The following is a 72089-nucleotide window of genomic DNA, read 5'->3' as shown; positions in this document are numbered from 1 at the left end:
GGCTGTGAAAATACTTTTTTAAACTGGAAAGTGTCCTATACCTATTAGGTATTAATAATGTCATTATTGTAGGTACTTTATAATTATCCCACACTCTCTTCTCTCCATTCACACAGCTGCCACCATGGTGTAAGCTCTTGTCACTGGGCTATTGATCACCGCGGTCTTTTAATGGGGCTCTCCTTACCTTGATCTATTTTTTGCTCAGCTTCCAATTGATTTTCATAAAGAACAAGTCTATCCATGCCATTTTTCTGGTTCGATAAGCCCCAGTAACTTTCTGTCACCTTCAGGATCCAATATAAAATCCTGGGCTTGGCATCTAAAGCCTTTCACAGCCTGGCTTTTTCCTACCTCCCCAGACTTCTTCCTTTCTACTTCCCTCCCTGAACAATACCATCCAGTGACACTGGTCTACTTGCTGGTCATGAACAAAACACTCCATTTCCTTAACTAGGCATTTTCCTGTCCTCTTTTCCTGGAACTCTCTTAATCCTTGTCTCTGCCTTCTGACTTCCTTCAAGTCTTTTTTTTTTTAAACCCTTACCTTAGTATCTAACTTAGTATCAATTCTAAGACAGAAGAACAGCAAGGGCTAAGTAAATTGGGGTTAAGTGATTACATAGCTAGGAAGTATCTGAAGTCAGATTTGAACCCAGGTTTTCCTAACTCCAGGACTGGGATACCTAGCTGCCCCCGCTTCAAGTCTTAACTAAAGTCTTGCCTTCTATAAGAAGCCATTCCAAGTCCTCCTTCATCTTAGTGCCTTTCTGCTTAGATTATCTTCAAGTTACCCTTGTCTGTATCTTTCAGGTACAAAGTTGTTTGCTTGGTGTCTCCCCTGTTAGACTAGAACAGGGGGTAGTGTTTAGTATTTAATAAATGTTTGTTGATTTGATTTGATTTCACTGCCTTTCCCCCATGCTACCTTCTTGCTTCCTTCAAGACTCAGTTCGAATCCCACCTTCCAAAGGCAGCTTCTCCTAAGTCTCCCCACCTAGCCTTGGCAAATGCCTTCCCTCAGAGATTTCCTTCTGTTTGCTCTATGTGTGTGTATTTATACCCACACACACACACATATATATATATATATATATATATATACACACACATATCTATATCTTATATGTAGTTATTTGTTCTGTCACTCCCATTAGATTATGAGCTCCTTGAAGACTAGAGACATTCTGTTTGCCTTTTGTTGTGTGTCCAGCATTTAACTGAGTAGTTGGACCCTAGTAAGGGCTCAATAAATAAATGTTTGTTGATTTACTAATAATGGAAGCCAAAAATGAAATAGCCCTTGACCTCAAGAAGCTTACTTTCTGTCAGGGGAGGCAACACAGAAACAATGGACTAATGATGGAAGCTTTTTACAGTAATTATTGCATATAGCAAACAGCATAAAATAAATCCTCTGAAATGTGAAACTAAGGCAATCTGGTGGCTGGAGGTTATTTTGCCTGCTGAGTCTCAGCCAGTTACCACCCTCAAGACTGAAGGAAGCCCAGGACAATAGGTCTAGTATAGATGTCTACTTTGCTCTTTTTTGTTTTGTGACCTTTCTGCCTCCTTTCTCCCCATTCCCTCTCCAACCCCCTCCCTTTCTGTGAAAAGGAAGAGCTTTATGGCATCCTCATTCCAACAGCTGCACAGGGAAGATGTGAGAAGGGGGCAGTGAAGCTCAATGACCTTTCTAAGCTCTATTCCTTGCTCTGGATTCATCTTCTTTCACATGTGGTTTCCAGTATGTCCAGGATCAGGGGAGAAAAGGCAGTTATTTATTGAACAGGCTCCAGAGGTCATTGTCCAGGCTCAGGGAGGACACTACGGGAGATTTACAGCATCTGGAAATAAGCCTTCTCATCAGCCTTCGTTCCTCTGGATTGGAGAGGCTGTGAGGGAATGTTGGCACTCAAAGAAGGGGCTGAACTTGGCTTTCTGGGAGTTCTTAAGGATACTCATGACTCCTATAAGGATTTGAATTGGAGACTGTGAGAATCTTTATTAGTTTTTCTTTGTCAGTGACCTTTATAGTTATGCTTCCTGAGTGGCATGTTTTTCCTCCAGCAATATTTTATTGTGTTTTCCCCTAATTACATGTAGAAAAAATGTTTAACATTTATTTTCTGACATTTTATGATCCAAATTCTCTCTCCCTCTTTTCCTCCCTCCTTCCTTCTCTCTCTCTCTATCTCTCTCTCTCTCTGTCTCTGTCTCTGTCTCTGTCTCTCTTTCCCTTCCCCACTCCTCAAGATGGTAATCTTGATATAGGATATATATGTTCTATCATGCAATACACATTTCCTTATTTGTCATGTTGGGAAAGAAGACAATTATTGTACAAGAAAAAAACTCACGGAGGAAATAAAATACAATGAAATATGGGATGCTTTGACCTGTATTCAGACTCCATCAGTTCCTTCTATGGCAGTAAATAGCATTTTTTATCATGAATCCCTTGGACTTATCTTGGCTCCTTGCATTGCTGATAATAGTTAGAGTGCCATGGTTTTGTGCTTATATTTGCAGTCCCAGCAACAACAACCACCCAGCAACCACCTCTCAAAGCCAAGAGCTAATGATGCTCTGAAGATGAGGGCATCTGTCCGAATGACCCGTTACCTGGAGTCCTGGGGAGCAGCTCGGCCCTTTGCGTCTCTGAATCACAGGGAGAGTCTAAGCACTGAGATCCTCATCCCCAGAGTGAAACGAATAAAGGTAAGGGCTGTTTAAACATTTTTGTTCTCTGACATACCCTTTTCATCCAAAACCAGATCTTAGCATCTCTGCAGCTAGTGGTCTACTGTATAATTTTTGGGGAGATGTTGTGGTGTGGAAGGAAGAACCATGTAACAAGGAATCAGGAGCCCTGAGTTCTAATGTTAACTCACCCAGGTCATGTGAGCATGGTCAGTCCCATCAAACATTCATTAAGTGCCTACTGTGTGTGCCAGGCACTATGTTTAGTACTGGGATGCAAAGAAATACAACAAAGTCTCTACCCTCAAATTTCATACTTTCTAACTGGTGAGACAGCATAGAAATAGGTAGGTACATTTGAGATGTATACCGAATAGATGGATGGCAAGTTAAGAGGAGAAAGCACTAGTGGGGTTAGGAACAGCAGGGAACCCAGAAAAGCTTCCTGCAGACAGTGAGACTTGAGCTTTGGACTCCAGATTCCTCACGTTTTAGCATGAAAATAATAATTCCTGCCTTCATGGACCTGGTATGAAGGTCAAATGAAATAATTCAGTGCTAGCATTTTTAAACTCTTGTCATCAAGGCTCTACACTATATTCTAGGCAATGGGAATACAAAGACAAAAATGAAAAAGCAATCCCTACAGTCTTAGTTTACCTTCCAGTGGAGATCATGGGAGGATGTACAAAGCTGGCAGTATTGTTTTTGTTGTTTAGTTGTTTTTTTCAGTTGTGTCTGACTCTTCATGACCCCATTGGGGGGTTTTCTTGGCAAAGATATTAGAGTGGGTTGCCATTCTTTCTCCAGCTCATTTTTCAGATGAGGAAACTGAGGCCAGTGAGACTAAATGACTTGTCTAGGATCACCCAGAGAAGATGAGTTGTCCTGATTCTCAGCTCAGTGCTCTAGGCATCATGCCATCCAACTGCAGGATTATTAATAACTTGAAATGATTTGCTTTGAAATATTTACCTCAATATTTTATTTTATATTCTAGTATGATTGCTAGTAACAAAAATATAGAATATTATGGAATAATATGGAATAATCATAAATAGAATACTTGGGGAAGTTAGGTGGCTCAGTGGATAGAGAGCCAGACCTGAAGATGGGAAGTCTTGGGTTCAAATTTGGCCTTAGCCACTTCCTATCTGTGTGACCCTGGGCAAGTCACTTACCCCCAGTTGCCTAGACCTTACCCCATATTCTGCCTTGTAACAATTCCAAGACAGAAGGTGAAGGCTAAAAAGAAAAAGAAATTAAAAAAGAAAATCCTTTTTTTCTGGGCACAGAGGGCAATTCTGACCCAAAATGTGGAACATGGTGAGTTTTGGGTGCTGACACCTGGTCACCCTTACAGGAAGCTATTCCATTCCCTACTCATACTGTCACTTTCACATTTCTTTGGTGCTTTTCCAGGTACAGTGTTATTGCACCTGGAATCTCATTAGGTCCTCACAGTGGTCCTGGGATTGTGGGAGGGCAGATGCAGTTATCATCTCCTCTTAGAGATGAGCAAACCAAGGCTCAGAGGTTGCCCAAGTGAGTCGCAGAGCCCAAACTCAATGTCTCCTGTCATCACCATCTGGCACTGTTCCTGTTATTTGGGGGTAGGAGTGGGATGGCTTATCTGGGGAGGTTGGACTTAGCAGAGGCGGAGACCTCAGCACGTAGCGCCCGTCTCACCCTCTTGTGCCCCTGTGGTTTTTGGATGCTTCCCCCCACCCAAATACCATAGGAGATCCAGGGCATTTTTGAAGACTTTGTTTCTCCTGCCCCATGGTGGGCATTTTTTAGTTTACTGGGTTTGGGGGATGCTGTCTGCTTTTCACAGAACAGCCCAAATCAGCCCTGGCTCACTTACCTTCCAGGATGTGGCATATTGTCACCTTGCTATGAAATCATTTTTGGTTTCTATTGCTTGCTTCCTTTTTAGACAATCCCTATACGGCGTCACAGGGATGCGGACAGGTATGTTTAATCCTCCCTTTTCTCTGCCCCGTCCTCTCTTTTAAATACTAGCAGCTCATGTTTCTGTTAGCCCATGGACGTTTCCAAAGTGCTCTCCTCCCAAAGGTCTTGAGGAGGCAATGCTTTTTCTCAAGTTGACATCAGTGCCCCTTCAGGGCTCTGTGATTTTGTCAGTGTGATGATCCCTTCTTTCAGCATCGATCACACGGTATTCCTACCTTCATGCCTTAAATGGTCTTTGCAAACTTCATTGGATGACAAAATGTTACCGTTGCTTGCTGGCCAGCCTTCTGGTGATGAGCCTGCCTGCACTTGGCAAGGCTGGTCCTTGGGTGCCAGGCACCTAGGTTGGATCACTGGGCCTGTGCTAGAATGTTTTTCAGCCTAATAGGACCTGCCATCATTTATGACTTGCTGGTGGAGTTTTTGAGAACTTTCATGCCACAATGAGGCTCCCAAGGAGGAATTTGGTAGAGGATGCCCATCTTGCAGATTGGCAAATTGAGTCTCAGTGTTACTAGAGTGTTCCTTTAAGTAAGTAGATCACAGTATATAGAGCTGGAAGGGACTTTGGAGGCAATATAACCCAACACCCTCATTTGTACTCATATGAGAAAACTAAGGCTCAAAGAAGATTAAGGAGGCATGCCTGAGGTGACAGAGTAAGCATCAGGGGAAGGATTTAAACTCCTGCCACTTGGCTCTGGAGTCAGTGCATCTGGGTTCAAATCCAGCCACAACCCAGCTCTTTATATGGGAGCTAGGGCTTAGGGCTTTTGATTCTTGAGTCTAATATTCTTTCTTCCACTTGATGCTGCTTCTCAACTCACTCTCTCTTGAGTTTTTTTGCCTAATTCCCCAAGGCTCTGGTCATTCTAGAATACTCCCAGCACACACTGTCACTCAGTCTCTCTGTCTCTCTCTCTGTGTCTGTCTGTCTGTCTGTCTCATACAGATACACAGACAGACACACACGTGTGCCCACACACACACACACACACTCAATTCTGATTATTACTAACTCAGAGCCCTCATATAACCATCTCTTGGCAAATGCTGACTGAGTTTGTTGTTGAACATATGGCTCTAATTAACACCATACTTTTCTGCATGTGGGGATTTTTCCACTGTGTTTTCAGCCTTTCCCATTAGCTCTCTGAGGGCAGAAATTGTATTGCCCATTTCCTCTCTCTTGTTTCAGGTGTCCAGGACTGGGTCTGCGCTTTCCATGGTGTAACCCAGTGGCCATCTAGCATTTATTATTGGCCACCGGCCATGCATATCATTTAACTAAATAAGCATTTGTGTATTAAACACTTGCTATATGGCAGTCACTGTGCCGAGGGCCTGAGGTTACAAAGACAGAGAAATCATACATTTCATGCCTTCAGATCTATAAGAATTAATCAAAGACTTTCTGTGTACTGATTCCAGTACCCTGGGCACTTGTGGCACAAAGAAAAGGTAGAGTCGAGTCCAGTCCCTGCTGTCTAAGGGAGTCTTGGGCTGTTTCGTTCTCCATTCTCTTCTCCTTGCTCTCTGTCCAACCCAGGGAAGCCTTACTAACTTCAAAACAAACCCAAGCAACACGGACCATGAGATACAGATGTGCCAGGTCATCTCATCCATGTCCCTACGGCTGGGCATGGCTGTCTGACTTGGAGGGAGGTGTGGGAGGTCCTTCTAGCTGTGCCTTGAGAGGAGTGTCTCCAGCCAGGGGACGATCAGGAGCAGAATGGGTCTCCTTTCAGGAATGCACCTCCAAAGGGGAAGGCTGAGGAGGACACCTACGATGAAGAGCTGATGGTGACCATTGAAGGGCTCAGCTTGGCCAGGTGAGGCTCTTATGGATTTCTCCCTCCCCAACAAGGAACAAACCCAACAACTAGACCCCTGGAATCAAATATTTTAAAACTGAATCCCAACTTAAATGCTCAAATAGACTCTTAGATCAAGTACTAGAAGGGAACTCAGAAGCCATTCAGTCCAACTCCCTCATTTTGCAGGTGGGGAAACTGAGGCATAGTGTGACTTGCCCAATAAGAGTCTGAGGCAGGAATTGAACTCCAGTCTTCCATCAAATCCAGTATTGTTCACTCTACCAAGTTGTCTCAACAGGCAGGAGGCATTTTCTGCTCAGCAATTTTAGGACTGGAGCTAGTGCCCTAAGCTCTTGTGTCTAGGGAAGCTAGTTCTCACTTTTCAGTCTTTTTTTTTTTCATCTTTTCCTCTCTTCTGTGTCCCACCTTTGTGACATTTTCCCCCTCTTACCTTTTCCCCATTTCTATAGGGTCGGTCTGTTTTATCTCCATCTTTTGGATCTAAGCATGGATTCTGGCTCAACAGGTGCCTTGTGGTTCTGTCCTAGTTAGGAATGGATGCATGTATTAAGGGGAGGAAGATATGTCTATCCCAGTGAGGAGGTGGATTCAGTGGCTTTCTTAGAAATGAGGAACTTTGCTTTGCCTTCCACTTCTGCCATCTTCATTCACCCATTTGAATTCTAGGTCTTGTGTTCTTGAGTTCTAGGTCTTGTGGGACTAAGTATATTGAGAGCCCAAGCTTATGTCTCTGACACCGACTTTCTGTGATATTTGGGACTGATGGGACAGAGCAGGGAAGGGATGAATTTAACTTTCCGGAGAGTCCTGAGCCACGTGCTTGAATGCTGGACCTGGAGTCTGGAAGGCCTGAATTCAAATCCAGCCTTATACACTTAATTTACTAAGTGTGTGACCTAGGGTAAAGGACTTAATTTCTGTCTGTTTCAGTTTCCTCAGCTGTAAAAAGGAGACAATAATAGCATTGATCTCCCAGAGTTTGTTGTGAGGATCAAATGAGATAATATTTGTAAAGTGCTTAGCACAATGCCGGCACATAGTAGGTTCATTATAAATGTTATTTTTTATCATTGTCATCACTTATGGAAGCAGTATACTGGCTCTTCGGAAATAGGTCAGTGCCATTTAGGCCAGAAGAAGCTAAGCCCCACCACACTAGAAATTGTGAACTATGGATTCTCTAATTCCCTTTCCTTTGATTTTTATAATTTCTATTCTCTAGCCTCCACCCTGACCCACTCTGACACCTGATCCTTAGACCCATCATGGGTGTTGCCTTAATCTTTTAGATTTATTTCCACATAGAATATCAGACTTGCCAGAAACCACTAGAGGGCATCAAATCAAACCCCTTTATTTCCTGGGGGTAAGAAATTGAAGTAGAGAGGGGCGGTGAATTCATAACGTCATTGATCTCAAGCAGGAAGGAATCTTAGAGGCCTTACCATAGTCCAACCTTACTGTTTTATAGATGATGGAACTAAGGGAAGAGAAATGATTTGTCTGAGGTTATATGGGAAGTTAGTGGCAGAATCTAAGCTAAAATCCCCAGGTCTTTCTGACTCCCAGCCCAGTGGTCTTTGTGGCACCCTAAAAAGTATGATAGCTGCCTTCCCCAGAATCCAGCCTCTCACCAGGTGCCCACAGCCCTCACCCAACCTGGAGTGCCCCGGGTATGCCATCCCAAGTCTCTTGTGTCTACTTGTGTTCATGCCTGCACCTTGTGCTTCCACAGACCTTGCTGCTGTGGTAATTCCGATGATTTCTACACCATTGGGACATTCTTTGTAGAGAAGAACTTTGAGAAAGAGGTAAGTGGTGATTTTAGCCTAGAAGTTGTGACTTCACAGGACCTGTTCCTATCCCATTGTGTTGAGAGCCATCCTGAAAGTCTGTTTAAATTAACTAATGTAATCTAGTGTTTGGTAAACCCAAATATCCAAGCTTTGGGGATAAGAACTCAGTATTTGACAAATTTTGCTGGGAAAATTGGAAAAACAGAATGGCAGAAACTAGGTTTAGACCAATATCTCACACCCATACCAAGATAAGATCAAAATGGGTATATGATTTAGACCAGTGATTCCCAAAGTGGGTGCTACCGCCCCCTGGTGGGTCTGCAGCGATCCAGGAGAGTGGTAATGGCCACAGGTGCATTTATCTTTCCTATTAATTGCTATTAAAATTTAAAAAAAATTAATTTCCAGGGGGCTAAGTAATATTTTTTCTGGAAAGGGGGCAGTAGGCCAAAAAAAGTTTGGGAACCACTGATTTAGACAAAAGGTGATCCCATTAGTAAATTAGGGGAACACAATTTAGCTGTGAGATCTATGGAGAAGGGAAGAATTTATGCTCAACCAAGAGATAGAAAACATTACAAGATGTAAAATGAATCATTTTGATTATATTAAAAACTTTTTGTACAAACAAAATCAATGCAACCAAGATTAGAAGAGAAGCAACAAACTGGGAAAAAATTTTTCTAACAAATTTCTCTGATAAAGATCTCATTTCTAGTAACTAAATCAAATTTATAAGAATACAAGTCATTCACCAGTTGACAAATGGACAAAGGATATGAATAGACAGGTTTTACAAATAAAGAAACTAAGGCAAAGAAAAGCTAAGTGACTTGTATTATGTTATAAGCCTAGTAAGTGGCACAGTTTGGATTTGAACCTATGTCCCCAGCAAACTTTGTACACTTCTCCAATTCTATGCTTTCTCTAAGGAAGTCAAGTCTGCAGCCCACAAAGTTTGGTGACTTGTTCCAAAGTCCTGCAGTGGTGGTTTGTGGATTATATCTGTTATTGTTTCAATCATTTTAGTAGCTGCTGTCTTGGGTCTTGGCAAAGTTTTGAATCCTGTACTGTTTGGTGGCTTCTTTCCGTAGGGCTTGGTAGAGATGACCACATGGGTTGTTTCATACAAAGGGACCCCAGTGGGGACCCCTTTTTGCCTGCTAATAAATGTTTATTGACTGAATGACTGCTGTGCAGAATACCTAGCTATTCTCATGTCTCCCTATCCCACTGCCTTTTCTTTCAGTACCGAACCATGCCCGTCCCCAGGGTCCGTAATTACTTTGCCTGCGCTGGCTTTGTCTTCTTTTGCCTCTTGCTCATCCACACTTTAGTGATGCCCAAGTAAGTTCAGGTGATTTGAGGTTCATGGGACCAGAGAATGGGCAGAGTTGGAAGGGGTTTTAGAAGTTATCAAATTGGGGCAGCTAAGGTGCAGCAAGGTAGGTAGCGTGCCAGACCTGGAGAAGGGAGGTCCTGGGTTCAGATCTGGCCTCAGACACTTCCTAGCTGTGTGACCCTGGGAAAGTTGCTTAACCCCCATTGCCTAACTTTTACTGCTCTTCTGCCTTGGAGCCAATACATAGTATTGATTCTAAGATGGAAGGTAAGGGTTTAAAAAAAAATTGGGCCAGCTGGGTAGCCCAGGGGAAAGAGTGACCAAATAGAGAACAGATGGAAGTGGCTTTGCCTGTCTCTCAAAATCAGCCTCAGTATTCCAGCCATCAGTTTTCTTGGGTCACCAAGGGATAGTCTAGCCAGTTACTCAGTAACCCAGAGCATCTTTGCTTCCTTGGCTGTAGGACTGCAGAAATGGGGGTGTCCTTTGGGATTGTGGCCTGTGTGATGCTGCTGGTCTTGGTGGCGTGTTTTGCTGATGATTTCCTGGTGAGTGTCTGAACCCTTCCTGCCAGATTCTTCCAGTGGGGTTACTCTGGATGCTGGTGGTGACCCAGTTCAACACTGGTATCGTGGTTGGCCATATGTTGAAGGCTTGTGCTGACATGTCATGGGGCCCAAAGGACTGAATGGGATCCCATTCAGTGCCCCTTCTTGTAGACTGGTACCTGGGTGAGGATTGGACAATGCTTCTGTTCCTTCCACTGGCCTGGATTTAGTTCCTTCCTCCTAGTTCCTTCAGAGACATGCCTCACTCAGGAGGCACTCTTGTCCTGAGCATTCCCTGCCTCTGCTGGGTAGCTCTGACCTTCCTTCCTTCCCTCCTAGAAGCTTTACCTGATTAGTTCCACTCTTCTCAGACTGGATAGATGTGGAATCACAAAGATCCGAGTTTGAATCCTCATGCTGCACTTAATAGCTAAGTTAACCCTGGGCCAAGCCATTCAACTTCTATGTGCCTCAGTTTCCTCATCTGCAAAATGAGGGACCTCTAAGGTTATGATTCTTTATGTTGTCATCTCTTCCCTTTGCATGCATCTTTTCTCTTAGCTCAGTGCCTGGCACAGAGTCAGTGCCTGATACGTTACCCACTCTTCAAACCTCTAAAACCAGGGTGGGAAGCTACATCTTACCATAGCAAGGGGTCCCTGAGGGAGGGGTTATCTCACCATCTGCCTGGAGGCTACTCAAAGGCAGAAACTCTTTTCCTAACTCCTCTCTCTCTCTCAACTACCAAATCTCGGCTTTCTCCGCTAGCCACCTTCTACGTCCACCCCAGAGTGGGAATTCTCTGTTTTAGAGCTTTGCATTGACTCCAACTCTGCTTATGTTTCAGAGGTTCTGCCCAGAGCAGTCATGCCTGCATGCCCTCAGGACCATCTCTGAGAAGGTGGAGACAGAGCCACTGTTGAGGCTGTCCTTGGCCGTCCTGACCATTGGTAGCCTGCTGACTGTGGCCATTGTGAATCTGGTAGGTCGCCTTTGTTCTGTCCATCTGTGGAGGCCAGCTCCTCTCTCCCTTGGGCGATGTCCAGAGCTTCCCCTCCCAGTGACAGAGATGCCTCCATTTCCAGGAACGTAGCAGTCTACGATCCTGCTTGTGGCCAGATGACCCTCTGTCCGGCAGCCAGAGTCTACTGGCCTTGTATATGGCAGCTTCTCTAGAAGAACCTTGCCTGGGCCATGCGTGGAGGTTTCCAGAGGCTCAGGCTGTTTCCTTTCTCAGGAAAGGGCCAGCAAGGGCAAGAGCAGGTTCTCTGCCTTCTGGGTTGTCTTTGAACCCATACTCTTGGCAGAGATGTGCTGGAGTCAGCTGGACCTGGCTCCTGAGAGTCAATCGTTAAATTTTTAGCCTGAGCATTTACATTTATGCCTACCAATGAGGGCTTTATTTAACGTTTTGTTGATTTTCTAGAATTAAGAAAGTGATGGAGAAATACTAATAAATGCAGATCAAACTTAAAAGTGTATCCCAGGGTTCATCTAGATAGCTTAGCAGATTGAGAACCAGGCCTAGAGAAAAAAGGTCCTAGGTTCAAATATGGCCTCAGACACTTCCCAGCTGTGTGACCCTACCACTCTTCTGCCTTGGGACCAATACACAGTATTGACTCCAAGACAGAAGGAAGGGGTTAAAAAAAAAGTAGGCAGGACTATGCCAGAGTTTCAAAGGACTTCAGAAATCAGGATATTAGAGAGCATCTAGTCCAACCTCATTCTTTTTCATTAAAAAAAATTTTTTTTTTAAAAACCCCTCACCTTCCATCTTAGAATCACTACTGGGTATTGGTTCCAAGGCAGAAGAGTGGTAAGGATAGGCAATGGAGGGTTAAGTGACTTGCCCAGGGTCACACAGTTAGGAAGTATCTGAGGTCAGATTTGAACCCAAGACCTCCCATCTCTGGGCCTGACTCTTCAGTCCCTTGAGCCATGCAGCTGTCCCCCCAACCTCATTATTTTAAAGAGGAAACCGAGACCTAGAGAGAGAGAGAATGACTGTTTCTAGGGGAATATGGTGGAAAAATGGGAAAACCTGGGCTAGAATCTAGGTCTCTTGAGTCCATAGTCTAGGAAAGGATCTTTCCATAGACCCATCTGCTTTGAAGTTTACAATGAGAGTTGAAGAAGGGACAGTAGGGGAGGATCTTCAGAGTCCCAACCTTTGAGAGATGAGCATGAACCCAAAGCAGGTACTAGCCTGGGACCTTGCATGATTCCATCCTGATGCATGGGTCGCTGTCTTCCACAGTTATTTCTGCCACCATCTCCAAAGCATTCTGGGAACACCACTGAACTGAGTCATAGGAACAGCACCAACATCGAGTGTTTTGTCCTTCCGGTGAGTAAAGGTTGGGTCTTGGACCCTGGTGGGAATTCTAGATCCCTTGTCTTCTGACTGAACTGCCCACAGCTCAGGCTTCTGGCTTCTCCAGCTGGCTTTCCATGCTTTGGAAACTACAATTAACTTTCATTCCTCGGACAACAGCAGAACAGCACGGAAAATTAAAAACAGGATAAATAATACGAATATTGATAAACAGATCATAGGATATAAAATATAGGAGCCATAAAGGGGGAAACTGAGGTCTGGGGAGGGAAATTGTTTTGCCTGTGGTCACCCATCTACTTACTGATAGAAGTAGGGTTAGTCACATAGAAGCACTTACTTCTCTTTCACAGTTTGACTTCTAGAAAAAGCTAATTAAAGTCATTGCTTACATTTCTTCCCTGTTTACTTCTCCACCCCCTTGCAGTCTTGTCTGAAATTGCTCTCTCTGGGGTAACCAAAAGTCTCAGTTGCTAAGTCCAATAAGCAGCTAGGTGACACCTAGAATAAGGAAGACCTGAGTTCAGATTTGGCCTCAGACATTAGCAGTGGGCAAGGCATTTAATCACTGTTCGCCTCAGTTTTCTCAACTGTAAAATGGGGATGATAATAGCACCTACTTCACAAGGTTGTTCAAATGAGATATCTGTAAAGCAATTAGCTCAGTGTCTGGCACCTAGCAGGCACTTTACAAACTATGCAGTCCCTTTCCTCATCTTTATCTTGATCCTTCCCCTTCTTGACTCCCCTTTAACTTTTGACAATATTGACCATTACTCTCTCCCCTTCTGGAGACTCTCCATGCTGCTTTTTCCAGGATTTCACCTCCTACCTTTGGAACCATGCCTTCTCATTCTCCTTTGCTGATTACATCATTTCCCACCCTTAGCTGTGGTAGGTGTTCCCTGAGGTTTTGTCCTGGGTCCTCTTCTGATCGATCTCTCTCTCTCTCTGTCTCTCTCTCTGTCTCTCTCTGTCTCTCTCTCTGTCTCTCTCTCTGTCTGTCTCTCTCTCTCTCTGTCTGTCTCTCTGTCTCTCTCTTTGAACCCTTACTTTTCTCTCTTAGAATCAATACTGTAATGAAGTAATTTAGAGAATAGAATAGATATTTATCATGAGTAAGAAATACCTAGGGATAGGAGCTTGGCTGTCAGCTTTGAACACTAAAAGTGGCAAGGGCTAGGCAGTTGGGGGGTAAGTGACTTGCCCAGAGTCACACAGTTAGGAAGAGTCTGAGGTGACATTTGAACCCAAGACCTCCTGTCTCTCTATCCATGGAGGCACCTAGCTGATGCTGATGACTTTCTGTACATTTTCATTAGGTGATCTCATTGCATCTGTGGATATCATTTCTACTCTGGTTACTCCCAAACCCCTATCAGCAATCTTAATCAGACAATGCTAACTGCCTAAAGGAAATCTCCACTTCTTAAAAACATCTCAAACTTGGTGGGTTTCAGTTAGAACTTGTTATCTTTCCCCACTAAATGTACCCTCTCTCCAAACTTTCCTATTTCTTTTGAGGATTCCATCTTCTTCCTGGTTGTTTAGTTTTACAACTTTCGAGCAGAGCTTTACCTTTACCAGGTGACCTGGGCTGTGCCCCAGATGCAGTCAGCCTTAGCGTCACAAATCTTGCACCAGTGATAGGGAGGGACGCTTTCCATTCTGGGGTTCCTGACAGCATCTGCCTTCTGCCTCAGCCCTTCCGTCTCCTACCTCACTCTTATTCCCTGACTTCCCTCCCTCTGTCAATAATAGACTGCCAGGTCTGACCACTCCTATCACTCTGGGTGCTTGATTAGTGTAGGATCTGCAGTCAAGGATCTACTCCCACAGACCATCCCCAACCCCAGAGTAAGCTCAGCCCTGATCTTGTGGTCACTCTCCTCCTCTGCCCTGAATTTCCCCATGTCCCCTGAGAACCTCCCTCTGTGGGGCTGTGGAAAGAGCTCCAAATTTAGCCAGAAGACCTGAGTTTGAATTCCCTTGTCCTCTCTGCTATAAAATGAGTGGGCTGGACTAGATACCCTCCAGGGTCCTCTCTAGCTTATACTAGAATGTTCCTGTAAGGATTCTTCCATCTTTTGGTACGTCTTCAAGACACTCAAATCCTGCCAAAGGTCAGCGGCTTCTTCTCTCACACTTCCTGACACACAAGGCATGGAGGAGGGGTTGGCATACTCTGTGCTTCCCACTGCCACTTCCAGATCCTTCCTTGGCTCTGCTCACTCAGCAGCCTCCTTCCTTCCTTCACATTCTCAGATGTTCATTTCCTCCTAACCTCAGTCTAAGGATCTTGAGGGCAATTCTCCCTCCTCCCCATTAAGTTCAGGATCTGACCCATCGTCTTCTGGTCCAGTAACCCTGACCTGCCGATTCCTCATCATTCTCAACTCCCACCACCCCTGCCCCCTTAATGGGTCTCATCCAGCTCCTAGGAGCCCTTTCTGGGGCCAGATGCCAGCCTCATTAGAGCCTGAGGCTTCATCCTATTCCTTCCAGAGTCCTTGTCACCTGGGAGCCCGAGTAGCAGTGGGAATAAACCAGCATTCAGTCTGAGATCTCCATGCTTAGCATCCCTGTTGTACCACATTCTCTCCCTGTATCCCTGCCCACCCCAAACTCAGCTGATGCAGTCATGGCGATGGGATTTTAGCCTCCTGCCTCTGTCAGCCTGTCTCCTTCTCCTGTATCCATTCACTCGCTGTTGATTTGGCTTCCATGTCTCATATATCTCTCGGCTCTTCTCCACATACACTCCATCCTTCCTCAGGGGCTCAGGCCCTCCTTGGCTCTCACTTGGTGGGTTGCAGCAGCCTCCTAGATGAGTTTCTAATCGCTTGGACTCTCCTCTCTCCAGCCTAGCTGCCACAGGTTTGCTTCTCTCCAACTCAAGAGCCTTCAGTGGTTCTCTATGAACTCTAGGATAAGTTATCTCCTAACATGGCCCTGGTCTCCCAAAGATCATGCTGCCTCACTTTACACAGCCTGTTTTCTGGGTGGTCTGACCTATTTGCTCTTCCTTGTGCTTGACCTTCCATCATTTGCTTCCATGGTTTTTTTTTTAATGAACTCTTCCCTCATGCCTGGCATCATTCCTCTCTCCCTTCCACCTCTTAGGGTCCTTCTCCAAGGCTTAATTCAAGGCTCTTTCTCCAGGCAGCCTTTCTTGATTTCCTCCTCTTGTTCCTGTTCTGCCTATTTCTTTATACCCATTTACATTTGGCATCTCTCCCTCCTCTTTGTTTTTGTCTTTTCTTTCCCAGTTAACACGATTCCGTGCATGTAGTAGGTGTTTAAGGAATGCCTGCTGAATGGAAATAACAGGCCCTTTAGAAGAGACTATGTTGGATATCCAGACAATCAATGAGAGATTTGTTGTTGTTCAGTGGTTTTTTAGTCTAACTTTTCGTGACTCCATTTGGGGTTTGCTTGGCTAACATACTGGATTGGTTTGCCATTTCCTTCTCCGGCTCATTTGAGGATGAGGAAACTGAGGCAAATAAGGTTAAGTGACTTGCCCAGGACCACACCGCTAGTAAGTGTCTGAGGCTGGATTTGGACTCGGGTCTTCCTGACTTCAGGCTTGGTGCTCTATCCATTGTACCACCCTGACAAATATGAAAATCCACAGGTCTGGGTTTGGACTTAATAAGTATGTGGGCAGGGACTTGTCCTAAAGAGGTGGGGAACACTGAGTGTGCGAGATTCGAGGCACTTCCCCATGTTCTTGGCTGGCCTCTTGGCCCTGACGCTGATCCTGCCCTTTCCTCTCCTAGTATTATGTCTACAGCTGTATCCTGGCCTTCATTGCCTGCTCCATGTTCCTCCGGATGAGCCTGGAGCTGAAGGTGGTGATGCTGACAGCATCTGCCATCGCCTATCTCACAATCTTCAACACTCGCTCAATTCCGGATTGTAACTCCTGCCTAGATGGAGATGGAGACGATCTGAGCGATGAGTTGCCCCCCAGACCAAGCTTGCCAAGGTTTGAAAAAATGACGTTTTTTGGGCTTAAATTGGTCTATATATACAGCAGATGTGGTGTGTCTAAGGCTTGGGGGGTGGCCTTTATTTGGGGGGATTTTTTTTCAGTATGTACCTATATCTTTTTTATTTTTTCAAACCCTTACCTTCCATCTTAGAATCAATGCTATGTACTGGTTGCAAGGCAGAAGAGTAGTAAGGGCTGGGCAAAGGGGGTTAAGTGACTTGCCCAGGGTCACACAGCTAGGAAGTATCTGAGGCCAAATTTGAACCCAGGACCTCCTATCTTTATTTCTGGCTCTCAATCCTCTGAGCCACTTAGCTGCTCCCAGGAACTGAGGCAAATAGGGGTAAGTGACTTGCCCAGGGTCACACAGGTAGGCAGCATCTGAGGCCAGATTTGAAGGTTCGTCTTCCTGACTTCAGGCCCTGTACTCAATTCACTGCACCATTGTAGCTGCCCATCTACATCTTTATAAATCCTTTCTTCTCTTAAGGGAGCTTTCATTTTTTTTCAGCTTTTTTTTTTTTTAAAACCCTTGTACTTCGGTGTATTGTCTCATAGGTGAAAGAGTGGTAAGGGTGGGCAATGGAGGTCAAGTGACTTGCCCAGGGTCACACAGCTGGGAAGTGGCTGAGGCCAGGTTTGAACCTAGGACCTCCCGTCTCTAGGCCTGACTCTTACTCCACTGAGCTACCCAGCTGCCCCCAAGGGAGCTTTCATTTTGAAAGGTATAACTTCTGTTTGGGAACAGCCTATTTTTGGACCAAGATGGTGATTAATAACAAACATGGCTATTTTTACATTTGTATAACAGTTTCTGCTTTTAAAAACACAGTCTCATTTGGGTGTGAAATTCTGTGAGTTAATAGGTGGTATTTTTCCCCATTTTCTAGGTGAGGAAACTGAGGCACAAAGGCTTAAGGGATTTACCCAATGTCACCCAGTTATAAAATCTAGAACTTGTGGGGGCTTTCGGGGACACCCCATCCATCCCCTTATTGGGGGCCCAGAGAGGGAAGGTGACTTGTCGGTGATTCTAAAGCTACTTAGTGGCTGAGAAAGGATGGGTTTGTGGTCTCCCAGAGTAGCTCTTAGACCCGGTGGAGTGTCTGGAGTTTCTTAAGGGGTTCTGGTGGAGGCCTTTCCATCTGTCCTCCTGACCCCTGGTGGGTCTGGGGAGGTGGGGGCGCTCCCCTTGGCCCAAAGAGATTAGAGGAGGGGGTGAGGGAGTGGAAGTTCTGGTATTCCTACTCCCAGCCCGGGCCAGGGAAGGTACGGCTATGCCTTCGGGTCCCCAGAGCCTTCTGCTCTGGTGCTGGGTTCCTTCTTTCCAGGAAGCTGGTGAATGGTCGTAGTGGTGGTCTACACATTTGGTGTTTCCCAAGCCCTAATCCGTCCTCGGGAAACTACTCGTTGCCTGTCATGCTAGGCACGTGCAGGCTTGGGAAGGAGGCACCCAAGGGGTTTGCTGCCAGACGATTCCCCGAGACCAAGTCTTGGTGGCCTAGACCCACTGTAAGATTAAAGTGAATATCCAAGAACTCCAAGTATTACATTTTATAAAATTTATTAATAATCACTTGAAGTAGAAGAATTTGTAAAAGGAACAAAAGTAAAAGCCTGAGTAAAACCTGCTTTCCCAGCCGTGACCTGGGGTGGAGCTACACAAAACGTATATCTTCCCTACGTTAGCACGTAATGTGGGACACTGGGAGAGAGTCCCAGGGAGCAGATTCTAATCATACACCACCAAAGGCTAAATACACCTCGGTGGGTCAGGGCTTATTAAATTTGAAATCAGGAGTGTCTATATCTCAGCTCCTGGGTCTGAGTGGTAGAAAGAGAGTCGGAGGGGTGGGTCACGAAACTTGGGTTTGAATCCCAACTCTGACATTTCCAGGGTGATCTTGGCCCGGTAATGCTCTTGAGCCTCATTTTTCCCAACCTATAAAATGGGGAGAACAACATTTGTTCTACCTGCCTCGTGGGATTATTGTGAGGAAAGGGCTTTGTACTCTTTATCATTTTTTGTTTTTGTTTTTGTTTTTTTAATTTTAAACCCTTTACTTCTGTGTATTGACTTATAGGTGGAAGATTGGTAAGGGTAGGCAATGGGGGTCAAGTGACTTGCCCAGGGTCACACAGCTGGGAAGTGTCTGAGGCCGGATTTGAACCTAGGACCTCCCGTCTCTAGGCCTGGCTCTCAATCCACTGAGCCACCCAGCTGCCCCCTTTATCATTTTTTAACCATTCTTTATTGCATTTCCTCCAAGAATTTGTCTCCCGTGAAAGCAATATGACAAATATGGAAATATGTATTATAATTGTGTTTTTTAAAGCACTAGATAAACATGATAAATATGTAATTTGTCTCTTGGGCAATTTGCCTGGCTTTGTGTGTATCTATCAGTGCTGGTGGGGATCTCTGGGAATATCTGTGGAGTTACACACACCCCCCATCCCTAAACCAGCCCTGAGGAGGCAGCTTCTGGCACGATGGGCTTGGAGACAGAAAGACGTGAGTTTAAATCCAGACACAGACACTTACTAGCTGTATGATCTTGGGTAAATCGTTTAACTACGGCATGCCTCAGTTTCCTCAAGTATAAAAAAGTGTTTGTTGTAAGGATCCTACAAGGTAGTATTCATAAGATTCCTGGTGCAGTGCCTGCCACATAGTAGGAGTTTAATAAATGTTTCCTTCTTTCCTTCCTACGTCCAGCTGCCTAACTCCACTATTCATGAAAGATCTGAAAATAATGGTCAATTTTTACCTGATCCTGTTTTATGTCACCCTGATCCTGCTGTCGAAACAGGTACCCTGGATGCATCAGTGCCCCCTTATCCCCTCCTGCCACCCTCTCCCCTCCTCCCTGGCAGTGATGGGGAATAAAAAAGGGGAGACCCAGCATGGGGAGGAGCTCGTGGGACAACATCAGCCAATTGTTGGCAACAAAGATCGTGTTTTTGACATCTGGCTATGTGCGTGTGTGCTGTGGGGTAGCCGTGGTCTTCTAACCCTTTACAAAGGACATTCTGGCCTCAGTAGCTCCTGCTTGCCCTTCCTTTGCCAGCCCAACTTTTCATGTTGACATGACTGTGTATGGCTTGTGCCCCTCATCAGATGGGGGTGGGGGGACGTCTTGGTAGGGGTGGACATGTCTCCCTGAGGGAACACTGTGCCTTCTCAGCCTGGGCACTCTTTGTGGGCAGGGATGGTTGCTCCTCACCCTGAATTCAGAGGGGGGCTCCCTGGTTTCACAGACCATCCCCTCAGTCTGGGGGTTCCCTGAGGGAAGAGCTGTCTGCTCTCTCTGCCTCCCTGTGAGCCCTGGGGTGGGTATATTGAACCAAAAGGGGTCATATCCTGGGCTTTTCTACAGATTGACTATTACTACCGCCTGGACTACCTGTGGAAGAATAAGTTCAAGAAAGAACAGGAAGAATTTGAAACTATGAAGAACGTGAACCATCTGCTGCTGGAGAACGTCCTCCCTACCCACGTGGCTGAGCACTTCATTGGGGACAAGCTCACCGAGGTGCAGGGCCCAGGCCAGGGAGAGGCTGGCATCAGCCATCCTGGTGGCAGATTTCATTCATTGTGGGTGTTTTCTGAGGCTGGCTCTGACTCCGGTGGTCACCACGCTCGAGTCACTCGCTTTCCCGTGCCTGCCCACCCAAATGCCACCCTAGCCAGTCACAGGCACCTTTTGCCTGGTGTGAATAAGTCCTGAGCCCCCATGAGCCTTTAGGGGTTGAGAAGTGGAGAGAGGGAGGCAATAGCATCCGTTTCTCAAAGGGATGATCTTCCCAGGAAGCCTGGCTTGAAGGGCACTGCTTAAGATGCCCTGGATTATAGGCTCCAGGAAGGTTTTGCATGGGGGGGGGGGGGAAGGAGAGAGACAGACAGACAGACAGACAGACAGAGACAGACAGACAGACAGAGAGAGACAGAGACAGAGAGACAGAGAGAGAGACACACACAGGCACAGAGACAGAGACAGAGAAAGACAGACAGACAGAGACAGAGAGAGACATACACACACACACAGACAGTGAGAGAGAGAGAGAAAGAGAGAGAGAGAGAGAGAGAGAGAGAGAGAGAGAGAGAGAGGGAGAGGAAGAGGAAGAGGACCTGTGATCTCATGGTGTGGGGCACTGGTCACTGGGGAGAGAGGAGGTCCCCCTCTATCCCCCTCTAGCCACTTCATCTCCAGGGTGCCAGCATGTGTGTGCATTCATGTATGTTGGCAAGGACCCTAGGATGAGAAGCCATACCCCAGCCTCCCAAAGTCTGAACCACCGAGACTGGGGCAGCTGGGAGGCCAGGGAGAAGGGCTATTACTAAAACCCCAGACTGTCTCCCTCCCCTTCCTGTCCCCTCTCCCTCCTCTGAGGTGAGGTGAGGAAACTCCCTCTAGCAGTGCAAGAAGGTACTTTCTCTGAAACTTTTGGTCACAGCATTGGCTAGGGCCCAGAGAGGCCAAGTTGTTCATCCAAGATCACACAGCTGCTAAGTGTCAGAGGCAGAACTTGGACTCAAGTCTTCCTGCTCCCATTATAATATAAAGAGAAAAAACAACAACTTTTCTTTCAGAACAACAGCGGGACTTGTAGGGAAAAGAGCTGCCGTTGTCATTAATATCATCGTCATCGCTATTATTATTTCTGCTAAGAATACCTTCTGTTTCTGCAGAGCCTGAAGATTTACAAAGTACTTTCCTCATAAAAAAGAAATAAAAATGAAAAAAGGAAATCCCGGAATGTAGACAGAGCAGATATTACCATCTTACATATATCCGTGAGAATCCCAGGCTCATAAAGATAACATGATTTTCTCAAAATCTCCCAGCTTACAAATGGGTTTAAACGCCAGTCTTTGGGCTCCCAGACTGGTGCTCTTCTCCCTGTGCCCCAGGACCCCCACTCTCCCCAAGAGATCCCCCTCGAACGGCTGTCTCGCCTCCTGTCAGATTCTGATGTTCCCTTGGGGATTCCTCTAGTGCAGGACTTTTTCGCCCGATGCTTACTACTCGTGATACAAATGAGAACAAACATACCCAAGACCTTAGTCTAGAGTTGATATTCTTTGATCCTTGTGGTAACCCTGGGATGGAAGCAGGGCAAGCGTTCCCATTTCACAGACAGGGAAACAGAGACACAGGGAGCTTGATGCCTGCGACTTAAGACTAGGCAAGAATAGGGTCTTGGCTCTCAGGTCAGAGCTCCCAAAGAGCCTCATCTCCCAAAGAGGGCACCTGGTGGTCTGATGTGCCCAAGCCTGGGGTGCTCCTGGGGTGGGGTGGGGTGTCGGGCAGGAGTTGGAGGCTCTGTGGGTGGGGGTTTGGGGGCAGGAAGTAAAGTGCCTCTCTTGTCTCCCTGCTGACCTCAGGACTGGTACCATCAGTCTTATGACTGTGTTTGTGTCATGTTTGCCTCCGTGCCCGATTTCAAAGTGTTCTACACCGAGTGTGACGTCAACAAAGAGGGCCTGGAGTGTTTGAGGCTGCTCAACGAGATCATCGCCGACTTTGACGAGGTGAGGCTGGGGCCGAGAGCGGGAGGGGGAGAGGCGCCGCTCAGCCCCTGCTCGCTTTGGGATGCAGCGGATGGCATCTTCCTTTGTGTGCTCTAATAAGAAGTTTAGATTCCTTTCCTAATTCCATTTGGCTCGGGCTCCTTTAAAAAGGTGCCGTGCCAGGATACGCAGTGACGGCCGAGAGAGGGGGCCAAGACAAATGCCGGGGAGCTGAGGGGTGGGGGGCGGGAATCAGCCTGGGGTTCGGTGTTTGCCAGAGATAAGAGCAGGATGCATTTCTTTAGCGTTGTTGCTGTTGGGTCCCACCCTTTATGACTGCATTGGGGGTTTTCTTGGCAAAGATACTGGAGAGGTTCGCCTTTTTTCTTCTCCAGCTCATTTGACTGATGAGGAAACGGAGACCAACAGGGTCAAGTGACTTGTTCAGGGTCACATAGCTAGTTAAGTGTCTGGGGCTGGATCTGACCCTGGCGCTGTAGTTTACAAAATACTCTTCACCACAGGTATATGAGGTAGGAAGGTGGAGCAGATATGAGGAGGCTGAGGCTTAGACAAGTGATTGCTGTATTGGAGCATGGTCTGTGAATCAGATCTGGGTTAGAATCCCACTGTTGCCACTAATGCTCCGATTGGGACAAATTGCTTCCCTTTATTGGGTCTGAGTTTCCTTATCTCCAAAAAGAATGGAGTTGCCTAGATGCTATCTCTGAAATTATTTCCAGAGTGAATATGCTCTAATTCTGTAATAATATTATCAAGGGGGCAGCTGAGTGGCTCGGTGGATTGAGAGCCAGGCCCAGAGACGGGAGGTCTTTGGCATTTCGCTTTCCTTCTTTCCTACAGTTGCTGCTGAAGCCAAAATTCAGTGGTGTCGAGAAGATCAAGACAATTGGTAGCACCTACATGGCAGCCGCTGGACTCAGCCTCACCCCTGGGCAGGAGAATAACCAGGTAGAGTCCCAAACTCTCAAGTCTAATAACTTAAAATAGGTTATTTGAATTATATATATTTATATATTATTATATAATAAAAAATGAGATCAAGTATAGAATTGTAAATCCGAAACTATATTGTTTGTAAAACACACACACACACACACACACACACACACACACACACACAGAGGAATTTTAACAAAATTATAATAATAGCATCTAATTTACATCTCCTTCTCTTTCTGGCCTTTTCTTCCCATGTCTAACAGATTTTGCTCCTTTCTTTTTTTAAGTCTCACAACACCCATTTCTTTTTTTTTTTTTTTTTAACCTTTAACTTCTGTGTATTGGCTCCTAGGTGTAAGATTGGTAAGGGTGGGCAATGGGGGTCAAGTGACTTGCCCAGGGTCACACAGCTGGTAGTGTCTGAGGCGGGATTTGAACCTAGGACCTCTTGTCTCTAGGCCTGACTCTCAATCCAATGAGCTACCCTGCTACCCTACAACTCCCATTTCTTAAAGCTTACAAAGCCGTTTCCTTACAATAATATTGTAAAGTAATAAAGGCATAATTATTCCCATTTTACAGATGAGGAAAGGGGAGCTCAGAGAGATTATGATTTGCTCATGGTCATATAACTAGTTCGTAGGTATTGACATATATTCTATTGATGCTACTCAATAATTCTGTGACCTCAAGACAAGCCACTTGACTTTTCTGGGCCTCAGTTTCTTCATAGGTAGAGTGAAGAGGTTGGACTGGCTGATCTCTCTGGCCCCGTTCAACTCCGATATTTCATAACCATTTTATGGTTATCATTGCTAAAGCAAGGATTTAAATTTAACTTTCTTGACTCCAGCCTGGAGCTGTGCCACCTATCTGGATTGATGACCTCAAAGGGGAGCCTTTCCCCATCTCCATTGCTTTCATGGATAGCAGAGTCAGGGGCTCAAGCTCCCCTTCCTGCTTGGTGGCCAGGCATGGTACCCTAGTCTCTGCCTCCCATTCCTACCTGCTGCCTCCAGAAACCTCACCTGCCCTAGCCACGTACCATATCCTGGTTCTACTTGGTTAGCTAGAAAGGTTTCATTTAAGGCCTACGGTGGCTGTGCACGGGAGCAAATAGGGAAGTGCTGTGGGGTGTGAGCAAGAAAAAGCACTTTTCTGGGGACACAAAAGCTCTAGAAATGTCTGCCTTTGTCAGGATCAGGAGCGCCAGCACGCCCACATAGGCATCATGGTGGAGTACAGCATTGCTTTGATGAACAAGCTGGATGGCATCAACAGACACTCCTTCAACACCTTTCGCCTCCGGGTTGGTGAGTTCACCTAAGAAGTCGCAGGGGATCCTAATGGTGGACAGAGGCAGAGTGGATAACTTTGTTGAGTACATCATCAGCCTGCTTCCAGGAAGGCCCACTTTTTAGCCTTACTTGAGGTCGGAAAGCTGCCTCTAATTTTGTTCTCTAAAATTTCCATGGAATCTTCCTTGCTGACAACATTTCAAGGACTGGGAAATTTTTCCGAGTGCCTAAACTAAGCCATATTTTTATTTCATCTAGGATCTTAATTTTTAAAAATAAAATTTTTATAATTATAAAAATATTACAAAAAAGCTGATAAACAGCAGCTTTTCTTCCCTTACCTTGGATCAAACTGACTTTCAAACTACCATTGGTTATTTTTTTTTCAGTAAAAAACTAAACTCACCTCAAGTTCTCATTTTGGGGGTGTAGTCTATATTCAGACCAGTACTGCTCAGTTTGGGGAAACAGATCTCTGTGGTTTCCATCAAAGCTCTGCACTGAACTCACTACAAATACTTTCTTCAGGCATCAATCATGGGCCTGTCATAGCCGGGGTGATCGGCGCACGAAAACCTCAGTATGACATCTGGGGAAATACAGTCAATGTGGCCAGCCGAATGGAGAGCACTGGAGAACTTGGGAAAATCCAGGTAAAAAATGAGAGGGGGGGAGAGAGAGAGGAAGGAAGAGCAAGGAAGGGAGAGGGAGGGAGAGGGAGAGAGAGACAGAGAGAGAAAGAGGGAGAGACAGAGATACAGAGAGACAGATGAGAGAGAGTACACTTCTAATGAAATCAGAGGCAGTTGTGCTGGAAAGAATGCTGGAGTGGGGGCTTAGGAGTCCTGGCTTTATTACTGAATTGACTATGTGACTCCAATTGGGCAAGTTGCATCCTCATCATGGACATAAACTGGGAAGGTCCTTAGGGAGCATCTAATTGAATCCCCTCATTTTTATAGAGGAAACTAAGGTCTCTCCCTAGGATTTTCCTCTTTTGTCAATTTTGTGGGTTTCACTAGATGACCCCTAATTTAGGAGTCTATCCTCTGTCTCCTGATGTGCAGGACATCTCTTCTGCCCAATCAACAAGCATTTTATTGTGCCAGACACTGTACTAGACATTGGGGATACGGACAAAAATGAGGTGGTCCCTGCCCTCAAGGAATTTATATTCTGACAGGAGAGAAAACATTTATGAATATAAGTACATATAAATATAAGGTTATTTCAGAGATGAAAGGGAATTCCCCCTGCTGATGAAATTACAAGTGTTTTTTTTTTTGGGGGAAAAAAAAGTCAAAAAGGACACTAGGTGGCTCAGTGAACAGAGACAGGCTTGGAGATGGGAGGTCCTGGGTTCAAATCTGACCTCAGACACATCTTAGCTGTGCGACCCTGGGCAAGTCACTTAACCTCAGTAACCTAGCCCTTATCACTCTTCTGCCTTGGGACTGATACTTAGTTATTGATTCTGTGACAGAAGGTAAGGGTTGAAAAAAAATGCCAGGTGTACTCTCTTCTCCCACTCCCACCAAACAACGTCCTCAGGGACTGACACAGCACCTTGCATATAGCAGGTGTGCGATACATTCTTACTCAATGGATAAATGGACCTCCGACTCTGTAAGTCTCTGTGTATATTCGTTGAAGTCCAGCCCGAGTAGTGGAGCAGAGACCCTGGATTCTCCTAAGGGCAGGCTGGGTATGGATCCATGGCCATGTTGTTTGCTAACCAAGAAACGGTTGGCCCCTGGTGGGTGAATTTTCCTGTCCACAGCAGCTCATATATACTTCTGTTAAGTGTGAACTGCACAGATAGAAGGTAATTATTTCTAGAATTCCCACTCTTGAGATTTAGCTCCTCTTTCACAAAGGCAAAGATTTCGGTTTGTTTTCCTTCGCAGGTTACCGAGGAGACCTGTAACATCCTCCAGAAGCTGGGCTATTCTTGTGAATGCCGGGGATTGATTAATGTTAAAGGCAAAGGCGAGCTACGAACTTACTTTGTCTGTACTGATACCACTAAGTTTCAAGGGATGGGGCTAAACTGAGGAATTGCACTGGACCGTGAAGTTTAATTACTTCGCCCTTCTTTTGCAAGTCAAGGAGAGGATCGGATGACAGGCTCAGCACTTGAAACTTTCCTGACGGGTGGAAAAAGCTTATTATCTCCTTGCTTCGGAAATGCTTTAAAGAACTTTCCATCTCTTGGACTTGAGACTCTGCTTGGGGACTAAACCAACTACAGTATGGAGCCTTTTAGAAAGACCTCCTAAAAAGCTCGGCATCAAGGTACCAAGAGCATGGCAGATACCAAGCTTCCGGAGCCTTCTTGACCCAGATCTCAGAGAGCTGTTCCTGGGACAGAAGGCAGGAGTTTGGATTGTAACTGTGCCCTGGATGCTGTTACACCACAGGGTGCCATCTTGTGACTTCATAGCAACAAAGACACTCTTTTGATGGAAACTATTTGATATATAATCAGTTCCTATATCTAAGGTTGCTTTAAAATGAGTTTTCTGTCGGGCTTTGGATGGGCCCCTGACTCTGCTCTGATTACCTATAGGAGGGATCGCTTCTGCAAAAGGACTATGGGAATGAACATCAGTTGACTTTCTTAGTAAGTTAACAACAGGGCCGGATGGTGGTTTGAGATCCCTCTTAGTTCTGGGATTCTGTACATCTCAGATAATACTTGTGTTCAGTGGGGAGGTGAACAAAGGAAGAACAAAAAACCCCTAGTGGCATTTTTTCATTGCTAGGAGATTCCAAACAATGGGGTGTGTTTAAAAGGAAATATTACTGCAGATAATTACTAATTGTTCCTACTTGCCATTCTTCTGTTTCCCCTTGATCCCTTGGGTTTGTTCTAAATGGATACCTTTTTAATGAGACATTTTAGAATAGTCATTGTTGGAAAAATTAACCTTTAAGTTTGTCTGTCTTCTGAAACTGACTTTTAAAAGGCCAAGAAGTCAGCGCTATAATTCTGGGATTTTAGTTTTTTTATTAAATGGGGACACCTTAGCTTTAAAATCCTCCTTTCTCTGCAAGCATTTCTGATTTGATTCTCTCAAGAAGGTAGCGGGAGAGAAAAAGCCTTTATTAAGGAGCTAAGGTAGGCTCGGCTTCCCATCCCCACCCATCTATCGTCTGGGTATTAGACACATTGGTCCATATGTTATAAGGATGTGAGAAATCATCTGCTTTTTAGCTAGACCGTTTCTTTATAGACCAGAGAAAAACAGTGGGATGTACTGTTGAGAGAACAGCCTTGCCTGTGTGAACCTACCTGAAGAAGTATCTCCCTTTACTGTTTTGCCTTGCAACTGGAAACTAGTAAGACCTGAAGGAACCATTCTGCATATAGAAAGGAAGATCCTGAAAAATCCAGGAAGCCAGGCAGGGGATTCCCCTAAGAAGAAATCTTTTCTAGTGGTTGTGCAGGTGTGATGTCCCACCTAACATTCTACTTCTCAAAAAATGCAGACAGAGTGACTCTCTTTATTAACTCTGTTTGGAAGCAAACCAGGTTTAGGAAATATTCTTTGATTGTAAGAAAAGCAGTGTCTCTGCAAACAGTCTCACAGAGGTACGGTTTTGTGTCCAAGGTCCAACACATTGTAAGTATCAGAGCTAGGATTCAAATGCAGATCTCTCTCTCTCTCTCTCTCTCTCTCTCTCTCTCTCTCTCTCTCTCTCTCTCTCTCTCTCTCTCTCTCTCTCTCTCCTTCCTCCCTCTCCCTCTCTCTTCCTTCCTTCCCTTCCCTTTTGTCTTACTATCAACTCTAAGACAGAAGAGTGGCAAGGGCTAGGCAATTAGGGTTAAGTGATTTGCTCAGGGTCAGTTAGGAAGTGTCTTGAGGCCAAATTTGAACCCAGAACCTCCTGTATCCAGACTTTGAACTCTTATCTACTGTGCTACCTGGCTGCCTTTAAATTCTCTTTCAATCCTGTTTTTTCCCATTGCACCACCCTGTCCTTTGAGTGAGGGAATCAGTTTCATTTGTTTACAAGCAAAACTAAACATAATTTTAGGAAAAGCTTTCTAATCTAGGCCTAGAGCTTTTACAAATGCTGCTGAATTTCACTTTACATAATGTGGACATTTTTGAGGAAATTACCACTCAATTTGACTCATCCAAATTCAGTTTTCCAAGTAGGGGCTGAGGCCCACCAATACTCAAAACACTTTCAGACATACCTGACAACAGGGAACAGAAAAGTACTTTGGTGATCCAGCTGCCAGGTTCTCTCCTGGGATATAAAACCCTCAGGACCAATCTTGGAATATAGCTAATATGGATGATGATTGTCCAGAAGTGCTCCCGTTATCTGAATCTGCATTACATATTTTCATCATGTTAGAACCAGTCATTGTATTTTCTAGAATTATAGCTTCGAATAATGTGAATGTGAATCCTTATTATATATGGCCACGTCTCATTATTGGGGCTAATCAGAACTTAACTGAACTCGTAGTCAGTTCTGCATTCTGCATTTTAAGAAAAATGCTGATAAGCTGAAAGTGTTCAGAGGAAGGCAGTTGGGATGGCGAAGACTCTCAAGTACACAGTACATGAAGATCTATGGAAAGAACTGTAGCAATTTGACCTGGAAAAGGCTTGAGTTATTAGGGGAAGATAAGGTAACCATTTTTAAATAAGAAGAAAGAGGAATTAGATTTGTTTCTGTTTGGTCCCTAGCAAGGAACAACAGGTAGAAGTTGCAAAAAGGCCAATTTAGCCTTAATGTAAGGAAAACATTTCTATCAATTAGAAGTTTGCAAAAATGGTGACCCCAGGCAAGTCACTTGATCCCATTTACCTAGTTTGTGCCTTTCTGTCTTAGAGTTGTATCTAAGAAAGGGTTTAAAAAGAAATGTATTCTGTGTCTGTGCAGGGAGTTACCATACCAGTAAAAAAGTACAGTGCTATTTTATCTGCTGATGAGAAACAGTGCTGTATATTTCATGCAGATAAATCAAGTGCTTTGTAGGATTTCGAATACCAGCCCCTCATGGCAGAAAATGTTTTAGTATTACCTGTTGCAGAACTGGAAGGGACTTCCAAGGCCTGATTTATTCATCCAAATCATACCTAAATAAGAATGTCTAACCATATACTTCACAAGTTTTTACCCAGCCTTTGCATGAAGACCTTCAGTGCTGACTTAGTAGGTGGGACTAATGTGTTGCTGTGGCTCAAAAAATTCATGCCCTTGCGGCCCAGTCTTGTATTAGGCCTCTCCAGATTTGCTGGAGAGCATGTGTTGGGAGTATGCATACCTTGTTGGCACAGACCAGGATGAGTTTGTGTTTAAAAATGCCATGGCCTCAAATAACCTGGGATCTCTTCCAGAAGCACATGAATAGAGGTGCTTGACATGCGTCATCAAGCAAAATCTATTCAGGAAGAAAATAGAGGTTTAGAAGTAAATTTTCCCAAAACGGTCAGTTTGCAGGCTTGGCCACCGATAACATGTTTTTTCTTTACTTTCAGTTAGAGTACTCCACTCAGATATCCAAGTTTTTTAGATTTAAGCTGCTAAAAGAAATGCAATCTGTTTGGAGGTGTCAGTGTTTATGTTTTACAATAAACAAATTAAAACAACCACCACCACCACCTGGCCTTTTCTATGACCCAAGAATATCTATTAAAATATCTGGCATAGTGAAAGAACTTGTCAAATTGACTAATGGGGAATAGTTTAAAGTTATTTAGTTTCCATGTTGGAAACTGTTTTCTAAGAGAAATGGGAGATCATCAGTATGAATTTTTGTATGTTCAGAATAATGCTACATATTATATTTTTAGAAGATACATGTAAATAACTGGGACTCACACTGTCGATGGATCTTTAACATCTGTTTAAAAGCAAAATTGTTTCATTTTCATAAATACTTTAACAAGAATATTTCTAAATTACAGTAATGTTTCATAAGATAAATTTGACGTATTTTGTACTATACTGTACTGTATTTAAGGTCAGTTATGAATTTTTGTTTATAAGGAGTATTTCGGTCAAAATTCTTGCTCTAAAGTAGGAATTCTTCAATGTTTAATCCCTCAAATTATCTTTTTGGTTGTTTCCTAGAATGAAATTTAAAGACTGTGGCAAAAATTATATATAAACCACTTTGTTTAAAGATTCAAAACCTGATAGTTTTAAGAATTGCCCTTAACACAAGGATCAAGTTTCAGTTAAAACAGGTAATGTGCTTTTTTTTTTTAAAAAGGGAAAGCTGTTGCTTGATTTTAAAAAACAAACAAAATTTTGTTTTTTGACAAAATACTCTTGGCAAACCACAAAATATTATGACTTTCTAAAACTTCCTTGCTAGGTTATTAAGTAAAATGTCTAAAATGCGTTATTAGGGGCTTTGATGGAATCTTATGCTTACTTGGTAGGGATCATAAAAGGATTGTCTGGCCCAGCCTCTGATTTTAGAGATGAGGAAATAAAGAAGTGGAGTGACTTCCTCCAGGTCACAAGTGCTACAGTGAAAAGAAGGCTAGACTTGGGAGTTAGGAAGACCCAAGTTCAAATCCAGCTTAAACACTTATTAGCTATATGGTGGACAAGGTCACCTAATCTCTCTGAGCCTCAGTTTTCTTATCTGTAAAATGTAGATAATAATAGCACTTATATCCCAGGGTGTTTGTGAGGGACAAATTAGATAGTACATGTTTGCTTTGAAAACTTTAAATAGTTTTATACATATTATTATTATCATCATGCAGGTAATAATAATAACTAGCATTTATATAGCACCTGCTGGGAGGTTGGTATTATTTCTTTTTTTACAGGGAGGAAATTGAGGCAAATAGAGGTTAAATGACTTGCCCATTGTTATGTAGCTAGGGTCTGTGGCAGGATTTGAATTCAGTTTCTCTGACTCCACATCCAGTACTTTTTTCCAGTTCATCCTGATGATTTTAAATTTTGCTGGGTCTTCAGCACCTTCCTTTAGCCAAGAAGCTTCAAAAGTTGAGAACTGAATGGTGCCTGAATTCTATGTTAGGAACTCACCATGATCTTTACCCAACTCAAGTGAGAAGAACTGGTAAGACAGAACATTTCTGATTTGAATGGGCCGATTGGTGGTGGCTTGTATCCAATTATGTCCTCTTCGAGTAAATTCTCTGAACTTTTCCCCCTCAGATTATTTGCTCTGATGGATCTCTGATTTCCTTGGTGTGGGTGCTCTATCTCTCAATGCTAACAGTAATCCTTCCAGACCTTCTTAGAGATTCTTGTGTACAATCTTTCCATAAAATCCTCCACAAAAGGCCTTATTTAGGGTCCTTCTGTTCTGAAAGGTAACTTTCTTTTTCCTACAGCCTAATTGTTTTTCATAGTATTTAAGTCAGTATTGTTACAACAAATGCTCTATTTTTTCTAAAGTCCACAAGTATGTTGGTACAGTGAGAAAGACAATTACAACGAAATGAGTCCTTGCAAAGGGCCCTTATTATCCTCGGAACTACTACTATAATTTTACTTGCTTTTTAGGGATAGGTTGTAGGCCCTGAAACTGATTTTTCTTAGTTTTTTCCTAAATTCATTACATTTAATCAAAGCTTCAGAGAAATTCCACTAAATGTTCAAATGTAGTAATGTAATGAACCACCACATGCCTATGGTCTCTGCTTTACCAAAATAGCTGAATTCTATTGTAGTTGACCTTTGTATTTCAGATAAAAATAGATCAGTATCTGGTTCAGTTCAGTGTAATTAAGTCTGGCATGGCAGATATGACCTTTAAGACACTTTAAAAAAGTAGAAATGTCTACTTTATGACTTGTTCAAGGATGTATTTCCTGCTGTTATCTACTTTATTGACCCGCTCCCCCCCGCAACTGCTATTGTTCCAGGGTCAAGGAATACCTGAAACAGTAATTATACATATGAAAAATATCTTGTTGCTATAAAACGTCCAGAAGAGCCCTTTGGGGGGGGGGAGTTGGGGTCGGGGGTGAGAGCAGCCTGTCGTTCCACCACTAATGTGGGTGAAAGCAGGGATGGTTCATTGGAAACCTATTCAAAGCTGATAGATCACGTTCATGTACAATGTGCCTAGACTGCTAGGAACACAGGAAACATGTTACTGAAGATTTATTTAAGGGGGAAAAGTATGCTCTCGAGAGGAAGTGTGAAATAGCGACAGAATGACCTGGCTCAAGTTTTCCCTGTGTGACTCCAACAAGTTACTTAACCACTCACTGCTTCTAGGTCATCCTCTAAGACTGACATTGTGGAGCAGCTGCTGATCTGCATTGGTAAAAGGGATTCCTTATGTATGACCTCTCTCTCCCTCCCCGCTGCGTCCCCAAGTTCTCTATATATTACGAGACTGGAAAAACCTCAATTTAAAAGATTCAGTTAAGAAAGGGGCCCTAGTGCTATTCAGAAACATAGACCCAATTCTGCTATGAGGCATCATATCAGATCAACTTCCTCTGTCTCCTGGGATAATAATAATAGCTCCATGCTAGGCACTATGCTAAGGGCTTTATAATTATTATTTCATTTGATCCTCACAACACCCCTGGGAGGTAGGTGCTATTATGACCTCCATTTTACAGAGGAGGAAACTGAGGCAGCCAGGTTATTTGACTGAGGTCTAATCTGAAATTGGGGTCGTTATGACTTGAAGCCCTGTGTTCTATCTACTGAGCCACCAGCTGCCATAGGGCAGTATTCTTTTAGCAACAATGATCAGGTCTTTTTTTCTCACTGCTTCATACTTTTGGTCAGGATCTAATTTGGTCCAATTTCCCTAAAAGAAATGGGGGCCATGGCAAATATGAATAGCCCAATTATTGCAATTAATTTTGTAATTCTGGAGTAACCTGGTTTTTAAAACTAGCTGTCTCATCAAAGGCATCTGTTAAATACATATGTTTGTTTCTGATGCTAAATTGCTTTATTTTTAATACCATGAGTTTGGTGAGATTTGTGGTACTGAAAGCTTCACATTCAACCCCAGAGATATCTTGGTTCTCGTATCCAAAAAACTCCCCAGAAACACACATTTAAGATAAGGTGCTAGGTTGTTACTAAAATTATTAATGACATACCTGGTAATTCAAAGTTCAGATTTATTATTTTAATACATGTTCTATCTTTGGAACACTAAAATTGATCATTCCAAAGTTTAACTCATTAAAAACACAATTTACAAATATTTAATGTGCCCTGAAAAAGTTCCAAGTTAAGAATGAAAAAAATATATACACTATATATAATCAAATACCACTGTTATAACTTTAAATTCCATCAGATCCTCCACATTCAGTGGTGCTGATTTTTTTTGGTTCTTCAAGATCTGAAAGAAAAAGATATGTGGACTTTCATTTTTATTCTGAATTTTCCTTCAAATAGAAAAGGTATATTATATATATTATATAATAAGGTATATTTTTTATATATATATCTCAGACCATAATAACTGCTAAGAGCTGTTCTTAGCAACTTGGGTGATGTAGAAAAAATGTAAAATTCTTCATTAGGCTTTAAAAAGGTGGAAGGACACCACAGATTTAAAATCCTACCTCTGCAAAGATACGTTTATATAACTTCATTACAAAAAACAAGAAAGTCAAAACTAGTTTATATCTAACACTTTAAGTCTACAGGACTTTCAAGTGTTCAAAACTTCACAGAATTATGTATTGGCAGCAAATGGAAGAGGACTGATAAAAGTTCACTGGACATGTAAGACAGAGATGAGTAAAAATACTGATAAGTCATGTAACCTTTTCTCAGATCAGGGGGAAAAAACTGGAACTCACCTTCTGTTAAATCTATGAAGCTATTGTCTATGACAGGAGAAGGAATGGAAATCCCCATTGCTTTCCGGATTCCATACATGCTTACTATGTCACCTGGGGTTACTTGCTGTGCAAGTTCTTTCAGATTGTTGGTCACCTGTTCAGCTAGGGAAAAGAGTATTGAAATTAAATGAAATAGAGTTTGTGATACTAAACATTGTTTCATAAGATAATTTCATTCAAGTCCAAAAGAACACAAATTGTACCTGCTTTTGTTGTGGCACTAAGCACTCATGAAACAATTTGTCACACTATATGAAAAGTTCTTCAATTCTAACAAACCCAAAACTCTAATGCTGCCACATTTTTACTAACGTTATCAACATACCCAAATGCATTTCTCTGTAAGATGGTCCCAAAAGGCAAATCATATTAGGAGGAGGTCTGGTACTCAGACGTTCATTCTGAGCCTCCTGAAGTTCTCTGAGTAATTTAGTGGTTTCATCAAGTTTTCTCTGGAATACTTCAGCCTCTGCTTGTGAGAAAAAAACATGTTGAAAAAACAAGGGCCGGCAAGGAACATTCACCCAACATTTGACACTGTGCAGGACTCTAATGTAACCTTGTCATTGAGTGCAAAAAGTTTATACGTTACCTTTCTCGTAGGAAGAACACAAATTAGCTCAGCCTTCTTTATTCCTTGCCCAGGATTAACTATTACTTACTCAGAGTTAAATGCAGTAGTTCCTAACTTTTGAATATGGGGAACAATTATCAGCAAAAAACTCAGACCCTCTCTTTTCCCTGCCCACCCACATGTATAATAGCTGCATTTATTCTGAACAACGCTGGAGCTAAATAAAATTTAAAATGACAGTGTTTGGTATTTATGTCAAGTTGTAGACCTCTTGAGAGAGCTCCACATTCTCTTCTGAGGGGCCTGCAGAAGCACAAAGGTTGGAAATCACTGCTTCCATGAGACATTAAATCTTGACATGGTATCAGGGTTCTTTGGTTAATTTCACCGCTCCTATCAGGAAACTCACCTTCAGAATCAAAAATCTCAATCTGGGCTCCAAAGTTTGTTACTGCCTTTAGTGCTGTAAGTCTGTCCTTATTAGTACTAGAGTCCAAAGAACCAGCTGAGTCTGTTTCTGTAACCTGTCAAAAACCAAAACAAAACAAAAACAAAAACAAAAAACCCTCCTCCAATTGTTTAAGCCTGTTAAGCTGGATAATTGGAAACTGAAGATGAATAAGATGGCTTGTGGATGAACTTTGCCTAGACACATATTTCTGCTCAGTAGTCATAACTTTTGAGTCTGGAAAAATGATTTCATAAGCATCCTTTCAAAATGTTAAGCTCAAACCCGAGCAAAAATAAGTGCATAAATCTTTTCATCTACAGGATGTACAATGTGCCTCATTTCTTAACGTAATCTACTCTAGAGCAGGAGTAGCTCATGCCATTTTGTTTTGACTTGTAATACTGTTTTTTAAAACCCTTAAAATTTTCTGTCTTGGTAACAACTAAGACAGAAAGGCAAGGGCTAGGCAAATGAGATCAAGTAACTTGCCCAGAGTTACACAGCTAGGAAGTGCCTGAGGCCAGATTTGAACCCCGATCCTCCTGACTCTAGGTCTGGCACCCTATCCATTGTGCTGCCTAGCTGCCCCAATTTATAATTTTTAATATAAAAACAGGAGGATTTTCTAGCTCATCCTATTAGACAGTGTTAAAATACATTTTTCTTTGCTAGCAGTCTATCCCATGATAATGCTTGAATTTTTAAGAGTAGATAGTTAATATAAGAGAGTTTCTACCTCCTGAAGGCAAGACATCAGGATTGACTGGGAGAATGAAATCAATTCTAAAACACTGAGATTTTAGTTTTAGAATCAAAACACTTAAAATTCTCCTTTTTAGGAAGAGATCAACCTAGAAAATGTGCTCAAGTTTCTAGAACAGTAGTCATTTAAAATACAATGTTACCAACTAAGTCTTTTAGAGGATTTTTTTGTCCAGATAAATATATTTTTAAAAATTATATACAGTCACCTCCATGTCTTTTGCACTGTCAAGACTACCATTCTGGGTTTCACCTTCAGGTACTGGCTGTAAGGAAAAGAAAATAAGAACTTCTATTACTACATCAATTGAAAAGGGAAACTAGTAAAACAGGAACACGTGTATGTTCTATAAAATTAAGAGACATTAGACATATAGCAAAAGATAAGCTGCAAAACACTGTAGTAAGAAATTTTTTAATGATGCTTTGAATTACAGGTTAAATGAACCAGATCCTTAGTAAACTGCCAGGTAATTGTCACTTTTAAGGATTCTCATAGATGAATGCACTTAACTAATGATTTCAGGATAGACTGCTATGCCTAACAGAAAACAAAAAAGCCCTCACACTCAAAAACTGTTTTGTTGTTAGTTTGATAAACCAATGACAATGGAGGGAAGAGAATCTTAGGATCTGTTCTATTAGCAGATTTGATGGGTTCACTTGCCTTAAGCTTACCACAAAGGAGGAATTTTATCTTCTTGAGACTTTTTCAGAACATAGTCTGGGGAAAGGGAACCTAATATGGGGTTGTATTAAAACAAAAGAAATGATAGTAACACTTTTCTTTTTGGAAGGATTCTTAAAAATATTGAGATGCATACAGAAAGTAGGCCAAAAAGAAAGACAGTTTTGCAAGTTACATGTTCAAATGCTCCTTTTCTGTTCCACTTTATATATTTCAAAATTCTCATTTTATTTGATCTTAAGTTCAGAAGAAAAAAAAGAAAGTGGACTGCAAAGTGTACCTTTGTTATCTGCCATATTTAAAAGCCAAATGATATTTATATAAACCTTCCATTTGAAATTATATTAAATCTCTATTCATTCAAGTTCATTGGAGAGGAAATATGCCTTTCTGGAATGATGAAAAATTTAGCAGAACTATCATTTAAGTTGGGTAGTTAAAGTGGTTGGTTTACCAGAACTTCTGAACAGATGGATGCCTGAACATAGCAACTGGTTGGCCGTTAATATGCTGATGCTCCAAGCAGCAGGGTTGAAGTTAGTCCCCAAAGAACAACAGCAAAAACCAGTAATGTATAGACAGAGGAAGTTTGTGAACATCACCTACTATTAATGTTGCACATACAGCCTCTGACAGTGTTCTTGGCATTCACTTCATCTTTCTATGGCCTCTTGAGACATAAGAGAAATTGGAGAGGCAGTAGTGAAAACTTCACTAGTAAAAGCAACACAAATTTTGTGAAAACCCCACCCCCAACAACTCTTTCCTATCTCATTAGTCACTGTTTTTGTTTAGCTGTTTTTTCTAAAGGCGTGTCTGCTTCTTCATGACCCGAGTTGGGGTTTTCTTGGCAACGATACTGGAGTAGTTTACCATTTCCTAATCCAGAAGAAGAAACTGAGGCAAATGCTGATGAGTCTTCCCAACTTTAGGCCAGGCACTCTATCCCATCTAGCTGTCCCTATTAGTAAATGAAGCCAAATGAAACAATTCCATCTCTTGGTTTGGGACTGGGAGACAGATTAAGTTCCTCTCTAAATGAAAGAACTGTGTTTGTCTGATACAGGAAAAAGTAGGCACTACATAATTATAATCAGTTTAATTTCAACCAAGTTAGTATGCAAACATTTCACAACCTTATGTTCCTAAGGATAAGAAAAACTAATGTAGATAGAAACTCAAGTTCAATTCTTCAAAAGTCTTTAGGCCAGAAATCCTAGCAGCTGAGTTATTAGTTTCCGTTCATTGTTCTCCACCCATGACCTCCACCTTCCCTGGGTGGGGCTGTTTTTTTAAGATGAAGAAAATTTGGTTTTGATATCGGTTAATACCATAGTTTCATAACACTAAGTGACTGATGCTTGGAAACCATGATGAATTGTCCTGTCTTAATTTATTATAGTTCTTACCGTCTCAAGCTCTCTGAGGGTTCGAGAATGTCCTCCTTTTGTTAAAACATCCAATAAACTATCTGCCATAACATACGGATAATCTTGTGATGTGGCCAAAAACTCATGGATACTAGAAAAGAATTTTAAAAATAACTTTTACATAAATTATCTCTATAGACTTAATCTTGTTTACGATGGCTAATTATACAAAAATTACAGTAAACTAAGAGGCAATTGTTCTAATATCTGACATTTTGTTCAGTAAGATTAGAATTTTCATATTTTCTATTGATTTCTTCACTACTATATGATGAGGGAGACAAATATTTTAGAATTTGATGAAAACACTTGCTGAAATGCTAAAGGGAATGATATGGAAGATTTATACTATCTGCAGGTGAGACATAATTATATAATTTCTATTATTACACATAATATAATATAATATGACATATGTATATATAAAATCATAAAATTTCTCAAATGCCTACTATGTGCCAGATTCTGGAGAGAGAAAACAACATCTAAAACCCCTAGCTTCAAGGAGCTTACATTCTATTTGGGGAAAGTAGAGAGAAAACTATAGGTAGACAGTAGAGTGCTTTATAGGTCAGATTAGAAAGCCTCTATTTTATCCCAGAAGCAAAAGCCTTGAATCTTTAAGCAGAGAAGCGATATGACTAGACCATTGATTCTAGAAAATTATTTTGGTGACTATGTCTAGGCTGGATTGGAGAGATGCTAGTAAAAGAAGAGAGTTCAGTGAAGAAGTTATTACAATAGTCCAGCAATAGGTTATAAACACATGAATTAGAGTGGTGGTTGTGTTGAAAAGACTTGAGAGACCCTGAGTTCTAATCAATAAGACTTGGTAATTTTCACTGAGAAGCTGAGGGAAAAGGAAGAGTTAAAGATGATCCTGAGATTTTGAAAAAGGGCATGCTAGCAGATGATAGCACCTTTCAGAGAACTAGGGGAGTCTGAAACACTGGCAAGTGGAGAGAGAAAGATCATCAGTTCTGTTTGGGACATGTAGAACCAGTCAGAGACAAGACATCTAGGTTAAAATGTTCAGTAGCTGATTTGGAACTTGAGTTCTGGAGGGATAATCAGGCAATATGTTATGCATTTTACAAAGAATTTATGGTTGCTGATGAGATCACCAGTGTGTAAATAGAGAAAAAAAGGAGGTAGGTTGGGACAAATACTTGGATGACATCCATAATTAGGGGATAGACAGTGCATGACAATCCAGCAAAGGAGTTGGGAATGGCTGGATAGGTAGGTGAACCAGGAGACATGCTGTCATGGAACACACTAAGGAGGAAATATCAAGGAGAAAGAGTGGGAGCTGGATAATGGCATCAAAAACTGCAAAAATTTGATGTAGAATGAGGAGAAAAGGTAATTAAACCTGGCAGTTAAGAGATAATTGGTAACCTTTGAGAGAGAAGTTTCAATCTAGTGTTGAGGTTACAACCCAGATTTCAAATGAGAAGTAAGGAATGTAAAGATGTTGAATGTAGCTAATTGCATAAGGAGAAAGATACAGGATGATAGCTTGAAGTAATGGCAAGATCAAGTATAGGGAACACTTTGTTATTGTAGGTGGTGAGGAAGGAGCCAGGATCAAAGGAAAGATTAAAGATGAGAGGGGGAAAAGCAGAAAGAAAAGGGTCCTGGAGGAAACTAAAGGGAATGGGATCAAGGTTACAAGTTGAGGGCTTAGCCTTGACAAGGCCACCTCTTCTTCAAAGATTGGAGCAAAGGAGGAGAAGATAGATGACAATGTACGATGACAATGTACGATGACGTTATCCTACAGGTCCATAGACTAAGATTGTTTTTAAAACAATTTTAGGGAAAGTTATTGCCAGTGATCTGGACCAGGAAAGCAGATCTCCCAGAGAAAATACTGTGATGACCATCATGATTGCAGATGAACTAAAAAGATGAGAGCAGTAGAGGATGTCCCCAGAAATCAGAAACTATACCATAAGACTCTAAGTGAGCCTTTGGATATAATGAACTGAACTGTGGGGGTTGGGCCCTCTATCTGTTCTTCCCATGAGCCAATATTATATTTTGATTGTAAAACCCTTGTGCCAGAAAAGGAGAATGTCCCATAATGGCTCCCTGTCAACGTGTCTATCAATCATTTTTAACATGTTAAGAAACACCCAAATATAGTTAGACTTTCCAAAAAAATATATAATATCTTTAGACCCTTATGTATCCTGGTGAGACAATCCTGAAATGTATAGATATTATATATGGAATGATTCACTGGGGAGACTAACACATCTCCCAATGAATCAGAGGGAGTATTGTGAAAATTTAACAGTAGCCTGGACCCCTTTTATTTCTCTAGTTACTTTAAGATCAGCCTTGGATTTTATAGGGAAAGTTTCAAATTGAGTTTGAAAACCCATTCTCTAAGCTCCACTTCGATTGAATTAAGAACAAAAGTTGATGTTTATAAGTCCACAAATTACTTAAGATAAGGGGATGAATATGCATTCTAGGGGGAAATCAGAGGCCTCCTGGCTCTCAGGTGCTAGAAAGATGCTAGCTTCTTATCTCACTTGACTCCTGGCATTTGGAAGATCCTCTGATCAGATTGAGGTCAGTTTGCCAAATCAGAGGGACTCAGAAAAGTGATGTTACTGAAAGTATAAGTTTGGGTCTGGAAGGGAAGTTGGGCTCTTTGGCTAAGATTTTTGGAGCAAGATAGTGTTCTTGAGAATAGCTCTGGAGTCAGGTGGAGGTCTGGTAAGGGAATGGCTAGCCACATGTGGTGAAAGGTTTTTTCTTTTTCTGACCTCTTTTAATTTATTTAATAAATAATTGTAACTTAAGATATATCCTCCACAGAATTTTAACCTTCACAGTAGAAGAGTAATTTTGAAGTAGGGAGTAGGGCAGCTGAGGACCTACCTGGAATTAGAGAAAATGAATTGATAGTGAACTTAAATGGCACATTAGTATACATCTTCTCTGGTGGTATTCAGAAGTACTAGAGTTGGAATAGAGAAGATGAAGAATGGAAGTGATTCAGGGTCATGATTAGAAAAGCATGTGGAGGGACAAGGGTCAGAGGAATCAGAGGTGGAAGACAGGACACAGTGAAAGAAGGTGAGGAGAGACTAGAGGTGTCAGTAAAGACAAAGAACAGGTCTGAGAGGAATGAGACAGAGGGAAACCTATAAAGACAGGAGACTATGATCCAAGAGGGAGGAATGTGAAGGTCAGAATTATGGAGATTGCATTGCTTTGGGTTATAGTGAAACATGAAGTATCATTATTACTATGTATATGTGAGGTTGAGAGGAGATGTAGGTCATGATAGTTAAGATTGATGAGCTGGAGTCCAGGGTACTCTAGGTGACTGCAACATGTATATTTAAGTCCCTGAAGATGAGGGCAGGGGTTGAGAAGGACAGGAAGACTTTGAACCAGGTTATGAACTTGTGGAAGGAGTTAACATTCTGGAGGTGGGTAGATTACAATAACAAGATTCTAGATCAGGTGATGGAGATGAAGTAAACAACAAAAGAAGAGGTTGCTGAGTGATAACTATAGAAGGATTGAGATAGAAGTGACAGTAGAAAGGAATATAATGATGTTTCCTTCTGGTCTAGTATATAGTGGAACAAGGAGTTATAAAAGAGTGGGGCTTCCTGTTAGTATAAACTCCTATGGCTGCTTCTTGGTTCTGACCAATTATGTCTTCTGTGCTTAAAAAAAAAAAAAATACCCAGTCCCTTTTCAAATCCTACAATCTGCAGCTTCTGACCAGGGTTTCTTTTCCTCACCCAGAAACAAACTATTTTACCCATATCCTTTTGACTGTAAAGGAAGCACACAATCCTCAAAAAATTTTCTTAGGATTTTTTGGGTAGTAACAATAGGAAATAGAAAAGGGGATAAAAGGCTTAATCATAACCACACTGTGCTTATTCTTCCTACCATTAAAAAACAACTGGTTCTGGTATGGAAAGATACCTCATTGGGCCTTGGTTGTTCAAAGGACTGCTGTAATATTCCTGAATGTTTCAGAGAAAACCAAACTCATTCTGATTTAAGCATTTCATCATGGAATCTAGATTGGGACTGAGGTTAGGCCAGCTGGATGGGGGCTGGGAAAAAAATGGAGAAGTCTCTGAGGCTTACCCACCTTCCTCCTTCTCAGTCAGTTCTGCCACCTTATACTCAAAAAGTGAGAAGCCAGATGGACAGGGAAACCAGAGTGGAGGGGTGGAATGGGGAAAGGCAACAGAAATCCCAAGGACAGCATTCCATATTTAAAAAGCCTAGTTAAGTTGGGCACTGATTACATATAGATAATTTAATAACTCAAACAGAAGAATTTTAGGTACATAAAAACATATCTTACTGGCATGTAATCATTTTAGGAAAATGTAATGCCAGACTACTAATGAATTGGTGACTCACCTGAAACCACCTGAAAGATTAGAATCTTCCCCATAAGTTGTGTAGATTAAATCAGAATCATCCTTGCTGATATTTGCAAATGTAGAATCATAGTTGGGTGCATAAGAACTGTAGGGTCCATAATTCAAGTATAACACTGTTGAATAATAAAAAACACTACTACTACTTTGCTTTTTTACAACACGAACCAGCCTATTTCTATTAATCACTGCCTTGAATTAAAGATGTCTAATTGTCTTCCCCCACCAGGGAGTCACAAAGTTAAAAGTGGCATGTAAAAATCAATACCCCTAAACACAATGACATTCAATTTTTGACATTATGCATAATATATTTACATTATATTTATATTAGATAAGGTAATATGATTTTGCCAAAACAGTTAAAGATTATGATGTTCTTTCCTCACCTTCCTCCTCCTTTCAGTGCCTAAAAGGAGAATGATATAAACTATTATTCTCAGGTCTTACCTGGAGTAACTTTATTCCTTTTGTCCTCTTTGAAGCCCTGCAGTGTATTGACTCCAGACTGAAGTCTTCCAGTTGTCATTCCCAATCTTACAGGACAATAGCCAGGTTCTGAAGAAGAAATTCAAGTATGAGACAGGAAAGCAGTAGCTGTGGGAAGAACTAAATTTACTGCTGTATCTAATATCAGGGGTCTCATTCTAAACAATAGGACTCAAAAGTTGGACAAATAATGCTGCAGACCTTTTTTCAAAAAAGTTTTTGACTTAAAATTTAAAGAAATATTTTGTTTTTTTTTCTGAATTTGACAATTACACAACAAACCTGAACATTTCCAAATATAAAGAGTATTGTATATGAAACTATGAATCTCGTTTCATATAGCTTTAAAAAAAATACATGCTAAATTTAGCATGTTAATTTTAAAATGGGATTCTTAACGTTGGATAAATGATTTTTTTAAAAAAAAGTTTTGATAACTGTATTTTTTTTTAAACCCTTGTACTTTGGTGTATTGTCTCATAGGTGGAAGATTGGTAAGGGTGGGCAATGGGGGTCAAGTGACTTGCCCAGGGTCACACAGCTGGGAAGTGGCTGAGGCCGGGTTTGAACCTAGGACCTCCTGTCTCTAGGCCTGACTCTCACTCCACTGAGCTACCCAGCTGCCCTGATAACTGTATTTTAATGTAATTGACTTCCTATGCATTCAAACATTATTCTGAAAAGGGATCTATGTCACAAAAAAGTTTCTCATTTGTTCTAAAAAGATATCCTGCTTAGCTATTTCCTTCTAAACTTCCTTCTGTTCATTAAAAAAAAAAAGCTTTACTGAACACTTTTTCATCCTTTCCTTTCTTCTTTCTACCTCCCTTCTTCTTTTGTTCTCCATCTGAACAAAACAACAACAAAAAAACCTCACCAAAAATCTCTTACTTGAAGTAAGTTACTAAATTCCCACAAAACAGGTTATTGTGGACCTTTTAAAAAAGAAAGTTAGTCTGGCATAATGGAGAGAGGGCATCACCATCCTTTTAGACATCCGGGTTCACATCAATGCCATCCCTGACTCTACACTTTCCTTCACCTTTCATATCCAATCAGTTGCCAAATTTCATTGTTTCAACCTCCATGCCTTCTGCATTTGTGCTCTTCTCTCTATTGCCACTGCCACCTAAGTTCAGGGCTTCAACATCTCTCATCTGGACTACTGAGCTAGCCATCTTCTAACTGATCTCACTGCCTCAAATCTCTCCTTTCTTTAAGCCATCTTCTTGGATGGAAGCTGCCAAAGTGATTTTCTTTCAATTGCAGACGCCATCCATGTTCCTCCCTCACCCAGCTCCAATGGCTCCCCCATTGCCTTTAGAATCAAATATAAATTGTTCTGTTTGGCTTTTAAAGTTTTTCACACTAGCCCCTGCCTTGTTCTAAACTCCTTTTTGCTCCCTCTTTGTAGAGCAGCAATACTGGTTTTCTCGCTGTTACTCCACCATTTTCTAAAATTGAACAAAGCATCTACTAACCACATGCCAAGCACTGTACTAAGAGCCAGGAAATAAAAACAGGGTAAATGAAGCCATTCTCACTATACTTATGATTTCTTTAAACATATTCGATTTCTTTTCTCCTAGCCATTCCTCATGACTAGAATGTACCCACGGGGCAGCTGGGTGGCTCAGTGGATTGAGAGCCAGGCCTAGAGACTGGAGGTCCTAGGTTCAAGTCCGGCCTCGGACACTTCCAGCTGTGTGACCTTGGGCAAGTCACTTGACCCCTATCACCCACCCTTACCACTCCTGGGCTAAGGATGGTCCCTAGCCGGGATGAAAAAGGAGGAGGGTTGGGCGTGGGGCTAGCAACCCCACCCTGTAAAAACTACATCTGCTAAAGAAACTGCAACCTAAAATAGGGGCAGCTGGGCTAGCTCAGTGGATTGAGAGCCAGGCCTAGAGACGAAAGGTCCTAGGTTCAAATCCGGGCTCAGACACTTCCCAGCTGGGTGACCCTGAGCGACCCATTGCCTACTGGTTGTGGCCCTATGCTCCTAGAATGGAGTCCCAGGATAAAAAAAAAAAAAAAAAAAAGAATGTACCCACTCCCTCTTAGTTCCTTGTTTTCTTTAAAATTCAGCTTTAACAAGAGTTCCCATATGAAGCCTTGCCTGGTTCTCCAGCTACTAATGTCTTCCCCTTAAAAAACTTATCCTATACATATACTCTGAAAATTATTTCTATATATATGTCTCTTGTAATAGAATGTAAGCTCCTTGAGGGTAAGGACAATTTTCATTTTTTGTCTTTATATTCTTAGAATCTAGCACAGAGTAGGAGCTTAATAAAAGCTTGAGGTGGCTGTCAGGCAGAGCTGGGTTTAAATCCCTTCTCTGATACATGTTACAGCAGTAAAAATCAGGGGCAGCCATTAGAATGTAAACAATGATAATAATAATGGTGACAATAGCTAAACATTTATATAATGCTTTATGGTTTGCAAAGCACTTTACAAATTTTGTCTCATTTTATTCTCAAAACAACCTGAGAGGTAGATGCTATTATCATTCCCATTTTACAAATGAAGAAACTGAGACAGATAGCAGTTAGGTGATTTGCCTAGGATTACACAGCTAGTTAAATGTTGGAGGTCAGATTTTAAATCAGGTCTTTCAGACTCCAGGTCCAGCACTCTGTTCACTATGCTTCCTAGTTATCTATAACTAGATATTTAAAATTAAGTTGTGGAGTATGGGTATAAGCAGAAAAATTTGGAGTATTGAACAGGTAACCTTGGATAAAAACCTGACCTATGTGTCTACAATAACATTTCCTGACTCTTCTCTTATTTTACAGATAAGGAAACTTGGGTCTAGTCAGGTCAAGTGATTGGCCCAAGGATCACAAAGCTAGAATGGCAGAGCTGGGAAATGACTCTAGATCTCTATACTTCTTCCTGGCCCAGGTGAATTTTCTTTAAAAATAAATTTATGTGGGGCAACAGGGCAGCATAGTGGATTATGAGCCAGCCATAGAGATGGGAGGTTCTAGGTTCAAATATGGTCTCAGACACTTCCTAGCTGTGTGACCCTAGGCAAGTCACTTAACTCCCATTGCCTAGCCCTTATTGCTCTTCTGCCTTGGAACCAATACACAGTATTGATTCTAAGGCAGAAGGTAAGGTTTTTAAATAAGCAAACAAATAAATAATAAACGTGCTAGCCAAGATGGCTGTTGGAGCAGTAGATTAACAACCTGGCTCCATCATATCTCTTCTAGCAAAAATCTGAACTTCATACCAGGTTGAATAATGAACAAGAAAGCCAATGAAAAGCTAAAGGAAGCATCTTTTTCTAACCCAGCACTGAGGGCAAGAGAAAAGAAGGTGCTGGAAAAGATAGTGCAGAATCAGAATGACAAGGAAATAGGCAAAGGACATATGTAACTGGCAAAGTTCTGAGGCAGTAAGAGTGGAGCGCTCCTATGCAGAAAGGGTGGGGGCTTTAGATGCCCTAGGAATGGCACAGGAGTATGGTTACATTTAAAAGTGGGACAGGCTAGGTGCTCTGATGTCCCTAACATTGTCTTGAGATTCCAGAAAAGAATCTCAAGGTCTAAAAATCTAAAGCTAGCCTAATTCCAGCAGGTGAAGGTCATCAATGAAACTCAGGCAATCCTTGGATGAGACCAAACAGAGCCAATCATCCCAGTGAAAGGGGCAGGAATAGGGAAAGCATGGTCCTTGCACAAAGTCTCAATTGAGTAATGAAAGCTGGAGATATGAATAAAATCAAAGAAAACACTGATGGGAAATGAAAATTATTGTACTTCTAGAGATCCGAATGAAATAATAATTCTGTAAAAATTATTAACAGAGATTCTTGGAAAAAGTGGATTTTCCAAAGCACTACACAAATACCTAAGAAGCAATAAAGCAAGAGATAAAATGAAAACTCTTAAGGAAAGGAGTAGAAAGAGAATAGTTTAGAAAAAGTGGTAAACTTTGTCCGAGAAATGTATTTCTTAAAAACTAGAACTGACTAACCAGAAATGAAAGTTGCTAGGAGATAGCAACAAATAATAGAACAAAGTTAAAAGACTGGAAAAAATGGAAGAAAATGTAAGATAATTGTTATAAAAAAAACTGACTTAAGAAATTCATCAAGGAGAGATAATTTAAGAATCACTGAATTGTTTGGAAAATGATTTTTTAAAAACCCTGGACACTGTATCACAAATAAAAACTACTCAAATGTATTAGAATAAGAAGGCAAAGATAGAAAAAATCCAAAAATCACCTCTTGAAAGGAACCCAAAAAGAAAAAGTCTAAGGAATATGATAGCAAAACTCCAAAGCTCTGATATTAAAGGAGAAATATTGCAAACATCCAGAAAGAAACAGTTAAAGTACTAAGGAACACAGAACTTCTCTACTGCAGCTTCTACTGCAAATGAATAGAGATCTTAAAATACAATATTTCAAAAAGCAAAAGATATAGACTTACAGTCAAAGGTAAATTAATTTCAAAATATTCTCTGAATAGAAAGGAAAATTCAGCTTATAGTTACATCTCAATGGAAACATTTGTTAAATTCCAACCATCTATGCACAGATTTGGTTTTACTAAGTAACTTTCTGATTTGATTTCCTCAATGGACCAACAAAGGAATACTCTACTAAGAAGTCCTCATCTTGAAGGATTTTGCAGTATATTTCCCACCATAAATTGCTGAATTAATCTTTTATTATAATCCAGTCTCACAGAGCTTAAGTAGTCAATTTTCATCAGGGTAATCACCTTTTATGAGATGGCAATAAAGGTTTCGGACCCGAGCCTAAGCTGTAATAAACTTGAGGGGAGGGGCTCCATAATATTATAATAGTTTTTGTAGTGTAAAGGACATTGAACATATTTTTAAATGAATTAGAGCAGGTCCTAAAATACATATCAGACAGAAAATCTTGAGACCCCTCCCTTCTGCCCTTCCCTAAAACAAGACCACTGTACACTTTTTGATGCGTGATTTCTTTCAGGTAGATTTAGAGAAAGACTTTATTCTTAGCAATTCTTACCAGAAAGGAATCTGGAACTTAAAAAATGAATTTTTGTATTGAAAAAGGACCATCTTTTCTTTTTATTTTATACTTACTGATAATTTGCATAAAACTCATAACAAAGGTTATGTCCTGAATCATTCTCCTGAGTATTGAAAAGACTAAAATGAATTAAATTTCAACATTAAGACAGTTCTGTAACATTTCTTGTGCCAGCACTGTCACACTAGCCATATTTAGTAAAAAGGATGCCCATGGGGCATTTAGATGAACTCGTGTATTTCCTTTACCTTTCTAAAGATAACAAGGCAAGATCATTTGTTCAAAAGATATGTTTTAAAGTGACAAACACATTAAATTCCTTAAGTGATTTTCTACATATGTTTTCATTAAAACATAGAAACCAATTCAAAATACTCAATTCTAGAGCTAGAAGGGGCCTCAGAGATCATACTGTCTATTCTCAACTGGCATTTATATGGTGCTTTGAAGTTGACAGGGGGCTTTACATCTGTTATCTCATTTGATGCCCACAACAACCTGTGAGGTAGATACTGTTATTATTTGCATTTTAGGGATAAGGAAACTAAGGATGAGAGAGTAAGTGAACTGGCCAGAGTCACTGTAAGTGACTCTAATAATATCTGAAGTAGATTTAAATTCAGGTCTTCTTGACTTCAAGTTCAGTACTCTAATTACTATCCACTGACCAAATAACTTCCACAGATGGAGAAACAGAGGCCCAAATGGGTTAAGTGAATTGCTCAAAGTCAAACAGCCAATTATGGACAAATCTGGGATTAGAAAAATTATTCTAGTGTTCTTTGCAGTATACTACTATTCTCCGTGCAAAGAATGTTGTCTGTATAGATATAACATAAGTGGTGGGAAAAGGCAAGCCTTGGGAAAAGATAAAATGGCCAGAAGTCAAAGATGGGCCACTTTCTCAGATGAGAGAAGATAAGGCTTTAAGCTTATTAAGGAGAGATTAATATCTGTAATAGGCCTTAAGTGGAATAAAGAGTCATAGCCTTTTTCAATGTAATATGAATCAGGACTTGTAATTGTAAAAGTATTATCTTCTGGCACAGATATTAGTCCTAAACATTTATTTTACCTGTAAGAGTGGTTGCTGAATAAGAAATAAGCTCGAGGCCTTTATGAGCTTTAAAATCTTTAATTTTGATTTTTCAAATCTTATGTTAAAAGGAGAGATGGCATTCAAAAAAGTTGTGACATCAACTTCTTATAATAGTACTGAATGACTTTTTATATATATGCTTACACAAAAAGATAATGCTATATATATTGCATCATCAGATGATACTGACTGACAATAATGCATCTAGGAGGCTATAACCATGATGGTTTAATTTTTTATTCTGAAGAGAGAAGAAAATAACAAAACCCCTTTGCTATGATGATTCCTCATACAAAAGGATCTGAAGATAAAAAATGAACTTTGGATTTGTTCAGAAAGGGTGCCACTTCTTCCTACAGGTTTAAATTTTCTGATAATTTATGTAAAATGTGTAAAAGCTATACTTTCAAGTTTAATTTAATTTGTTTTAAAAACCTAAAGCTTTTGAGATACTACTTGAAATAACTGGAAATACCTATGAAATAATTTTGAAACTAAGGTTGGGAATCATGACTAAGACATATACTAAATGTTCTAGGACAGTGATGGGCAAACTACAGCCCGCAGGCCAGATGCGGGGGAGCCCAACATTATTCCTAATCTGACGAGTACAATGAGAAGGATACAATACAATGAAACTTCGAAAAAGTTGCCTTAGAAATAGACTGACAGATGAGCATTTCCTTTCCTTTGGCCCCCTCTTTAAAAAGTTTGCCCATCATTGTTCTATGAGCTTTTTTACTTTCTAAGTAAAGGTCAAACTTTTATACCTACTTATTTTAGGCTAACTAGAAATTAAGTTAGTGGTAAATGACATACTTCTAGTATACAATCCACTGTCTCACTAAGTTTTTTAGGGATAAAATGTTGCACTATTTTGGAGGAACACTAACCTATTTCAGTGGCCTGCATGGATTTAAGAGTTAAGTATCAGATTGTTAAGCTTGCTTTTCTATTTGACCGACATACCTCCTGCAATAGGGTCCACAGGATTAAGAAGTCCTAATGTTGTGGTTCCATCTGGTTTTCTTCTTTCAAACTCACACTAAAATGAAATAAAACATTGAAATGAAGGATTAAACTGTTTTGTAATATGTTCTGGGGATTTCACACATATGGCATAAAGTAGGAAAAAGCTTAGCTTTAGCTTTACTAAACATAATGTTGTTACAATTGGATATTATATCCCATTAATTAAATTTCCCTGTCCACATATACGATGTCCCCAGTATAAAGGGGCACCTAATAGTGATTGTGAAGTCATATATGTTTTAAATATTTCACTTTTAAGTTCACTCATCATCAAACAGCATGATTACAAAGAAAAAAATATTAGCATTAAATTTCAGTTACAACACATATTGTATCATTTTAGAGTATATTTAACAATTCACTAAAATTTAATGAGAATAAAACCAACAGGATATTTTATATACAAATGCATTTTTAGCTTTTATTTTTTGAGTTTTTTTTGGTTAGTGAAAACTATAGGACTAGAAAGGATGAATATAAACTATGAAATCAAGATACTAAGTTTAAAAAATGGGACACAAAATTATAATGAGAATCAACAAGAGTAGAAGAATAAACAATAAAGAAGACAGGAAAATATTAATTACCTGACTATTTATAAGCCTTCTGGTCAACTTTCCCCCAGATTCTTTAACAATGCGGTCAATTTGCTCTTGTTCCCTTTCTAAGTTATTGTTTTTAAATTTATCTTCAAGCATATCTTTGTCTTTCCTAAAAAGAAACATTAATACCAAGTTAAAAAAGAGAAGTGGAAAAAGTATTCAAATGAATTCCAAATATGGGTAACAACTATAGTGAAAAAGTGTGCTCTATTATCACCAACTGAAGATTCCTTTATGATATGGTAAAAGGCTTCAATCCATACTTATGGTATATTAAATTAAAACTCCTTTTATGGCTTAGTTTTCTAGAAATACACCAAGGTTTTTTGGGGGGTGGGGTAGGGTAGGGTAGTATAAGGTGCACAGGAAGACTCAGAAAAATGTTCATTTTCTTTATAGCTGCATTTTTTAGATAATATGTTCCTGTGTGTAACAAAGTGAATCTTTTATATATTCCTTTCCCGAATAATCAAAATGAGCTAAATGGCAGCTAAATGGTTGGAGTCAGGGGGAGGGGTGATACCCACAGATATTTCACTATTCTGTTTAAGAAGTGTTATAATAGGGGCAGCTAAGTGGGGATAGAGAACTGGGCTTTGAGATGGGAAGTCCTGGGTTCAAATCTGGTTTCTGATGCTTCCTAGCTATGTGACTCTGGGCAAGTCACTTACCCCTCTCATCCCCTCACTGCCTAGCCCTTACTGCTCCTTCTGCTTTGGAAGCAATATTCAGGATCAATTCCAAGACAGAAGATAAGAGTTAAAAAAAGTGCTATAACAACACTTGGCTTTATTCATGATTCTTTTTAAATAAACCATATATAGGTAAAACTTATTAACAAAACCTGGCAATGTTATGTGGCTAACATATTTCATAACTATCTTAATAAGAAAATCTATTTGAAATAGGTTTGTAAATTGAGTTTGGACAAACACAACTTTCTGTGGGGATGAGGGGAGAGGACTGGAAGGGATAAGAGTAACATGTTATTAAGTCAGATTTTCTTGATATATGTCATGCATACTCCCTGTCTGATAGCAGAAAAACAATGATCATGGATAGTTATAATCAGTAAGATCTGGTTATTTTCCTACAATAATTTATGAAGGTGCTTTACTTTTTATTTTCCTTATTTGGACTTTTGAAAACTTTAATATCATTGTCCAAAGAATCATCTTTATCTTTTAGTAGATAGCCATTGTCTTCCCCACTCTGTTGTATTTCCATCTTGTCTTTCTGCTTCCGAGTCTTCTGCAAGTCGGCCATGAAGTCTATACTCTGTTTCAGGCTTTGAATTCTTTCCTATGAACAAACCAAAATAAAACATACATATGTATAAAACATATGGATATACATATGAATATTATTAGGGATTCTTGCATTAATCCTTAATTAAGTAAACTTTTCTAGAGAGAATATACATACATCAAATATTTTGTAACTGTTTAGCAACATGTCAAATAGGGAAGAGTATATTAGCAATAAAAAATTAATAAGTAGAAAATCAAAACAATCAAACTGAATTTCTATGTGTTCTTCTCTAAAAGATTCTTCAACCCATTAAACTAGTAAAAGAAAAAAAATTAGGGCAATTATTCTTTAATTTCCTAAAGTCTCAGAATATTTACATAAGAAAAAGCAGGAACTGGAAATGTATTTTGAAGGACTATATCAATCAAATCATAATAGATTAAAATGTTATATTTGTTATCAAGAGCTATGTTTTCTAAGAATCATTAATTACATGTTAATCCTAGGAAACTGGAAGAATCATCATGTTCAGTCAACACAGGGGTCCATGAAGAACTGGTATGTTTTTTGTGAGGAAATAACATACTCCTAGGGCTGTCAGTCTATTTTCTGCCTCATAAGGTAAAGCTACAATTTTAAAATATTGCCCAAATAAGTTCTTTGATCCTATTTTCTGAATTTGATTTTCAAATGCCTATTGTGGCAATATATTACAATTACTTCTTTCATACCTTCTGGAGTAAGAGCTAGAGAGAACATTTAGTTCCTCCCAAGTACCTGGCCATACATATGCATAGAGTATAGATCAGCCAAGTGTACTGGCACATGGAGACTATGTTCCACACATGATCACATACCCCATAGCTTTATTTCTAGTAGTAGTCATTAGATAATATACAGTGTCTCAGTACAGAGATGACTCCTTGGCATAGGGATTAGATATCATTCAATGAGAAATAGGAAATTTAGAGATCACTTTTGGGATGAGTATACTAAAATCTTAAGAGGTTGAAAAACTTGTTTGAGGTTTTGCAGCTAGTTGCTGGCATTTAGCCTTGACTAGAATTCTAAGTTCCTGATTCTGAGTCCAATATCCTCTCTGGTATGTATGCTGCTTGCCAATGTAAAATGATAAAAAGTTAATTCAGAGGTAACCCTAAGACATTAAAAATTATTAGAGGCCACATGATGATAACTTTCAACTATTTTCTGAACATACACATGTAAAAATTGTCAGTTTAATTTTTAAATATATATATTTTGGACATGAGAGGCAACATAGCGTAACGGAGGGTTAGTTGTGAAGTTAGAAGAGCTCTATGTAAGACCCATCCCTGATGCATACTGGTTGTGCCCTGTGAAATTCTCTTAAGACAATAATCTACACAACAAGTGTCAATCTGCATAGGTAAAGGGACTTTCCTTCTACCAATGAAATCACATGTCTAATCTCCAAAACATATGCGTGTGTATGCCAATAAAAATCACTGTTTAGTAAAATGTTATATAAGGAAGACTTATTTTTTCCTTGTTAATGAAAAATTCTCCTTAATTAACAAAATAATGACAAATCCCACAATTTAGCAAAATAAAAGGACTTAGTTATGTCTTGTCTAAAAAAAAAATTCCTAGTAATCATACTGGCTACAGATCAAAGAGACACTCTTTAACCAAGTATTTAGTTAGGAGATGATCATTACTCAACATATGCCCATCATTCAGATATGAAGATGATTCTAATAGCATGTGTGCAGATATGTTTGAAAAGACAGATGGGACCAACAGGCTTTTCCATTAAAAATAGAGAGGTGATCAATTTTCTGGAAAATATCACTTCCATAAAAATTTAGAGCTAGAAGAGAATTCTAAGATCATTATAAGGCCACTAATTAGGACTGAGAGAAGAGTTAAGTATTTTGTCAAATTATAGCAACTTAATGACAAAACTAGGACTAGAATTCAGATTCTCCTGACTTCTGGTCTAAAATATTTTCATGAAAGGATATGCTTTATGCTATCAGTAATACTATTACAATGAGAGTTAACTCAGGAGGACTAAAATGAAAAGTTTTAAAATTATTTGTAAATATGCCTCCCATCTAGGGTGGAGGGAACAGGAGGGAACAGGATGGGCAAGGCTTCTCAACAGGAAAAGATCTGGAAGGAAAAAAAGGATAGAAAATAAGAGAAGAGAAAATAGAATAGAAATTGTTTTCCAAAAGAAAATACAACCTTCTTAGAATCTTAACTGTATTTTTAGAAAATTTTAAAAACAAAAAAGAAAATCTACAATCAAAGTGGTTTGGGAGTTTATAATTTGCTCCACGTTATTTTTGTAAAGAAACAAAAGTTTTTCAAAGTAATGCAGTATTACTTGATTTTACAAAGAACACCAAAATCTTTAACATATTCATTTTGATTTCAAATTTTAAAATCAGTGCTGTAATTCATGACATTTATAGCTTTCCAGTCTGGACTGAATTTGGGAATTTTCCTGAGGACATGGAAAAAACATTTCTCATTTTCTCTTCCTAAGCAAATCATCCCAGAAAAGAAAAATGTTTTACATTAGTTTTCCACACTTTTAGGAAAGGGTAGGACCTGATGTTGTCTAAATATTAGCAAGTCAAGAATAATTATCTGTCTAAATGTTTTCTTTTCCTGGTTTACAGGGTTCAAGAATCTTTCAGAGTAGGAAATGCAGACACAAAGTTTGAAAGCTGCATACTTTGGTGTTTTTCTAAATGTAGAACCATAACAATAAATGATCGTTATAGAATTTATATAAATTGTAAAATTACAAGTGTGTGTTTACATATGGCAAAACCTTTTCCTTTTAGTTCTTCAGATTTAAAACTTGAGGTAAATTTTTTTATTCCTTCTTATTTCCAAAAGTCTCTTATATTTGTTCTTTTTTTTTTTTTTTACCCTTAACTTCTGTCTATTGGTTCATAGGTGGAAGATTGGTAAGGGTGGGCAATGGGGGTCAAGTGACTTGCCCAGGGTCACACAGCTGGGAAGTGTCTGAGGCCAGATTTGAACCTAGGACCTCCTGTCTCTAGGCCTGGCTCTCAATCCACTGAGCTACCCAGCTGCCCCTATTTGTTCTTTTCTAGGCAATGTGGAATAGTATGGAAAATAACTATATGAAGTCAAAGGAACTGGGTTTGAATTTCACATTTGCTACTTATCCATGTAACCTTGAATAAGTGACTTAACCCTTTTGAGATTAATTTCCCCTTATTTGTTAAATGCTGGATTTGAATTATATCTCTAAAATCCCAAAAGTTACTGCTTTAGTTGATAATTTTTCAAGATCCTATATCTGAATGTCCATAATAGCCTCCCTTCCTAATTGGTCTATTCATCTGAAGTCCCTAGTCCAACTTATCCTACCTGCCAGAAAAATCTTCCTTAAATACTGTTTACAATGTCATTCCTCCAATCCTCTTATTACTGACACCCCAAATACCTATGCCTACCTTGTCAAAATCATCTTCTCAATTTACTGCTAATAATCTTACTATTATCAAATTCTGCTGATATTTCCAAGTAAGCTACCTTCTGCAGTACTTGCTATTTCTTTCACATGTACTTCTGTCATACTACCACTGAGTTTTCTTCTCTTTCCCAACAACAAATATTTATTAAACACCCATTGTTTGTAGAACACTGTGCTCAGCACTGAAGATGATATAAAGCTTATGTAAGATATACTCTCTGGCTTTAAGGAATCTAAAATCTAATATGTGAACATGACACTAACAGACATCTGTGCTTATTATTACATGATAACTGAATTAGAGTTACAAAATAAATTGTTCTTTCCTAATCCTTCCTCTTTTTCAAGGCCTGGCTCAAAATTCACCATTTTGGGAAATCTTCATAGATTAACACCAACATAGTTTGAACGCTCTTTTTTTCCTTTGTCCTATTAAAACTAATTTTTACATTATTGTTAAATGCACTGTTCTCATTGTTGAATATAGTTATTTAATTTGTATCAGGAGTTTGTTCTTTTAGACTAGTTTGCTTTGTGATTACTCATTATTTTATTTCATATGTATACATTTTATTTCTTCCAATTAAACTATAAATCCTTGAATGGTAGCCATTGTATCTGATTTTATATAGCCTTTTCTTTGTCTCTAGTATAATGCTATGCATATAATAAGAACTTGTTAAGTCTATTAAACACTTGGAATAACATTATCATAAAGAAAAATAGTTTATACTGTTAATGGTCTTGTATATCATCAGTTATCTTTTTCCTGGGATTTGGTAGTATTATTTCTTCTAGAACATTTCTGCCCAGAATAAATAGAAGTTTTTACCAGGTCCAGTCAACTTGAGTGTCTATTGGGAAGTTATAAAGACATATAAGCTCAGAATTGGAAGGGACTTCTGAACATGTCTAGTTTGACCCTTTACAAGATTTAACTGTATCATTTCTGAATGATAATTACTGTACCTTATGTGAGTCTATCACTTTAGCATCATACCTTTTAAAAAGAACACATTTTTCCTTTAATGTTTTCTATTCCAAAAATGATTTAATTCTGAAGTTCAGAACTTTTCTGGGAGCATTCGTTTTGATGTAAGTGCAGAGATAAAATTTCATTTCCAACATTTATAACAAAGATTTTCCTTTACCTGACTAAGAATTTTCATTCCTGAATGGAGTAGCTTCTTTGCAGCTTTATAATAAATGGTTTCTGGTTTATTGTAAATCATTGCATTGCTACACATCAGTTTGAAGTTCTCCTGTAGAGAGAGAGAGAAGTTTAAGGGGAAATATATACAAAGAATACTTTAAAATTATACAATCTGCTCAAGCTGCTTCTCATTTAAAAACACATTTCAATTCCTTCCTCTCTGTACCATGCAAAAAATAATTTTCTCACTTTTCTCCCTATTAACCAATGGTAAATCTCACATGAGCAATTAAAGTCTGAAGTAGTGATTCACAATGAAAAGAGAAGCAATTTGAAAAGTAATTTAAACATGCTACAACATTCTCTTTTCATAGAAAACTAACCACATGTAAATCTAGAACTACATTTTTAGGAAAGAAGCAGATTCTTTCAAAGATTCCTTCCACTGCTCACTAAATAGACTTAGAGATCAAAAGATAATTTTTTTTCCTTATTAGAAACATCTTGGTTGGAAGAAAATGACATGCTATTTTGGAAAATGATTTTTTCAACATAAACAATGAAAAATTTAATCTAAAACTAGATCACTATGTTAGAAAACCTGGGTAGAACCTGATGTGCAGAGCTAAAATATTATGACATTCTTTACCAAAACTATAAGGTAATTTTTAGACTAATACTCACATTTAATATCCACATCTGGTGCTTTTAAGTTTGGATACTTGAGAGCCAAATATTGGTGGAATATTACAAAAGAGCATGTCAATGTAAAATAAACCATACAACCATAATAACTTAACATAGTTAACACTATTACCTAAACTGTTTTAAGTTTTTAAATTTTTGTTTCCCATGTTCATATACTGGAGAACTCTGCATTTTTACAGTCAGGTAAATTTCAGTTGTGTGAATGTGAAGAGAACATGTAACCTGTAACCTGTAACTAAAATATCCCACTTTGAGAGTTGATGATAACACAGAACAGAGAAAAGCTTTGAACTGTTAAAAAAAAAGCAAAAAACAGGAAATAAGATATTCTCAACATTGAGTGTTATACTGAAATTTAATTAAAAAAAAAACAAACCACATGTGACATTTTCAAATTCTATTCAAGTTTAAAACAGATATGTTTTGCAGTTGATTCTGGATCCCCATTGATAAAGCTTACCTTAGAGAGAGAAGTAATTTTTTTTAAAAAAGCATGTATTTATATACATGCATACAAACATATATAGCTTGAATTTCATGAGGTTTTAATATCTTAAAACAGCACAAAAACTTCTGAGACAGCCTGAAAAAAATCACACACATACATACAGAGGAGTGGAGGAAGGCGAGTAGTGAAGGATTTTCGGAAAAATTGGATCATATGCAAACAAAAATGAACTAAGAGTTTATATAGTATATTCCTTAGACTTTTTATTAGTAACACACTACTTAGCTAGATTACAGGTTTAACAAAGTATGGCAGTCCCTGTGTCTATGGGATCTGGGTGGCATAGTGGAAAGAATGCTAGACCAGGAGTTAGAAGGTTTTCAAATTCAGCCTCAGACACTTACTAATGTCTGTGTGACCCTGGTTAAGTCATTTGATCACTGCCTGCCTCAGTTTCCTCAACTATTAAATGGAAATAATAACCGTACCTACCTTCCTCACAGGGTTGTTGTGAGGACCAAATGAGATAACATATGCATTGTGCTTAGTCCAGTGCCCAACATGTAGTAGGCGCTTAATAAATGCCTGTTTCCTTCCTAATTTACCAGGGCATATCTGAATCAGTCGCATAATAAAAACATGAGCATACTGTACTTTTCACTTTTATTTTTTAAGAGTTGCATCCTAACTTTGAGGTTCCACCTCATACTTCTAAGACTGGCAAAAATACAAAAGCAGCTTTTTATCATGATAGTTAAAAATTATAAACAAAGAATATGTCCTATTGGGGATTAGCTAAACAAATTGTGATATATAAATGCAATGGAATATTACTGTGCCACAAGAAATGATAAAGTGGGCAATTTCAGAGGGAACTCTCTTTCCCAGATTGTAACAAACCAATACATTGTAAAGTGGGCAGAAATACAACAATTTATACTATGATAATATTAGAAAGAACAATTCCAAAAGATTTTAGATCAATGCAGTGACAAACTACAAGTCCAAAAGAATAAAGATAAATCATCTTTTCAACTTCTGACAGAGTTTAGGATGTGGAAAGAAACATTTTAGGAGTTAGTTGATGTGGGAACTGGGGACCTAGATGGTTCAGTAGATAAAACACTGGATCTGGAGTCAGTAAGACCTGAGTTCAAACCCATTCTCAGATACTTACTAGCTGTGTGACCCTGAGCAAGTCACTTAGCCTTTTTTCCATGGTTTCCTCATTTATAAAATGACCTAGAGCAGGAAATGGCAAGCCTTTTCACTATCTTTGCCAAGAAGATCCCAAATGGGGCTACAACGTGTTGGGACATGACTGAACAACCACAAATGAGGCAGCTATGTATTAAGGGTTTTAATTTTCAGGTTTGTTTTACATGCTGAAGGGAAAGAAGGTTACTGGGAAGAACAGATTAATTTAAAAATGCTTGTTAATTAAGAAAAATTAAACTACTTTAAAAAAAGGTAACATTGTTTCTTTTCTCCTAACCAAATATACAGCACATTAAAAACAAGACTATAAAACACAAGTAACTCCCCAAATGGGTAAATGGATAATATGATCACTCTTTATCCTGGGAAATGTGATAAATAATAGTTTCTGTTAGTTTTTTTTCTAAAAAATGTCTATAATGTATGTCAGTATTTAGATCTTTAAGCTTAAGATTTTTTGTATATTCTTTCACTGATTTAGTTTTTCTCTCACCTTATTAATAGATTAAGATAAACTAAAGAATTAAAATCATTTTATGGCTCTCTTCCCCCCCCCCCCTCCCCAAGAAATACAGAATGCTAAGTTTTGTAAGTAGCTCAAGACATTTCAGTTCTGTGATAAATCTTAACTATATTTATCCAAAGATGCTTGGAGGAAATACTTTATTTTATGTATTGGAATTTTCTCAAAGATATAAGGAAAACTGAGGTAATTCTTTTCTACTAAAAACTGAAAATCTGAAATGTTTAACTAGATAATTATAACTGATTTTGCACCAGCTTAAATGTTAAGGAAACGCTTCTCATTTATCTTAACATGAATGCAATTCAGTAACCTGAATATTATTACCATCTGTTAGTGCCTTCCCTGTTCCATAGATTACCTAGAAGAGGTATCTCTTCCTTATTCTGGGGATAAAGGGCATGGTGTCCCTGCAATCTGGAAACCTGCATACAATTTTTTGGCCTTCCCTTTGTACCACAGAAGTCATCTGAATTTTTTCTTTTTCTTTTATGGGGTATTTAGAGTACCTTATTGTAAAATTTGGGTTAAGTATTTGGTCATAGGCTATATGTAGGTTAATGTTAAGATATCTCCTCATTTCTAGCCTTTGTATATCATCTGCTGGCTTTCAGGTTCTTTTTGCAAACTTAATTTTTTTACTTATTTTAACTTTAAAAAAGAAATTGTGTATATTTGTAGTATTAAAAGATAAAATATATTGACATTATACAATACAAATACTTCATGCATTTCTGAATTCATAAGCTTTTTCTGTGTCATCTGTGGCTTCTGCAAAACTCCCCCCAAATTTCCATTTAATTTCTTATGCTGACCTGTAATATATTGAAACCATGATGGGGAAAGCTAGGATGTAGAAGGGATACCTGTATTTATTTTGTATTAGATTCCTCAAGGGCAGAGGCTATCCAGTCTTTTTTTGAATTCCCAGTACTTAATAGTGCTTGGCACATGAAAGGCACTTAATGTTTATTGACTGTATATACTTATTTATGGATATGTAGTCTTTCTCAATAAAATATAAACTCCTTTGAGGTAGGCATTATTATATTTTTATCTTTGTATCTATAGCACACTAGCACAAAGCAGGTGCTGAATGCTTACAAATTGATTATATGATAAACCAATATTCAAATTAGAAATTAAATGCTAATAATCCAAATAAATCTTGGGATTAAATCAAATGTCACTTCTTTGTGAAGCTAAGCAAGATAATTTTAAGGAGGAGAACATGGACTAGTATCTATCAGCATACAGTATAATTTGGCAACTTAAACCAAGGAAGTGTTGGTTATTAGGTAGATAAACTATTATTTAGTATACTTCCTAGGCTAGAGGATGATTCTACCCATTTAAATAGTGGATCTCTAAACACACACTGGAAGTTCCTCTATTTACCTTTCTATTGTACATGTGGCTAGAAGAAAAGAAATGAACACAACTTGTAAGGAATAAAGATGAGATTTACAGGTAAGCTTTTCTTCTGTAATTGTTAGGATTTTACTCAAAATTATTTCTGAGATATTAAAGAGGAAGAAGGGTAGAATAACTCCACTATTTCAACTGGTAAGTATAGGTCCTGTTTTAAAGGAAGTTTAAATAGATGTGTCCCTTCCTCTCTAGAAGATTATAATATCAGAAAAATACATATATCTTCCTTCCCTCTGTAGATACTACAGTCATTCCATTTAAAAGTGAAATCAACTTCAACTATAACTGTTAACAAACATATACATGGTCTTTATAGCTTTCTGTTTACTTATAAGATTTTCCCCAGAAAATGAGGGCAGGGAAAAGAGGGAAGGTATATGACCAAGATAAAGTGGAATTTAGAGAACAATAAGAAAGAATGTAATTAAGTTTTTGGTCAGACCAATTTGTTTTCTGCTTATTTCCTTGGAAATATGCATGTTTTCTTAAATGGTCATAAAAGGAAAAGAATACTGGTTCTAATTAAATTTCCATCTGAACTATGATTTTATTTTTTCTGATCTGAAATTAAAATTCTAATATCCCTGTTTCATCTCAAAGCCTGGGAAACAACATTTAAAAAATATTTATGAAACTCATGCAAAATTTTACTCTAAAAAAATACCATATGGTGTACTTCATCAGGTTTTCTATCACAAAACTTATGGTTTTTCTGAGACAGAAAATACAATCTTGGAAATAAAAAAAAATATTGCTCTTTGCATAATAAAAGGTCAATAGGAAATATTCTGAATACCAGACATGCAGATTTCTACCAAGCGTTAGTGTTCAAAGAATCCAAAACTTTGGATCTAGACTGAATAAAGATGGTCAGCTTTATTTTGTGTCACAGGTTAGCCTCTTTCCTCACAGAAAATACAAGTAAATTATAACTACCTTCAGTTCTTCTATAGATTGGTAGTCATTGTTCTTGATCTTCTCTTTCATAGTACTAAAATCCATTGGGTGTTTAATGATCATAGAGTAGCCAGGAGCAATAAAATCAGTCACAGGAAATGAAAAGAAAGCACTTGGGTCCTTTCTGTGAAGATATGAAAGAAGCAATCTTATTTTTCTTTTCTAGTGTAAAAGGGTCTACTGGTCCAGGAGCTAAAATTAGAGAAAAAGTTCTCCCTAGCTGAAAGAAATCAAAGTAAGGCAAGAACTATTTTTCACTTAGAACTGAAGTAAAGGTGTTTTAGAACTAGTAAATTAATTATTTAATAGCAGCATTCCAATATTTTTACAAACAAGCTTAATTATAATAATTTTTCTCTTAAACATGCAGACTACTTAATTTACTATACCTCTCCATAGGGAAAAAGCACAATAAAGGAAATAAACAAGACTGGTAATCCAGTTGGTGATTATTATTCAAAGATAGGAAAAAAAAAGCAAGAGGTAATAAATTTCATAAACATGAATATACAACTGCATTCACTCCTTGAAGGAGCATCCCACAATATGATCAAGTCACTTCTACCAGATACATCTGTAAAAATGAGTATGTAGTCAGGAATATAGTTCATGTAATACAAGTAACTAACTGTAAAAATGAAAAAAAAATTCAACATAATGAAGACTTACATTTTTTCTAGTGATGCTTTCATGGCATTAGCCATTATTGGAGCTCCCTTCGGAACATACAAGAAAACAAATCTCATCACTTTGGCATCACACCTCATTTTTGATCAAAAGATGGAAGTTTTTTTTAACCACTGAGGACATTCGAAACAATGTGCTATATATACACTCTGAAAGCAGTTCTAAGACAGAAAAGTTCTAAGCATGTTTTAAACAATGGTATTATGACTCTGAAAGGGCCAACATTTTTGACTGTATAAATTTAATGCTTGTTAAAAAAAAAATCAGTCTGGGGCAGCTGGGTAGCTCAGTGGATTGAGAGTCAGACCTAGAGACGGGAGGTCCTAGGTTCAAATCCAGGCTCAGACACTTCCCAGCTGTGTGACCCTGGGCAAGTCACTTGACCCCCATTGCCCACCCTTACCACTCTTCCACTTAGGAGCCAATACACAGAAGTTAAGGGTTTAAAAAAACATCAGTCATCAGTTTATAGTTAACTATGAGATATTCCATTCTTTTAATCTTTAGAGGCAAAAAATTCTTTATGTGGGCAATAAAAGATACTAGTTTTTATTAATTTGTTACTATACAGTAGGTGAGATATCAGACCAATAAACTTTTTGCATTTCATGACAAGACTGAATTATATGTGTTGAACATTTAGTACCAAGAAATTTCTCTTGGAAATTTCTTTGTGATAGGCATTGGGATTCATGTATGACAAAAAAACCCCTAGATATCAAGTTAATTTAATGCCTTAACCTAAATTTGACTGTTGATGTTCTGCAAACAGTCAATATAACTTAAAAATATAATTTTGGAAGAAAGAACCAAACCAAAATGAGTAAATACAAATTCTGAATAAGGTGATTCTTTTTCAAAACATTAAGTAATAGGATTCAGTGTCTGGGTTAAAAATAAAAAGTTTTAGGTTTACTCTATTCAATCTCTTAAAACAGTACAAATTATTCCTTCTCCTACTGGGAAGATGTTGAAACTATTCCATGTGATCAACAATGAAAATGCTGGCCAAATTTAAAACCTGAGACTCAGAATGTTCTATTTAAAAGGAGGCTTGCTATCTTATTTGATATACAGCATGATTTACTTCTTCCAGAGTTTAGTCTGTATGTAATTAATATTTACAAAACATTCATGATGCTTTGGCACTATATAACCACAAAAGGCACCTCTAACTATTAATAATAAAAGTACAAATATATGTTCTACTTATTTCTGGTTTTAAGCTTTAACATTATAAAAACACTTTAGATCAAAGGAAAAAACTGTCATGAAAAAGCATTACTTAACAGCATACAAGTTGCCAGTTAAAACAAACAAAATGGGGACATCTGATTACTTAGCATCTTGTTGTACTTTTTATTGCCAAGCAAAATATTTATCATCCAGTTTAAAATTAAGTGAGTTTGGACCAAGACCACATAGTGTAGATTTTAACAAGTGGCTTCCACAAATCATATATGGTCTATATTATGAATGTGCAATTTCAATGCAAAGTGGTGTTGAAATATAACTTTACCTTTGTAATTGCCTCATCAGTTGATTCAAAGCCTCTTGAAGGGGTGTTTGTTCTACTTCTAAAGTACAAAGGAAAGAGAAAAAAAGGTTTTACCAAAGAAAATTCAGATCATATGGCTTGAACAATAGTTTCATGTGATATCTTTTATACATTGGACATTTCTTTTGGTGCCCTCAAAATTGATCTAGGTCTTTCCTTTTTTAAAGCTTAAGAATAGAAATTTCACTCATGCTTCAAATGGTTCATTCAGCTTGAAAAAGTTTTAAAATTTGAAAACAGTTTGAAAACAGATTAAAAATTAGAGGTTAATGGAAAATTATCAGTATAAAATGTGAAGAAAACAAAAGCTTAAAAAAAAAGTAAAAACCTAAGCTCTGCCTAACTGAAACTGAACCATTTTCCCAGACGATAACTCTTAAAGCAATTTTTAATTTTTTTTTTTAATATTTTGCTCACAACAATGAATTCTTAGCTTTTCTCACCTTCTTGCTTAGACAGTGAACTAGTTAGAGGCTTCTCCGGGGGCAATTCTAGTCTTATAGGAGTCTGACACTGAAGTTCTTTTTCTGCCTCACTCTCAGCCCGATCCCGATCTCGCTTTCTTTTATCCTCCTAAAAAAGAGATGGTAACATTTTAAAAAAGGTTTCAGGATTTGTACTATTAAATGCATATGGTTCACATTAATTTCAGAAGAAAAAAGCAAAGCATTAATAAAAGTAAGCTGATTTTAAGTATGAAAAATAGATTTTGTTGCCATCTACTGGAAAAAGGAGAGTAGAACAACAGAAGTATATAAAGAGATTTGGAGAATAGAATTTGAACAAACATTTAATTATATAACTCCTCTTTCAGAAGGACAAGCTATATTTCTTTGAACCAATTTTTGAAACAGAAAATGTCAAGTTTTGCTCTTTATGGTCAGGCAATTTGTTTTTCTTAAGACTCTGAAAAGGAAAAGAATATTCTTCTCTGTGGCTGTTTTATTCTACTCTTAAGGATAGCTTTAGGGGCAGCAAGGTGGCTCAGTGGACAGAGTCAGGTCTGGAAATGGGAAGTCTTGGGTTCAAATCTGACCTCAAATTGACCTGAGCAAGTGTGATCCTGAGCAAGTCACTTAACCCCAATTATCTAACCTTTAGCACTCTTCTGCTTAGAACAGATAGTTAAGTTCAATTCTAAGGCAGAAGGTAAAGGTTAAGAAAAAAAAAGAATTGCTTTACTTGCCTAATCTTTTTTGTTTTAAATAATTTTCACCATAAGCATAAACCAGCAACTTCAACCAAAACCTACCTGCTCCCACATAATTGGTACTATTCACATTAATAACAAATGACATTTATATAATGTTTTAAGGTTTATAGAATGCATTATTTGATTCTTATAAGAATACTGTGAGAAAAGTACTTTTGTTATTATAATCCTAATTTTATAGATGGTGAAACTAAGATTCAGACAGGTCAAATGACTTGCCCATGGTCATACAGTAGTAAATGCCAGAAGTAGGATATGAACCAAGTTTTCCAGAGTCTAGCATTTTATATATCATGATGCCTCTTTTCAGAATAAAAGAATTAATAGACTAATAGTAACTCAACATCCCATTCTGAACTTTATCTATCCATTTGTTTGTATAGGCATATAAGGTAAAAAAATAGAATTATAGTCAATATTTAGTAAATTACAGTTATATAAATGAGCCCAAGCTTTTCCCTGAAACAAAGACTGATATCCTTATGGTGATGTATTGCTGTGTATGTCTGAAGAAATAAAAGGTGAAAAATCACACAAAAGGCAATGGAGAAGGACACAGGGGACATGAGCATAGTATAGCACACAACAAACAAGGAATTATGTAGAAAAAGTGTATAAAGGATTTTAAAAAAAAGATGGCTAGAAAAAAAGATGGGCTGGTCAAATAGTAAGTATAAGTTATAACTGAAAGACAGCCTGTGTATTCAAGCAAGGTAAAATGATTTTGAAGAAGGCCCTTATGACATCAGGTATATATGGATAAGAGCTGTTTAAGGTGGGCAGGGAAGGATGGGTTGTAATCTGCATTTCTGGGCAAAAATAATGATACTGATTTCAACATTCATTAACTTAAAGGGACAAAACTGGATATAAGATAGTTCCTCAAAATTGTGTTAATATAGGATTTCTTTCATTATCAGAGATAGGATTTTTTTCAGATAATTATTAAAATTTATGTTTCTTCTTTAGTGTGTATATGTCTTTTGACCATCTCTCCATTAGAAAATGACTAAATTTCTATCAGTTTTCTATAGTTGAAACTGGAAGTAAGAATCTAGATGTTAGTTCTTTCCTCAACCATATTTATCAGTAATTTATTAATTTACTGCTTTTCTTTTGTATATTATCAAACCTATCTGATACCAATAGAGCAATTTAAGGTTAACAAAGCATCTTATATACATAATCTCATTAGATCCTTAAAATAACCCAGGATACTTTACATATTTGTACCCCCATTTTAAAGAAGAGGAAGTATGGCTCAAATAGGAAAAATAACTTGCCTGTGGTCACACAGCTTATAGCAGAAAGAAAATGTGAATTTGGTCTCTTCTGATTCCAAATTTAGTGCTTTCTCCACTACTAACATATTATTTCCTAATTTCCCAATAATTTCTTATAATTGTTTTATTGTTTCAAAAAATATTTCTCAAATGGTTACTTGGTCCAGGGAACTAAAGACATAAAACAACAACAACAACAACAACAACAACAACAACAACAACAACAACAACAACAACATGTCTGTCTTTAAGGAGCTTAGGTTCTACCAGGAGCATCCAATACATACATAGCTAAATATAACCAAATAGGGAATGAAAGAGTGAAAGATCAAAAAGTTGTACTAGTATTTGAGAAAGAAGAACACTTCTAGTGGTGGGGCTGGGGTTGAGGATAAGGGGCAGAGGGTAATAAAACCCACAAATTACAGATATGAATTATTTTTATTCTAAATGTGAGATCCTTGTCTCTGGCCAATGATATATTACTGGAAGAACTGAATCATATGAGTCTTGACATTCTCATTACAAATGAAACCAGAAGAGGAAGTTGAAGCTAAATAGAAAGATAGCTCATAAGTTGTCTTTGGAGAAACATATAAATGAATTAGTGGAGATAAAACTGTAATACAAAAAGAAACATAATTTAATGAGAAGCTTGGTCACCATGCCTTAGAGTATTTGTGATGAGGACTTTTCAAACAGATTACCGTGAAAAATAACTGCCTTTTATGAGCTTACTTATATTGTAAAGGATGAGGTGGAGAAATTCTATAAAGATCTCAAAAAGACTACAAATTAAATCATCTTATACTTTAATGCTTGATTACTTCAATGCAAAAGAGCAGATGAGAGGACAGTGAGAAAAATGATGGAAACAGTTGTTTAGGAATAAGAAATCATAGAGGTCAAGGGTCATATATTATACTAGTACAGTATCTGGACCATAGAGAGTTCTTAATAAATACTTGTAGATTCGATTATGTATAATCACACCAATAACTTGTTCAAGCAAATAATAATAGCTTTAAGGTTTACAAAGTACTTGATATATATTTTAAAGCAGAGACTTTTAATTCTTTTTTCTTTTCAGGTTTAAATTATCCCCTTTCCTTACCCAATGAGAAGGAAAGAAAAACAAAACCTATTGTGAATATGTATAGTCATGCAAAACAATTTTCTGTCCCCCTAATATACTCTGCCAAAAAACTCCAAACAAATAAACAAAAAAAAAGCAAGCAAGAAAAAACAATTCTTTAATTTCCTCTGAGCCCATCAGTTCTTTATCAATAGTTAGATAGCATGTTTTCATGAGTTCTTTAGAACTGTGATGGTTAGTTGCACTGATTTATGCTACTAAGTCTTTCAAAGTTGATTATCTTTATAATGTTGCTGTTATTGTATACATTGTTTGGTTTTGCTTATTTCATTTTGTATTAGTTCATATAAGTCTTCCCAGGTTTTTCTGAAATTATCTACTTAATTTCTTACAAAACAATGGCATGTCATCATATCCAATATATCATAACTTGTTTGGCCATTCCACAACTGAAAGCATCTCCTTAGTTTCAACCAGTGAGTTCTTGCCTCAGTAGCATGGTTGGGTTTTTTGTTCATGCCCTTCTGTATATTATTGACCTCTCTACTTCTTACCCATAACCAATTTGTTTTGATGATTACATCTTTGTAGCATAGTTTTAGATCTAGTACTGGTAGGTCCCCTTCTTGTCCAAAATTGACTCTGAGCATTTCATTAATATTTGTAACTTTTTGTTCCTCTAGATCAGTGGTTCCCAAACTTTTTTGGCCTATTGCCCCCTTTCCAGAAAAAATATCACTGAGCCCCTGGAAATTAATTTTTAAAAATTTTAATAGCAATTAATAGGAAAGATAAATGCACCTGTGGCCATCACTGCCTCCCCTGGATTGCTGCAGCACCCACCAGGGGGCGGTAGCACGCACTTTGGGAATCACTGCTCTAGAATTTTGTTATTATTTTTTTCTAGCTCTACAAAGTAATTTTTTTTTTAAACCCTTAACTTTCCATCTTGGAGTCAATACTGTGTATTGGCTCCAAGGCAGAGGAGTAGTAAGGGTAGGCAATGGGGGTCAAGTGACTTGCCCAGGGTCACACAGCTGGGAAGTGTCTGAGGCCAGATATGAACCTAGGTCTGGCTCTCAATCCACTGAGCTACCCAGCTGCCCCTATAAAGTAATTTTTTAGTAGTTTGATTGGTATGGTACTGAATAACTAAATTCATTTTTGTTATGTTGGCTTAGCCTACCAATGAACATGAAATATTTATTCGGTTATTTAGATCTGTCTTAATTTCTGTGAAGAATGTTTTGCAATTGCATTTAGGTAGTGCTTGGATATATCTTGATAGGTAGAATGCCAAATATTTGGTATTATCTATAGTTATCTGAAATGGTTAATTTTTCTAACCCTTCAAGCTGGATTTTGTTGGTAATATGCAGAAATGTTGATGATTTATGTGGATTTATTTTATATACTGCAAATCAACTAAAGCTATTGTTTCAATAGATTTTTTGTTGACTATAGAGTTCTCTAAATAATCCATTACATTATCCCCAAACAGCAATAGTTTTGTTTCCTCAGTGCTTATCATTATTCCTTCAATTTCTTTTTTATCTCTTATTGCTCTATTATGATACTATTAGTATCACACTGAATAATAATGATGATTAATGGACATGCTCACTTCACTCCTGATCTTTTTTTTTTTTTTTTTTAAACCCTGACCTTCCATCTTGGAGTCAATACTGTGTATTGGCTCCAAAGCAGAAGAGTGGTAAGGGTTAGGCAATGGGGGTCAAGTGACTTGCCCAGGGTCACACAGCTGGGAAGTGTCTGAGGTCTGATTTTAACCTAGGACCTCCCATCTCTAGGCCTGGCTCTCAATCTGCTGAGCTACCCAGCTTCCCCCTTCACTCCTGATCTTACAGGAAAGGCTTCTAGTTTATCCCCATGACAGATAAGCCTTATTCTTTGGTTTCAAATGGATACTACTTATCTTTTTAAGGAAAGTGTTGTCTATTCATGTACCTATACTGTGAACAGGAAAGAGTGTTTTATTTTGTCAAAAGCTTTATCTACATCTATTGAAACAATGTGATTTTTGTTGTTTCTGTTATGGTCAATTTTGCTTATGCTTTCCCTAATATTGAAACCAATCATGCATTCCTGGCATAAATCTAGCCTGGTCATAGTGTATGATCTTTGTGATATATAGCTGTAATCTCCTTGCTAGTATTTTACTTAATTTTTTTGCAAGAGCATTCATTAGGGAAATTTGTTTTGACTCTTCCAGGTTTATGTATCAAGACCATATTTGTATTACAGAAGGAAATTTGGTAGGATTCCTTTCTTATTACCTATTTTTTTGAAACAGTTTATATAGTATAGGAACTAATGTTCTTTAAATATCTAGTAGAATTAATTTGTAAAACCATCTGGCCCTAGAGTTTTTGTTTTGTTTTGTTTTGTTAGGGAGCTCATTTATGGCTTGTTGAATAAATAACCCTAACATAGGGTTATTTAAGGATTCGATTTATTATTCTGGCAATCTGGGCAATTTATATATAATTTTATTAAATATTCATCCATTTTGTTTAGATTGTCAATTTTATTGGCATATATTTGGGCAAAATTACTCTTAGTAGTTTTTATTTCATCTTCACTGATTAAGAATTTGACTTAACAAACAAACAAACAACCTTACCTTCCATCTTAGAATCAATACTGTGTATTGGTTCCAAGGCAGAAGAGTGGTAAGGTAAGGGCTAGGCAATGGGAGTTAAGTGACTTGCCCAGGGTCACACAGCTAGGTAGTGTTTAAAGGTCAGATTTAAACCCAGGATCTCCTGTCTCTAGGACAGGCTCTCAATCCACTAAGCCACCTAGCTGTTGCCTGAATCCAACTTTTTAATTCTTGATATTATTAATTTAGTTTTCTTCTTTCTTTAAAAAAAAATCAAATTTGTCAGTTATTGGCTTAAAAAAAACAGTTCCTAGTCTTATTTATTAGTTCAATGGTTATTTTACTTTCAGTTTGTTAATCATGTCTTTGATTTTTTCTGGATTTCTATTTTAGTATTTAAGTTGGAGTTTTTAATTTGTTGTTTTTCTAGTTTTTTAGAAAAAAGTTGAATGCCAGTTTGTTGATCTGTTCTTTCTTTTATTGATTTAAGTATTTAGAGATGTAAAAATTCCCAAGAACTTGCTTTGGTTGAATCCCATACATTCTGACATGTTGTCTCACTGCTGTCATTATCTTTAAAGAAATTATTCTATGATTTCTTCTTTGATTCTCTCATTCTTTAGAATTTGGTTATTCAGTTTCTAATTTAATTTTTTGTCTATGTATCCAAGGACCTTTACTGAATGTAATTTTTATTGTACTGTGGTAGGGAAATGATGCACTTAATTTTTCTACTTTTCTGCTTTTATTTGTGAAGTTTTTATGCTCTAATACATGGTAAATTTTTGTGAAGGTGTCATGCACAACTGAGAAATACGTGTACTCATTTTTGTATTCTCCAGAGGTTCATCATATGTACCTTTTCTAAAATGTTATTTATTTCCTTAACTTCTTTCTTCCTTATTTTATCATTAGATTCATCTAGGACTGAGAAGAATAAATTAAGGTTCTCTACTAATATAGTTTTACTGTCTGTTTCTTCCTTCAATTCACTTAACTTTTCCTTTAAGAATTTGTATACTCTGATACCAAGATAAATTCAAAATGAGTAAATTACTTAAACATAAAGAGTGAAATCATAAATAAATTAGGTGAACATAGAATAGTATACTTGTTAGATCTGTGGGAAAGGAAGAAATTTAAGATCACCTAAGAGATAGAAAACATTACAAAATGTAAAATGAATGACTTTGATTATATCAAATTAAAATTTTTTTGTACAAACAAAACCAATGCAACCAAAATTAGAAGGGAAGCAACAAACTGGGAAAAAATTTTTATAACAAAACTCCGACAAAGGTTTAATTTCCCCAATACATAAGGAACTAAGTCAAATTTTAAAAGAATTTGTATACTCTGCCATTTGGTGCATTTAAGCTCAGTATTGCTAAGTCATTGTTTCTGGCACCTTTTAGCAAAATGTATTTTCCCTGTTTATCTCTTAAGTAGGTCTGTTTTTGCTTTATCTGAGATTAGGATTGTCACCTCTCTTTTTACTTTAATTGAAGCATAAGAGATTCTATTGCAGCCCCTTATTTTAACTCTATATGTATTTTTCTGTTTTGAGTCTTTTATAAAAAACATGTTGGGTTCTGGTTTCTAATCCATTCTGTTATCCTCCTCCATTTTATGGGTGAGTTCATCTCATTTCTACTTACAGTTATGATTG

General features: G+C 38.7%; 2 protein-coding genes across 2 annotated transcripts in view; one reads left to right on the top strand and one right to left on the bottom strand.

Moving 5' to 3' along the window:
• ADCY7 (adenylate cyclase 7) overlaps nt 1-26422 on the top strand; it is a 57880-nt gene extending 31458 nt beyond the window's left edge. The window contains exons 4-20 of the mRNA XM_044659725.1: nt 1749-1897; nt 2533-2721; nt 4643-4677; nt 6429-6512; nt 8254-8329; nt 9567-9664; nt 10123-10207; nt 11055-11189; nt 12468-12557; nt 16328-16536; nt 19262-19355; nt 19923-20078; nt 21932-22078; nt 22922-23029; nt 24219-24333; nt 24847-24971; nt 26226-26422. Coding sequence (XP_044515660.1) covers nt 1749-1897; nt 2533-2721; nt 4643-4677; nt 6429-6512; nt 8254-8329; nt 9567-9664; nt 10123-10207; nt 11055-11189; nt 12468-12557; nt 16328-16536; nt 19262-19355; nt 19923-20078; nt 21932-22078; nt 22922-23029; nt 24219-24333; nt 24847-24971; nt 26226-26372 — 2042 coding nt within the window. The 3' untranslated portion in view covers nt 26373-26422. The remainder of the gene's footprint in view (nt 1-1748; nt 1898-2532; nt 2722-4642; nt 4678-6428; nt 6513-8253; nt 8330-9566; nt 9665-10122; nt 10208-11054; nt 11190-12467; nt 12558-16327; nt 16537-19261; nt 19356-19922; nt 20079-21931; nt 22079-22921; nt 23030-24218; nt 24334-24846; nt 24972-26225) is intronic.
• A 6986-nt stretch (nt 26423-33408) lies between these two features.
• Nucleotides 33409-65469, bottom strand: BRD7 (bromodomain containing 7). Its single transcript, XM_044659724.1, has 16 exons — nt 65458-65469; nt 64649-64778; nt 64167-64224; nt 61940-62084; nt 56674-56784; nt 51887-52071; nt 50755-50878; nt 50105-50180; nt 42952-43059; nt 42482-42617; nt 38045-38156; nt 36157-36213; nt 35144-35258; nt 34486-34629; nt 34119-34262; nt 33409-33652 (listed from the first exon to the last, which is right to left on the bottom strand). The coding sequence occupies exons 1-16, from the start codon at nt 65467-65469 to the stop codon at nt 33594-33596; spliced, it is 1716 nt and encodes a 571-aa protein (XP_044515659.1). The 3' UTR covers nt 33409-33593.
• Nucleotides 65470-72089: the final 6620 nt, after the last annotated feature.

The sequence above is a fragment of the Gracilinanus agilis genome, chromosome 2 (genome assembly GCF_016433145.1).
Source record: "Gracilinanus agilis isolate LMUSP501 chromosome 2, AgileGrace, whole genome shotgun sequence".
Classification (NCBI taxonomy): domain Eukaryota; kingdom Metazoa; phylum Chordata; class Mammalia; order Didelphimorphia; family Didelphidae; genus Gracilinanus; species Gracilinanus agilis.
This window is presented reverse-complemented; position numbering and strand designations above follow the sequence as displayed.

Bases quoted from the DNA above. Each gene is read 5' to 3' on its own strand.
- BRD7 (XM_044659724.1), bottom strand. The intron at 50,181-50,754 runs GTAATTAATATT...ATTTCATTTTAG, and splicing joins GAAGGCTTATAAATAGTCAG to TGTGAGTTTGAAAGAAGAAA. The intron at 35,259-36,156 runs GTGACTGTATAT...GGTTTTTGACAG, and splicing joins ACAGTGCAAAAGACATGGAG to GTTACAGAAACAGACTCAGC.